General features: G+C 40.6%; 1 protein-coding gene across 1 annotated transcript; it reads left to right on the plus strand.

The window, feature by feature from the left end:
* The first annotated feature begins 15,518 nt into the window (after nt 1–15,518).
* Nucleotides 15,519–55,764, plus strand: RTKN2 (rhotekin 2). Its single transcript, XM_063131637.1, has 12 exons — nt 15,519–15,572; nt 19,403–19,602; nt 22,727–22,785; nt 26,851–26,904; nt 27,908–28,025; nt 29,634–29,837; nt 34,462–34,556; nt 35,727–35,833; nt 39,866–39,997; nt 49,907–50,072; nt 50,670–50,777; nt 55,256–55,764. The coding sequence occupies exons 1-12, from the start codon at nt 15,519–15,521 to the stop codon at nt 55,762–55,764; spliced, it is 1,806 nt and encodes a 601-aa protein (XP_062987707.1).
* Nucleotides 55,765–72,089: the final 16,325 nt, after the last annotated feature.

Below are 72,089 nucleotides of genomic sequence, written 5' to 3' on the forward strand. Positions count from 1 at the left end.
GTGAATGAGTTGTGTGAGTAATTAGCTCAATTATGTCTGGCTGAGGAATTGCTTGCTCTGTTTTAGAAGGTTTAAAGTACACCATAAGCCTTTTGCATACAAGTGGTTTTGCACAAAAGTAGTTTTATCCTTCTAATTTGTTAAATTAAAATAGGATTTTGGAGAACACCCCTTGAAACAGCTTAAGGTGGCACACAAGAACACAAAGGACTGTGTGAACAGAATTTTGGTAATGGATCTCTTTGAGGATATCAAATTCACAAAATTCGGGAGCAGGGTGGTCTTCTGTTTCCTAATACATGTTGCCCCATTTAGAAGTATCTATGAGGTTGCCTTCACACCACCATTTTGCCACTCCTTCTGAGAAAAACCCATGGTTTCACTACTGCAGGGTGGGGGCAGGAAATCCCCACGGCAGAAGGGAGTGTGGACATTCTGGCAGCCATTCGGCCTCTGCCCGGCTTCCGACGATTTATCAGCGGTGGCCATCCATCCTGGAACACCCCCAACTCGATGCCAAAGCGAGGTCACACAGTAGAAGGACTGTGGTAAGTCCCCAACTTCTTAAATGGGGAAAAGCCCCACGATGGCTGCAAGTTGGCGGCTGCGTCTTATAACCGATGTAGTGCCACAAGTTGGCGGCTGCCATGGGGCAAATAAGCCGTATAGACAGCCCCTACATCAGGATGTCCTTAAAACACATTTTGATTTATCTGCAGCAGGAGGTTGGAACCTCAGGCTCATGGGCCAAATCAGACCCTCCAGGTTATACACATGACCACACCTCTTTCCCCCATCCTCGCCCCTTACAGCCAACCAACAATCACTTGGCAGTTTTCCAGATTTTGCTCATTTCCCCCCATTCTTAAAGGTTGTAACATCTCTCCTAAGGCTCAGTTACTGGAAGTAGGAGCATTACGCTAAAACATACTGATATTCTTAATATTTTGGCCCTGCATCATTTGGCCCATCCATCACTGGAATACCTCCCCCTCTCCCCAGCTTCTCTGAAATTGAATTTAGCAGTTTGACACCCCAAGATCTACAGCAAAGCCTTTTTTTCTCTTTAGGACTTTTGAAAATGTAGGCATTTTCTACGGAAGGTTTTTTGTGTATAATTTATATAGAAACACACAGACACACAAAATCCTCAAGATATTTTAGTTTCTACTATCATAGTTTTCCTTATCTAATTCACATCCAATAGATACGGAACACATTGTCACATTTGCACTGGAAATAATAATAATAATAATAATAATAATAATAATAATAATAATTTATTTCTCCCTCTGGATTGAGGCGAGGAACAACATTAAATACAAAGAAGTAAGTCTACAAACTAGATGATACTTGAAATGTTTTTTCACCTTTTTTTTTAAAAAAAAATAGCCATGAGGGATGATCAAGATTGGGACTACTGTGTGCAGGGAGGGACATTCACTCTTTAACCTCATGCTGGGACCCTGTCAACTCCCTCCCCCAAGATGCTGTTATTCTACCCAGCATGGAAGCTGCAATTGGCACTACATCTTGATCTCCACCTGCAGGTATAATGAAAAAACAAACAGATAGTTGAAATGCACAGTGCATCGTAATATACCTCTTGCCTCATTTAGAAGTAAATCCCATTGAGTTTAATGGGGCTTACTCCCAGGTAAGTGGATATAGGATTGTAGGTGCAATCACATATCTCTCATTATCATAGAATCATAGAATAGCAGAGTTGGAAGGGGCCAACAAGGCCATCGAGTCCAACCCTCTGCTCATTGCAGGGATCCACCCTAAAGCATACCTGACAGATGGTTGTCCAGCTGCCTCTTGAATGCCTCTAGTGTGGGAGAGCCTGCAACCTTCCTAGGTCACTGATTCCATTGTCGTACTGCTCTAACTGACAGGAAGTTTTTCTTGATGTCCAGCCGGAATCTGGCTTCCTGTAACTTCAGCCTGTTATTCCGTCCAAAATGCCCAGTCAGGGGGCTTAGGTGATAAACAATGAAGCGATGCGCCTTCATGTCTGTGTTACACAGCCTGGTTCCTAAACACAAAGCAGAGACGTTCAAGGAAAAAGCAACATGTGACCATGGCAGATAAGGAGACAAGAGATCAGGACAGCCTTGAGCAGCCAGCCAAGAGGCTTTCTGTGTCTCCAAATTCAAAAGCAAGGAGGGGAAAGGATCAGAGTATTTCTGGGTGCTTGGGCACTTTTCCACATCAGACAGAGGATTTTAATGGGGTACTTTCAGATTTCCTTGTCAGGCCCAGGTAGGAGCTTGGCTCAGTCAGGCTTCTTTCAGATTCAGGTACACCAGTGTTCAGAGATGTACATACATGTACATATGGCATCCACAGACCACACATTTGCTGCAGGGAACACTGGTGCCCACTATTGTGTGCCAATTTGATAGATCCTAATAAATTTATTGTGCAATGGTGGATTTTGAAATGTTGCCTTTGGATCAACATGGCACCCTTTGCTGTTTTGCTCTTTATTTTTTGATGGTGAGGTTGTACAACTTCCTTCACGATGCGCCTTCTTTCTGAATAAATGTGCATTGAATCAGGCTGTAATCCCAAGCACGTTTACCAGGGAATAGAGCTCCACTGAATGAAGTGGGAATTATTTCTGAGTAAAATTAGGATGTCAGTGTTAAATAAAGCACGGGAATTTCTCTTGCTGAAATAACCTTCAGCGTTTTTCTAAAAGGAAACACATGGGAAACAGGACTGAGATATACTGTATGCTTCTGACTACTTTGTTCTGATAGCTAAAGCATAGCAACCAGGTTTTCTTTCTCTTTTTTAAAAAAATAGATGAACAAATGCAGCAGAATATTATGAAAGACTATGGTAACAAGAGCTTTGGTGGCAGATAGAACGGTTCTGCTGTGATATCAGTAAATAAAGTGAACCCGGTGCTTGTCAATATGAAACTGGAGAAGTATGTTGGATATAAGGTTGCCAACTTTTTTACTGGCCTCTGCTCCTATGGCTTTAATATGAGCTTGATCTATAGATCTGTAGCTGGAGATTATGCTTATCCTTGTTCTATGAAACAGTTCAGGTGTGGATTTGTGAATATCAAGCTGTTGTTAAAAGCACATGAACAATGCAGGCCATTTTCTGGTCAGCTGGCAATCTTACCTACATGAGATAAGAGTGCCTTAAAAGGAGCCTTCCAATCTATTGTCTCCTCTTGCAGAACAGTGGGAGTAAATGCCTCCAGGGCACCATAGCTCTTTTGTACAAGTTAGTTTTTTCGCAAAAGGCAAAAAAGAGGACAGGTTTGCATAAAATTTGCACATGCTAATATATATATATATATATATATATATATATATATATATATATGCAAATTTAGAAATAATTACTATAATTTCAATAGAAATGCAAAACATCTCTCTATAGTGGGAAAGATTGTGACCAAGGTGACCTGTGTGATTGCTCAGTCCGCTGTCCAGATGCTAAATTTTGACAGACCCCTGGGCTCTCCCTTCTTATGGTTTGTGATCTTTAAACCAGACATGGACTGAGCAGCTCTACAAATAGAGGACTATAAATTAAGACACATGGTCACTCTACAAAGAGGGCTCATATGAAAGGAGCAGTTTCCTGAGATAATCAGGCTCTTTAGACTCTAATCCTACACTCACATATCTGTATAGGCCCATTAAACACAGTGGGGCTTGCTTCTGAATAGCAATGTATAGGGTTGCATTCATCAGACCCAGCACTTTGAATTATGCCTGGAAACCAATTAGCAGCATCAGTATTTACTTTTGCACAGCATTCTTTCTTGAGATGTGGTATCTTGCGATGAAAATTTCATACTGTTAATAGTGTTTGGGGTTGCCAACTTCTTTCTGGCAACTGGGCTCCTCTTCCTTTAAAAGCTGCACAACAGGACAAAATTCAGCAGGGGAAGCATTCGTCATTACTGTATCTGCATGCCAGAAAATATTGAACTACATGCTATGCAACTATTATAGGGTGACCATATGGAGGACAGGGTGCTTGCAGATTTTTGTGATGAAGAGGGGATTTCACCGGGTGCTGTATGGATACAAATGACATGTGCTGAAATTCCCTTTTCTATGCAACTGTTAAAGATACAGGAGTCCTGTCCCCCTTTTCATATGGTCACCCTAACGGTGCAAATGTCTTGCCAGGATGTTTTTTATACCTTCCTGGAGCTATTATAAAACTATCTTAAACTATCCCCTGAACCTTTCCTCTGTTCTGTTTGCCTGGAATCACCCAAGAGGTATAACTCACAGTCTGACAGATCCATTAATCTGTTTCATCCCTTTGATCAAGCTACATTTTTGCCTCTTCTTTCACTATTATTTGTATTTGTTATCCGATGATTCCAAAGGAGAAAATGTTGACTCATTTTCTTCTTTCCCTAATGTGTTATATATAAATATGAAATGCCGCTTGATTGACCCTATGATGTTATAACATTGATGATGTCAGCCTTCATTGATGAGGTCATTGATCATTCCCAGGTTGGATTTTTCATAAAAGTCATGTCTTGAAGCTAGTTTTCAGTTGACTTCAGCTGGGAAACATTAGCAGGTTGGTTGATAGGGCAGGAACTCCATTCTGCTAGGGAGGCTTTCCTCCATAGGTACCCGCTTACACATTGCCAAAGAATAAGGCAAAAGAGGCCAAAAACATTGCACATGCTAATTTGTGTGCTTGTACACAAATTCTGAAATAATTACGGCAATATTCAGCCTTCCCTAATCTTGGCTCCCCAGATGTTGATGCACCACTATTCCTATCATCTGCTGCCAGCATTCCCAATGGTCAGAGATGTGTGTGTTGTAAGTCCAATGACCTCTGGGGATCCAAGCTGGGGAAGAGTGATAGAAACACAAGACACCTCACAATAGTGTGGCAGACTGTGACCAGGTGACTTCTGTGCCTGCTCAGTCTGCTGTCCAGAAGGCACTAACTACTGATGGGCAACATCAAGGCCCCTGTTCTCCCTTCATAGGGTTCTTGATTTTCACACCAATCTTGGACCAGATGGCCCTTAAAATAAAGGACTTTGCTCCATCGGACACATGGCCATCCTACCCTTCCATCTCTCCTTCCTATCTGAGGTACAGTAAGTAGGCACAACAGAGAGGCCCTTCTCAACATCATGACAGTCTGATGGTTCGATTTGAGATACTATGATCATACACAATGACATAAACACTCAGTGTTTACAGTGCATATAGCCAAGTTAAAAAGCTAGGCCAAAAGGACAGGAAGCTTTCCCTGTAACTAATCAGAACTTCAATTCTTCCTCCTCCCTACCTCCCCCCCCCACCAAAATCAGGACCATATTTGTGATGAATAGAGATTACGGTATAAAGTACAAAAACAACCAAAGGTCATGACGGTGAAATTTACTTCTGTCTGGGCAGGGGTCAACCAAAGGTTCACACACACAATTTAAATCTGAATTCAACCTTTTCTGAAAAGCTGAAAGGGAGAGCTGAAACGGCACGTGAGCCTTGCATTGATTCTCTGCGCTGGGATATATTTCACCCAATTACCCACTGAACAATATTTCTTTTTGACAGCCTGTTCCTGTATCTTTTCTCTCTCTCCACACAAACCTGCCCCATTCAAGCAGTTCCCTGATTCCAATAGGATTGCTAGTGTACGTAAGATTTATAGCACTGCAAACCCAAACCCTCACTGTGACAAAATCCTATGTTTGCTGAGAAGACTTACTCACAGATAAATAAATGCAAGACTGGTCCCTAACAGAATTATCTTATCGTACAGTGCAGAGAGCTGTAATGATGGAGCTTCAGAGGTACAATTCCAGCAGGGTGGAAGAGAAGGAGGAGAAAATAAAGATTTAAATTTTATTTTCAGGTTGGTTTTCTCTGTAATTGATTCTCTCTCATTGACATCCATGGCTGGAGTAATTCTCTTCCCATTCTGCAAGCATGGGAGGGGTATGGTATCCTCTCCTGGAACACCCAAGGAATATCCCCCTCCCTAATCTGTCATCCTTTTGCCTATTTCCATGTCCTGCTATTGCTCAGCATTAGAGAAAACTAAGGGGCAAGTCCAATAGCATGTCAGTAATAGGCAACAGTCAAGAGCATAGTGTTCCCATCAAGTAGGTGATTTCCAGAAGAGAGACCTGAGGCACAGCCAATGTCCAAACATGAGAGAGCAGTCAAACAGAAACAGAAAAAGCAGCGCCAAGAAGGAATCCAAAGATTAGTAGCACAGAGGGTAAATTGCAAAGCACTATCAGGAAAGCACAGGCAGGAAGAGCTAAGGTAAGACAGCGTCCCAGCAACAGTTAGACTGGAACTGAAGGTTTATATAGCCAGAGATTCCAAAGCCCCACCTAGGGCTCAGCTGCAATTTATTATGGGCCCTCTGGCAGAAGTTCTACTCATCAGGAGGCCTTGTTCTCAAGGAGTCCTTTCCTCTTGAGGTGTTCTCCTTTTAATTTAATTAACACTCTCAAGGGCTCCGAGCCCCTACCTCAGAAGCAGAACTCTTCTTCTCCTGTGGGGACAGACCCCTAGGTCTCCTGAACTTGGGTGGTTTCTTGGCATTGGGAGTTCCATCTCTCAGAGCTCTAGCTCCTCAAAGGAGGAGGATTCCACCAGCAAGGGCATGATACCCAATGTCAGAATTCCAATATCAGAGGGGTAAGTGCTGAGGTAGTTTCCACGGAGGGTGGGGGGTATTTGAGGTTGGATCACCCTTTCCATGGGTGGACCTCTCTCTCTCTCTGCCCTCAGGAAGATCCAAACAATCCTATGGCCCCAGGGTCCATAGGATTACAGCCTAATATTGGAAGCCCACACATGTCTACTCATATGTCGGTGGAGATTTCTCCCAGCTAAGTGGGTATCAGATGGTACCCTTAGTCACCTCCATATTTCCAAGAGTTATACAAGATAGTGTTCTTCAAGGACATAACACATATACATGTCTTTGTTTTCATAGTGCAGCTGAACTGCATTCTGAAGTCATGGTTTGCATTAACTTTCCTTGTTCTGTCATCTGTTTTGCTGCCGTTTGATCTGACTCATATTTACAGTTTTGTGTGAAAATATGTACTGGGAAAACATCAGCAGATTCTGACATTGGCATCTTTTCCCCTTCCTTAATGTGCAAGCAGATTCCTTTAAAAAAAAAAAAGTTCAAAGGGCTGGAAATACCTTCTTGCTTAGAAAGGCGTAGTGATGCAATTAAATATTACGGACTTCAAATACCATCTCCCCCCACAAACCCCAACTAACCATGAGACTTTTTCAGATTTATAGGTAAACAACGTATTCATTTCATAGGAATCTTATATAAAATACAGTAGTGCAAGGCTTATTACTCGAGATCTACCAGACTGATTTTGCTATTTTTTTAAAAAAAACACCCTAAAGCTTGAGCATTGTAGACGTGCAGAAAATTTTGAAAGTTTGAAAAAATAGCAATTAATTTCCTCCATACCAAACAGATAGGGCAGCCCCTTTGCGAGCAGGATGATGGACCACGCTGTTCGGCCAATCAGTGTGAGATGAAGGCAGTTAGGCTGTTGCTGCTAGTGGGGAGGGAGGAAAGGACAGAGGCAGACAATTGGCATGGGGGGGAGGATGAGAGAGGAAGCAGCTGCACTAAATGCAAATTTTGGAGGGGAGATTCACTATGCATAAACCACATTTACACTATTCTGGGGTGAAGGAACTGAGGGGCAAAAAAGCGGGAAAGAAACAGGGTTTCTAGTGGCCATGGGAACATCTGCTCTGCACTAGTTTCTAAAGAAATATTTGTTCTGGTCATGAATGGTCGTTAGCTTCTTCTCACCCTCTACTGTCTAGTGAGCCTAGAGTCCAGAATCTTCTGCACATAATCAAGTCCATATGTAGTCAGATTTCTTTTCACAATAAACAGACATGCTTTGGCAGCTAGTTTCCATCTATTTTACAGTGTGCTGTGGAAAAAAAAGTGAATTCAGAGGAAGGCATGTTTGATTAGCCACAGCTGGCTATGCATGAGACTTTGTAGGTTGTTAAGAACTCCGCATACCCAACGGTCTGTTGGTTTGGCATTCCCTAATTTCCTCTTGCATTTCCTGACAAGAAGCTTGCTCCCTTTGATGTCATTTCCATTCGCTTGAGAACAAAAGGGGAGGAAAAGATCCCATCAAAATATGCTTTGCACTCAGAGCCATCTCCAGAAACTGCTATGAACTGCCCCATCTACAATATAGTTAGACTTGGATTTCATCCCAAACTGTGACAGGGGACAGACACTGTTGTATCTAGTTAAGAGTTTAAAACAACACACAGCGAGTGGGAGGACACACCGCAAATGGACACAGCCATTTATGTGGGTTGTTTGCTTTTATGTGGTATTAGGTTGACTGCTGGAGACCAACCTTAGGAGTCGGGGTTGTGAAAGGCACAAAGCGACCACCCGCCCAAGCACTCACAATGGTCACCAAAGGCTGGTAAGTCTGGCCTCCCACCCAAGGCATGCTGGGAGTTGTAGGCATAAACCTAGGTTTTTATTAAATTATTTTAAAATACTTTAAACCCAACATTTTGTGTTTTTAGATTTTTCTGGTACATTGTACAGCCAGACCTATCAGCGTGCCAAATTTCAAGTTTGTAACTCATCTGGAAGTGGGTAAACATTTCCGGACATACATCCGCCACACATACTTACAGCTTTATAGGTAGAGATAAGCCATCTAACATGTCATCCTTCAAAAAAAATGCTATTGTACTTTTACTATTAAAAGCTTAATCCTAAATCTAATTAGTTAGGGGGAAAAAGTATTGTTGACTTAAACTGCTCTTCTACACACACATACCTGGGAGTAAGCGTCATTGAACTCAGTAGAAATTACTTTTGAGTAAACATGCAATTGACATGGAATTCCACTGTTAATATAGTTCTAAGTAAGGCATTGTATGTTCAGTCCAGAGACTTATTTTGTCTGTCCATGGCGTTCCCACCACTACTCAAAGAGGAAAATGTGAAAAGTGTCACATCACATTTTTATTGACAACAAATATGTTTGAAAGAGCAGCAAAAGAATGGCCCCATAGCACTATAATGTAGAAGGAAACAAAAAATAATAATGTAGAAATCAGGAGCCTTTCAACTGGAAAGTAAAGTGTTTTTTATATTATTTTAATACTGGTTTTCACTATACTATTTCTATCTTCTGACAGCTTCTCAACAGCTTCCAGATAAATGTACCCTCGGGAAAATACAAGGCAATGAAAGTTTGCCTGATTGAGTACTGATGGATTAATAATGAGAAAATAAATTTCCATGTACATATGGCTGTCGTGACCATTAAAAAAATCTTTAGTAATGATTTATTACTTCTCTTTGACAAATTTTCAATCATACCCATAAAGTTATGCATGCCTGTTTTTGTTCTCTTCATGTTCCCTCTCATAAGAAATGGCTGATCTTTTCTAACCAGTTCTCAAAGTGCTGGAAATAGTCTTATTCACCCAAACCTGTTGTCCTGCAGATGTGTTAAGATAGCTTGCATCTCCAGTCAGCAATGGCCATGCTTGCTGGGGATGTTGGTGACTGTAGTCCAACAATTCTGGAAGGCACCAGGTTGGGGGAGACTGTACTGATTGCTCAATAGAACTACTCTGGCATAAGGGGTGAGTTAGATTGCAATCCTAAGCATTTTGTCTTTGGAGTAAGTACTAGACGTATATGGGATTTACCACAAATCACAATCTGGACCCACCACAAGTTAAGACACAATCCTATACATGTTTAGATAGAAAAAGAAATCCTACATCTCCTAGCATTCCCCAACCAGCATGGCTTGCTAAGGAGTTCTGGAGCTGTAGGACTTTTCTCTGTCTAAACATGCATAGGATTGCACCCTTAGCAATATTTAATGGACATAAGCTACTTTAAGTCATCTCATTCTTTGAATAGGACTTAAGCACAATGTTTAGGAATGAAGATGCAGAGATTTTTGGCAGATACATTAGACTTTTGTAAGGTGGCCAGATGCAAAGAAAGATGGGATTCTTACATTTTTAATAGTTGTGCGAAGACTGACATTTAGCAAGTGCTGTTTGTTATTGTGAAAGCGGTGAGAAATCCTGTGTAATGTTTCAGGTTTCTATAACCAGGATGAGGAGAGGCAGATTACAATCATTCCAGAGATCAATAATGTATGTATTTAACAGAATTTACTTTGATTAAGAAGGTTTAAGAAATACTAACATGAACAAAACCTACACCTCCTGGCGATCTGGAAGGGAAGGGGGAGGATCTCACATTCACACTCAGTGCGTGACATCCAGGACGGAAGGAGGACATCACGCCAGCCTTTTTTTTTTTTTAAGAATACAGGAGCTGGAGCGCACTTGCACTCCAGCAAAAAAGTAAGTAAAAAAAAAAAAGGCCACGACCCCACTCCCCACCCCATTCCCAATGGCCCTGGACTCTTCTTGTCCCGGCTCCTTCCCTCAGATGAACCCCGCTACTCACAGAGAAGAGGGAAGAAGCTGAGACAGCCAGCCACACCACCCATGGTCCTTGAGATCATCCCGGAACCGTGGGAAAATCCATGAAGAAAGGGTAAGGCAATATCCCGGGGAAATGCAGGGCTCTTCCCTCCCTGCTCCCCGGATCTCCTGTTTGCCATGTGGACACACAGGGACGATCCCTGGGATATCGCCCAGTGTAGACATGCCCAATGAATCAATTATATTCTATTCCTTTCTACAACCCACAGTTCTCTTTCAGATGTTAGAGTCAGGTTTATTGGACCAGCAACAGATGTGTATCCCTAGTCTCTAGTACTTGGTCGCTTGTCTCTCTTGTGTAAACTGCACTCTTTAGTATACTGCAGCCTTTCACCTTCTCACAACGTTGTTGATTTCTCCTTCTTTTCTTCCCTTCTCTCCTTCCACTCTGTCTTTCTCCTCCTCTCATTCCAGCTCTCCTCTTCCTCCTCTTCTCAACTGGCCTTTTTCAACAGAAGTTTTGCTCTTCCCTCACTCCATTCTATGCCCCTTCCACTTTATTCAGCCAACATTCCAAGGCTCTCGGTAACAGGCAATACACCTGCATCCACTGAAATTTCCTCTTTTGCCCTGTTATTAAATTCCGTCTTTTGCCCTATCCTCATACCTGCTCATCCTAGACCAGGAGTGGGGAATCTTTTTTTCTGCCTGAACATGATTAAATATTTATCTTTGGGTATATCTGATGTTATGTATGTTTATTTGGAAATACATTGCACTGATTTCAATAGGAATCATGTCCAGGATTGCAACCTTAGAACTACTGGAGCACTCTTGAGATCTATTTGTTGTACTCATTATAAAGACGACATGGTAGCTACTATTGATGAAGTCACCAACACTTTTTTTCGGCTTGGTCTTTAGTATTTTTATTGGGACTCAAGGGGGCTTTACAAATTAAAACATGTACACTTAAAACAGATAGAGATGTACAAAAATTAAAAAATAATTAAACATGCTACTATATTAAAACATTTAAAATAATAATAATAATAATAATAATAATAATAATAATATCCAATATATAAACAGTGCATAAACAGAGGTCCAGATTACCCCCTAAAGGCCAGCCGGAACAGAAAAGTTTTAGCCTGCCTCCAGAAATGCACCAGGGAGGAGCCAGTTTAGCTTCCCTAGGAAGGGAGTTCAAGAGCCCTGGGGCAGCCACTGAGAAGGCCCTCTCCCATGTACCCAGCAGGTGTGCCTGTGATGATGGTGGGACCACCACCATCACAGAGGATGGACAGGCTCCTAAGGGAGAATATGGTCTTTCCAATAACCTGGACCTGAGCTGTATAGGGCTTTATAGGTCATAACCAGCACTTTGAATTGTGTTCAGAAACAGACTGGAGCCAGTGGAGATGTTTTAACAAGGAAGCTGTATGCTCCCTGTAACCAGACCCAGTCAACAATCTGGCTGCAGCTCTTTGAATCAGCTGAATTTTCCGAACACTCTTCAAAGGCAGCCCCACATACTGTAGAGCATGTTACATTAATCCAATTGGGATGTAACTAAGGCATGTGTCACTGTGGCCAGGTCAGACATCTCTAGGAACGGGCGCAGCTGGCGCACTAGCTTTAACTGTGCAAATGCACTCCTGACCAAAATCTGGCATCCAGGCTCAGGGCTAAATCTAGGAGTACACCCAAGCTGCGAACCTGTGTCTTCAGGGGAAGTGTAACCCCATCCAGCACAAGCTGAATCCCTATTCCCTGATCTTGACTGACCAGGAGCACCTCTGACTTATCTGGATTAAGCTTCAATTTGTTTGCCCTTATCCAATCCATTACTGACAACATACACCGGTTTAGAACTGGAACAGCTTCCTTGGAATCAGGAACCACCCTTCACTGGGTTTACTCTGGATCACTTTTATTCTTTTTTTAACCCAAAAGACCCAGCTCAGGTGCCTTCATCAGGGGGTTAGGATGCTAAAGCCATCCCTGTGGCACGCCTACTTCTGCTTAGGCCCCACATCTATACAGATCTGCACCCTCGCCCCAAACTTCTCTCTTCCGCTGCCACCATAGATCGACCTGTACCCTTCCCCAGGTACGCCAATGACCACACCAGGTGTAACTGAATGTTTTAATAACAAGACATTTATGCAAGTTCAAAAGCTTGACGGTTTCTCTCAGTTTACAAGCATATGGTTTCAAAGTACAATACGTAATGGTTTCCAATGGTAATTTCTCTTCAATGTTTCACAATATATCTTTACTAGCAAAAAAGCCCGTCATACGACAGATGTAGAGGAGCAGTCTGGTGAGGAGGTTAGTGGGTTTTGGCCCCTCTGCTAGGCCGGAAGCAAATGGCAGTTATCATTCTTCGGAACTTGGAACTTCCATAGAAGGCCGCAGTTCTGAGAAACGTTGCTAGATGGCACCAGAGGGCAAAACCTAGAAGTGGCTTGGAGGAGCCTTCTGGCCTTCTATCTTGGAACTTCCCTAGATGGCAGTTATTTATATTGGTAGATGGCAGTTATTTTCTTGGAACTTCCATAGAAGGCCCTGTGAGCTCAGAATTTTAAAACATGCAAATAGGAGAGAATGCAGAGGCAGTGGATTGGCCTATAAGTGCCAATAAGAGAGAACATGCAAATAGCATATAAGTGCAAATAGGAGAGAACATGCAAATAGGAGAGAATGCAGAGGCAGTGGATTGGCCTATAAGTGCAAACAGGAGAGAATATGCAAATAGCATATAAGTGCAAATAGGAGAGAACATGCAAATAGGAGAGAATGCAGAGGCAGTGGATTGGCCTATAAGTGCAAATAGGAGAGAATATGCAAATAGCATATAAGTGCAAATAGGAGAGAACATGCAAATAGGAGAGAAGGCAGAGGCAGTGGTTGGCCTACTGGTTGGCAATGTCATTGTGACATCACCAACCAGTAGGCCAATCCACTGCCTCTACCTTCTCTCTTATTTGCATAAGTGGTTTGGAGGAGGCCTCTGGGCTTTTATACATATAGGTAAGTACTCCTACCTTCTAAACAACACTATTCTCTCTCCCACACTCTAATCCACCAAAACAACAAAGCACACAGACAATTCCTATCTCTATTCCAAAACTTTCTCTCATATACTCTCATCTCATCTATTATTCCTCTCTCTCTCTCTCTACATACCTGACAGCAGCAGCATATATATATCACACAGTCCTCCGACTCCTCCCCTTCTCACAGCCAATCCAGTCACTCCACACAAACATCCAATCAGCACTCTCCTTCCATCCAGCACTCACTCCCCCTCTATGTCTTCATACTTACCATTTTGCTACAAACACACAGTGAGTACCTTCTTTAAACTCTGCAAACCTTAATAAACTTTCATATTAAACCTAACAACATAACTACATGCAGTAAAACATCACAGGTGTCATCAGTGTATTGGAGGCACTGCACCCCAAAACTCCAGACAACCTCTCCCAACAGTTTCATGTATATGTTAAATAGCACGGGGGACAAAACGGAACCTTGAGGGACTCCACAGGCCAATGGCCAAGGAGTTGAACAGAAGTTCCCCTGGTCCATCCCTCCAGGAAGAAATGGAGCCACTGTAAAACAGTGCCTCCAAATCCCTTCCCATCAAGGCGGCTCAGAAGGATACCATGGTCAATGGTATCAAACGCCGCTGATAGGTCCAGCAGAACTGACAGGGACACACTCCCCTAGTCCAGTTCCCGGCGTAGGTCATCCACCAAGGCAACCAAAGCTGTTTCTGTTCCATAACCAGGCCTGAAGCCAGATTGAAATGGATCTAGATAAACTGTCTCATCCAGGAATCTCTGGAATTGGGAGGCCACCATGTGCTCTAATAAAACGGTCTTCTCCTGGCAGTCTCCCTTAGGCAGTTTCAACTTAAGTGATGGGCCAAAGGAACAGTGAAACTTTTAAAGTATTGGCAGAAAGTGTTCCTAACCATGACTCCTAGTAAATAGCCTGGAGACTATATTGTGGATGTTCCATGGTGGTTGTTTTAGGAAAGGGCATTCTGCAGATGTTCAGAGGCACCCTCTTCATTCTTTTATATCAGGTATTCCAGTCAGACCAAGCATGAGGGAAGAGGAGTTTCTTGGAGCTCAATCCTGGCTCTAAACTTGCGATTGTTATCGAGTCGTTTTTTAAACAACTCGCTCGAGATTTCATTTGCCCCAGAAAGCCCCCACTCTGAATCACTGACAGCAAAACAAACAAAGTTGGCACAGACTGCACTCCAAATTAAACCAGCAGCCATGCAGTGCAACCCAATGACTGTTTCTTCAGATGTAAATCCCACTTTGCCCAGGGAGTCTTCTTCTTCTTCTTCTTCTTCTTCTTCTTCTTCTTCTTCTTCTTCTTCTTTTTATTTGTATCCCACCTTTTGCCCAATGCTTAGGCAATTGACCTAAGTCGCAGCCCCAGTCTGCAAGTGGTGGCTGGTGGCTCCGATTTCGTTGGGGCTGTGAATTATTATTATTATTATTATTATTATTATTTATTTATATAGCACCATCAATGTACATGGTGCTGTACAGAGTAAGACAGTAAATAGCAAGACCCTGCCGCATAGGCTTACAATCTAATAAAATCATAGTAAAATCCATTCTGGGTTTCAGTCAGAAGTAGCCGGTACTCTAAATGAGCTATCCAGGGTGCAGAATCCTATCCCCAAACTGGTTTCAGCACTTGGGGTAGCAAGTTTAGCGTTCTGGCTGGTTCCGACCGAAATGCAGAATAGATTCACAGCCCCAACGAAATCGGAGCCACCAGCCTCCACTGGCCTCTTAGCTGTGTTCGGCGGGACAAGCCGGCCGGACTCCGACGGCGGGCAGTTGAGGCGGGGCTGCCGGCCTGAAGCCCTCTCCGTGGCGGAGGCGGAGTCGCAGCTGCCGTTGGACCACAGCGCCCAGGAAGCGGGGCGGGGCGGGAAGTTTGAACTGTGGCGGCTTTGAGGCGGCAGCGGCGAAGCAGCAAAACGACGGTTATATGAGGCGTTGTCGGGGGAGCAGCTGTACCGCCATGGAGCTGGAGAAAGACCAGGTGAGCGAAGAGGCGGGAAGGGGGCCGCCCTTCCTCTCGCCTTTCGGTGTGGCGGAGCGGCTTGGTCTTTCTCTCAGGACGGCCTCCTCAGAGGCGCGGCGAGGCCTCTCCTACCCCGCCCCACCCCCGCTTCCCCGACCGGCCCTCTTGCTGCCTCTTAAGCCCCGAGGCCGGGTCCTTTTCTGCCACCTCTTTGTGGCCTCGCCTGAGGGTTGCATCCAGACTCAGTCATACGTTAGAGCAGCTTTCCTCAACTTGGTTCCCCTCAGATATTTTTTATTATTATTATTTTAATTTCAGCTCCCGTTAGATAAGACCCGTTGGGACCGAAACAAGCCTAGTTTAATAGAGCTGAGGTCAACTTGTCTACTCTAAGTAGGACTAAACCTGGAGCCATTCCAGTATCTTTATCTGGGGGAGAGAAGCGGGCCTCTTCTTTGCTGCCCACCCCCCACCCCTGCCCCTTTCCTTTGTATCGGCCCGGGAGCTCTTGGCGAAGTCACTACAAAGAAAGGGGCTCCCCATTAACCGCGTTTGGCCCTGCGGAGCCCACGACGGAACAACGCTCTCGAAACGGGCTTCGAATCGGCTCAACTAGCAAGGCTCTGGTTTCCCCCTTCGCACGCACACGCATCTTGAAGAGCCGCATGAATAGCGGCTTTGGGGGCTGGTTGCCTGGATCTACACTACTGCTTTAAAGCGCTTTGTAACAGTTATAAAGCGCTTTAAAGCTTTTCGTTTTTCTTCCTCGCTTTTCTTGCACCCGATTTTTTCAGGGGAGGCTGGTGGCTCCGATTTCGGTAGGGCTGTGAACTACTCTAGATTTCAGAGCCAGCGAGACCTCTAAAGGAGCTCTCCAGAGTGCTGAACTTGGTTTGGGGGCTAGAGTTCAGCACCGTGGATAGCTCCTTTAGAGTTCTTTTTTATTGTGAATATTAACAAAACAAAACATAAATCGTAAAAAATAAGATTATTTTCTTTACATATATAGGAATATCATTTTTTTTCCTTCAGGTGTACCATTCATTTAAAAAAATGGGTTGGGGAGTGATGAATAGGTTTCAAGAAAAGCAGACTATATATCCATGTATTTATCCACTCGCAAGTCATGCCTATATAACACCCGTTCAAATGTTGATAGCGTTGTTAAGTTCTCAATCCATTGCATTATGAGAGGTGAGCATTTGTCCTTCCAACGTGATAATGTAAGTCTTTTAGCTGTCATAAGGTTTACAATCTTATATAAGAATACAGTAGTATAAGGCTTATTACTAGATATCTTCCAAACCGATTTTGCTCATTTTTGTTTTAAACTGAACTTGAGTGGTGTAGATGTGCAGAAAATTTAAAACTTTAAAAAAGTTCAAAGTCTGATGATTGAGCAGCTTGAGAAGGGAGAAGGATGGGGCAAAGGGGAGGTTAATACGTATGCCCCACACTGTGCATGTATTGTAACATGTGGCACAGTGTGTGTAAGCACATGCAATACACACACTGTAAGCTATTAGAGTGCCAGGTCAATGAAAGGACCATTGCCCAGCCTCGTTTGCACAATTGTACAGGGAACCCAGACATAGTCATCTTCCACTCATAACCCTCCCATGTTTTCCCACTGCTTCTTCTATCTTTTTTTCTTACCACAGGAAATCAGTTTAGGATAAAAAGGAAGAATAGCTGCACAATGCCTTCTGACTGGTAGCACTAGGAGCCCTCCATCTCAAAGCATCCCAATTGTAAACTAGTTTTAAACCTGTTTAACTGTCATAGCTCTCAACCAAGACACACATGGAAATGCAGCTCTAGGATGAGAGGAGGGCAATGGCTTTCAAACTGTGTTATCAGAGGAGAGGAGACAGGCAACAGGGGACACAATTCTCCGAAAGGCAATTGGCCCACTTTCACTAGGAAGTGCTGCCAAAAGTCCTGGACAGAGTGCAGGGGGGTGAACTGGGTGTGTACCCTGAAACACTCTTCTGAATTGTCAACATCATGTAGGGATGAATCCAGTAGAGACTGGTGGCTCTGATTTCGATAAGGTTGTGAATCCATTCTGGATGTCAGTCAGAACTAGCTGAAACTCTACTTTCAGCAACTTAATGCTTTATTTTGTAAATTCTTCTGGGGTTCTTCATCACCTTGAATATCTTTGAAATGGATGCAGCTTCCAATTAAAGAAGGTGGGTTTGGTTTTCCAGACCTTCCTTTGTACTATTGGGCCTATCTATTGGCTTGTACTAAGTTTTGGTCTTTTTCAGTTCACTTAGATTTGCTACCCTGGTCAGTTCTGGAATCCTTATGGTTAGAACCTCTTTCCAAGTGGATGGCACTTGGTTCTCAACGTATTAGAATAAATAACCCCCTTCTTACAATCTTGGCTGCTAGAGAGATGTGGCATATAGTATCACATCAATTGCTGTTCAATCCATTCTCTCATGCAAAATTGACTTTATGGGGAAATCCAGACTTAAGAATTGGAAAGAAAGTGTTCTTGTGGAGGACATGGACGGATAAGATTTTTACTTGGGATCAATTAAAACAATGTGTTTTTGTCGTTTTCTAATTTATGTGCTAAATATAATTACCTACTACGGCTGAATGGCAATACTTGCAATTCCAACACTTACTGGAATCTAGGTTTGATCCGGCCACTGTCACAGCTTCAGAGTCTCCATTATTCTTAGAAACAGTTATAGCAACTGAACAGACACATCAACCCATGACCCATAAATATAAGCATTTAATAGTAGTAAATAAATGATACCCATGGTTTAAGACAGGATTGGAATAGAGAATCGGAGCGTCCTATTTCGCCTTTGATGGATTGTTGCCTTAGAGTGTGTATCTGAAGCTTCTATGGATCTTAGGAGGCTATGTCTTATTCAGCAAAAAATCTTGTTTCGGATTTATTGGAGTCCACAATGCCTTTTCAATAAGGGACTGTCTAACTTACATAAGTTTGGAGATGCAATGCACCTAATGCTTCTTTAATTCATATGTTTTGGCAATGCCAAATAGTTGCCCCCTTTTGGGAGGAGGTTATAATAAGGATAAACTCTGTATTGAAACAATCTTTAATATGGAATGATGTGCACATCCTCCTCTTAAACTATTACCAGCTTCTTGGAAGTTAACACATGGTCAGCGCAAAAGGATCTTCAGAACTCTAGTCAAAAAGTGAGATATGAGTCTAGTAGGTAGGATTGAAATGGACTCTTGAGATCTTCCGAAGAGGCCCTACTGGTCATCCGGTGACCAATAGTGTGTTGCCATGTAACAACATGTAAGTGGGTCTTCTCAGTAGAGGCACCCACCCTCTGGAATGCTGTCCCAAATGTATGAGAGGCGGAAACTGATAAGTTTGAAGATGCATCTTTTTACTCAGGCTTTCACTGATTTGTAATTGACCATGACACTGATTTGTTTTACTGTTTTGTTGTAAATTTTTAATGTATTTATTATTTTATATTGTATTATATGTATTTTATATAAACCTTTTAGAGATCTTAGGATATCAAATGGTATACAAATAGTTTAAATAAAATAAATATAAATAAATTGTCATGAAGAAAATTGTCATGAGATCTGCTTCTCTCAAGATGGGCTTTTGCATTCACTACATATCTTTAGGTTACAAAAATATATAGTTTCCAATATTACTTCCAAGGTCAATACCTGAGGTAATTATTGCTGTTATCTAATAAAATGCATTAATATTTCCCCCCACCTCATAATGAAATAATTAAAATAAAAGCAATATTTACTAACTTTGTTTTTGTTATACTTCTGCTACCTGACGTTTATCTGACAGCTATCTTGTCTTTTGGTTTTAGGACTGCAGCATTCAAGAAAAAATTGACTTTGAAATGAGAATGCGAGAAGGAATTTGCAAATTGCTTACTGTGAGCTCACAAAAAGAACAAATATTGCATGCAACTAAAAACCTGATGGTTTGCAATGCTCGCATACTGGCCTACAGGACAGAACTACAGAGGAAGACAAGAGAGTCAACTGTGAACAGAATTACAGGACAGTCAGTAATTTCAGTTTTCTTACAAGCATGCCTCAGATGTTTAACATATAACAAACCTAAAGCCTGTCACTACAATAATAGTACTTCAGCATAGATTAAGTATACTTCAACCAGCACGGCTGTATATAATCTCCAAGGCCTTCTTGATAAAATCTTGGGACTTTTAATGGAAATATTTCTGGCTTAACTGTTGGGATGTCACAGAACGTTCACAAACTGCTAAAGGTGATGCACAAATACAGCTACTATGAGAGAAGCAGATGTTCTGTTTCGCATGGTTAAAGTCTCATAAAATCTCAGTTTAAGCTGTCACTCTAGATGAGAACAAAGGTGGAGAACTGAGGTGGCTGAGAAACCTTGAGAAGGGGTACCAGGTGGCATGGAGTAACTAATGATTGAAAGGACATAGTGATACAAAGGAGTGCACTGTTGATGGGTTATTTCGCAGATGGGCAGAGGCTGTGCCTTGTCAACACAGTTGGGTCAGTGCTGTGTGAAAGCAGAGGAAATACTCATATAACTAATCCTTTTGCACCTTGAAACTTGACATGTTTACTATGGATATGCTTTCATGTGCTAGATCTCACTTTGCAAATGCAGTCCTGAAGAGGGGCAATAGCCCACTTTTTTCTAAGTGTGGAGAGACAGAGATCTGCATTCCAGCCCTGTCCTCTGCACTCATGACCTCCCCGTATTGAGAAGGAAGTTCTACGATGGTGTTGTAACTGCTTTTGACTGAACGCATTTACACAACTCCGTGCGTGTGGAAGCTGCTTTCTCCTAAGTGGCTCCTACATAGTTGGGATCAAGTTTAAATAACTGAACGTCATGGGTAGGGAGCTAACGCACAGCTCCCAACAATGAGATTGCTCCCCCAACACACATACACACACACACACACACACACCCCATGGTTGAGTCATTTAAACACTTCCCCAGCTGTGCAGAAGCCACTGCAGGGGAAGCGTGGCTCCCATGTAGTTAGGGGAACTTGGTCTGCAATATCTACTTCTAATGTGACAGCACAGAGAGGAGTAGATGGCTGTTCACAAATTTTCTGTAAACGATGGGAACCAACACAGCAACCCTGGGAAGTGAGATATCTTTGGGGCTGTCTTGGTCTTAAAGTGTTTTGAGTATCATTTCAGAGTTTGGTAAGAGAGACCACATTAAGCAATAGAAAGCATAGGAAAACTTCATATACCGTATTTCTTCGATTCTAAGAGGCCATCAATATGGGGGAAAAGTGTGTCTTAGAATCGAAGAAATACGGTACTAATATCTGTCATTTTCAATCTTTCCTGTAAAAAAAGTGATTAATTGGTGCCATCTGCTGGCCAATTTTGTTAACTGCATGAACCTCGAGAGGAAAAAATAAATACCTACAATAGAGCCAAAAATTATTTAGGATTTTAAAATACTTATTTTAAATGGTAATTGTGCTGCATTGCAGCTTCATCACCTGTTTATTTTAATTACTTGTGACAATACATATTAACTCCTCCGAATACTTTCTAAGCAGTTTCTTGAAGCAATAACTTATTTTTTTAAAATGAAAAAATAGACAGTGTAGCTGTACACAGTTTTGCACCAATTCTCATATGCAGATCAGTAGAATTGCTAACTACTTGCATGGATTTTCCTCAATAGATGGAAATCACCTTGCTGAAATCACCTTCATTATTAATCATATAGTATTTTCAATGCTTATTGTATATTATTATTATCTGTCTTTTTCTGTTCATGGCGGTATTATTATTATTATTATTAATTCAGCTTATACCCCTCCTATGTACAAAATACCCTAGATGGCTTTACAGCATAAACCCCAAATATCCAAGAAACCAAAATCAGATACCTGCCCCCGAAGAGCATACAGTCTAAAGTTTTTAAGTCAGACGACAGCACAGGGAAGAACCACACAAGGAGGGGAAAGGCAAGGGTGACATGGGATGACTGTGAGCAAATGCAGTTGCACATGCATCAAGCCCTTTGCAGCAGAGGATGAATGTAGCAAAAACATTTGATAAAATTTAGATTTTAAGGTGAGATTTGATGAAAGAGGAGAGATTGCACAATCCAAGTGTTCTGTGGGGATGTTTCAGACATAAGGGAAATCAAGGGCAAGTGGGTGGAGTCCTTGAGAGCAGGAGATCTTAGAGTCACTATTATAGAAAAATTAAGTGGTTTAACTGTCATGAATCCTGATATTGTAATTGTATATAAGTGCTAAGAATTCTGCCTGAAATTTCTAGGCAGTTTACAGAACTACATTATCAGATTTCCTTGGAGGGTTGCCCCACGATATTTCCTAAGAGCTCCTACTATAATGTCATGGCAGCACATGTCAAGCACATTATGTGTGTTGCTGCTCTGAGCAGTATGATGGATCGAAGAAACAGATAGAAAAAACCAAACCTTCCTTATACTGTTTACTTTTTTAGCCGAGTTATTTCTAGAAGCTGACAGTGACAAAGATTTCCCATTTCTTCACAAGTGATAACAAGGTCTTTCCCTCACAGGCATTGGGCTGAAAGACACCAATATGGCTCTCCTTGTAATTTTAAAAAATGAGTGTAATGCTCATATCAATATTCTAACAGTTGCAGGAAATCCCAATGTTTCTAAGTTAAAATGATTTTGGTCTTTCTATTATGTGATTCCAGAGTTCTTGATCATTAAATTAATGCAACATATATCTTTATCAAAAATAGAGGATACCTAGAAAAACTCACGTAAAGCACAATATTTCAAGAAGTATTTATGCACAAATGTCTTAAGAGAAAGTTATGCAAGAGCACAACTGTGGTTTGTTTTTTTGTAAAATTTGCTTTTGTTCTAAGACTTCCATAGACATTCCAGTGGATTTAATCTGCTTGTTTCTTATCATTTCATGTGTATAATGTAATGAATGCACTACCAGTGTTCTAGAAAATGGCAGAAACATGTGTCATTTTAATGAGTCAGTAGAGTTACAATATTTTTATGTGGATGCTTATAAAACATTGAGTACCCAATAATCTCAGCCCACACAAACTTATCTTTAAAAAAAGAGGAAAAGTTCATATAAGATCATAAAAGTTCATTATTTTATCTAATTAATTTTTTTAAATTCTTTTGTTAGATGCTCAGATTTTGCAGCTAAAGACCGTACCGCATGTAGAGGCAAGGTTGCCATATCAGGTATGCTTACTTTCTGAAAGCCTGCAGTCGGAAAGCTTAGGCGTGCTAGAAATTTTTGTTGATGTAGCAGTCTAAATTGCAATACAGTGTCTTTTCACTGAAATGCATGTTCCATCTTCATATCTTTGTGAAATGGCTTGACTTAGGTGACTCTGTGACCAAATCCATTTGAAAAATAAATACATTCATTCCGTTTAAGCTAATAGTCAAAGCTTTATCACTGAAACTGTGATCTTCCTGTAAAAAGAATAGGGTTTTACATGTTCAGTTTTGTAATTGGAGAATATCAGCTTGCTTAAGAACCAAGCAGAAGTGTGTCTCCAGTTTGAAAAATTATTCTGGTACAGTAAAAGCAAAAAATTAAAAGTTTTTCATTCCAAATATTATTTCTACACTTCAAGCACAAACACATCTCCTTGGAAGTGATGCCAAACAGGATGTAAAGCACACTTATCTGGGCATTATTATTATTATTATTATTATTATTATTATTATTATTATTATTATAATCATCATCATCATCTCAAAAACATTCTCTGCCACTTTTCATTATATATATTTTTTAAAAATCCAAAGCAGTTCACAAAGTAAAACTATGATTAAAAAATAGTAACATAAATCAATAAAATAACAAAACATTGTACTAAAGTGGTAGCTGGCAAAGCTAGTGGTCAGGAAAACACCCCAACAAACAGGTTGTTTTTTGTTGTCAGTAGAAACACTTCACACTAGGAGCCCACTTGATTTTGATAGGGAAATCATTCCATGTGGTGAGTGCCACAATGGAAAAGGCCCTTGTACCATGACCAAGTGAGCATCAGTAGGCCGTCATATGATAAGCAAGACCTTCCCCTCATAATGTAGAGACCAGGGCAGTCTATCCGGGATAATACAGTCTCTCAAGTACCCTGGCCTGACCCGTTCTGTGCTTTATAAGCCACAATAACATCTTGAACCTATCTTGGCAGCCAGTGCAGACTTTCAGCATACAAGTCACTTGTGTGCTGTAGGAGACTTCACTGAGTAATCTAGCTGCTGTATTCTGCTTTAGCAGCAGCTTCTGAACCAATCTCAAGGGCATCCCTACATTAAGTGTATTACTATCATCCAAACTTGAGGTTACCAATGTGTGGATCAATGTGACCCGCCAATGGTCCAGGAAGGGTCATGGCACTCAAAGCTGGAAATAGTCACTCTGCCACAGAGGCCACTTGGGCCTCCAATGACAGAGATGAATCCAAAAGCACCCTAGCACCCTCAAACTACATATCTGACCCTGTAGGGAGTGCAACCCCATCAAGGAAAGATAAATTCCCCAACTCCCAGACCTAGGAACCACACACACACATACACAGCCTCCATCTTACCTGTATTTAGTTTCAGTTAATTGGGTGTTATCTGCATATTGATGATGTCTTGTCCCAAATCCCCTAATGATTGCACCCAGCAGCTTCATACAGATGTTAAAAAGCATTGTTGACAGGATATTAAGAACATGAAATGAGCTATGCTAGATTAGACTAAAGGTCCTTCTAGTCCAGCATTCTGTTCATACAATGGCAACTAGCTGCCCATGGGAAAGACATGAATTAGGGTCACCATATGAAAAGGAGGACAAGGCCCCTGTATCTTTAACAGTTGCATAGAAAAGGAAATTTCAGCAGGTGTTGTTTGTATATATGGGACACCTGGTGAAATTTCCTCTTCATCACAATAGTTAAAGCTGCAGGTGCCCTGCCCTATTTTAAATCTGGTAACTCTAGTATAGTTCTTGCAGCTTTAACTGTTGTGATGAAGAGGAAATTTCACCAGGTTCTCCATATATACAAACGACACCTGCTGAAATTCCCTTTTCTATGCAACTGTTAAAGATACAGGAGCCCTGTCCTCCTTTTCATGTGGTCACCCTACATGAATGCAACAGCACCCTTCCGTTCAAGTTCCCCAGTTGGCATCCCACTGCATGATTGTCAAGGGACCAAAACACAATCCCCTAATATCACTCTCTGGAACCAACTCACAGGTGGGAGTGGAGCTACTGCAATAAAGAGCCCTTGCTCCAACTTCGCAGAGCCATCCAGGAGGATATAGTCGATGGTATCAAAATCTGTTGAGAAATCAAGGAGAAGCAACAAAATTTCCATCTATGGAAACATTGAAATAACAATTGGACAGATAAGAGGAAAACGAAGTAGGGACAGAATCATGGAGACCTAGGCCATAAAGGGAATCATGAAGGGAAGAAATGTACACTGATGCTGCTATATAAACAATAAAACCCCTAATTTACCACCTTGCCAGCTCAAACTGCAAAGCCTTTGCTTGCCTGCACACTGCCTGCAAGTATGATTTGATTCGTAGGTCTCACCAGTAATTTTCTGGTGAAGCCCTGAAGAAAATAACGATCTGTCTTTTTTTGAAAATAAAATAAATCTATACTATCATTGCCAACTTTTATCTGTTTAGTTTTAAGTCTTACCTTAATCTTGCCTCAGTGTGGGCTTTTGTTACCGTAATGTGACTCCAAGAGAAGGATAACCTATTGTCCAATTAAACACTAAGAAAGCTTTGAAGCAGAGACTCATGAGAGAACATTGGCAAAGGGATTTCTTACAGAAATATGAGGTTTTGATAATGTGCTCTATAGGCCAAAGAATATTGATGAATTTGACTGAGAGCTAATCTCTCTTGACATAAAGCTGCTCATTTCTGCCATCCCACATTTCCCTATATATTTCATTCTTTTTATGAAGCATCATTCTAAAGCCAAGCTACCTTGATTTTTTTTACTCTTAAATGGAAATGAGTGAATATAATAAATTTTGGTTTTAGTAAGCAGTATAAAATAACATCTCCACCCTTTCTGTGATTATTGGATGCATGTCTTCATCTTAAAGCCAAATTTATCCTAATTTTTTCCAAAGGTGTTGGAAAAACATGCAACATGACAGTACCTCCAAGCATCTACTTGCTGTGGTGTTTAAACCATTTTACTTGTTAGTTGGCAAGGCAAAAAAAAAAATCCATGCAAAATACTCCCATGACTGCAAAATAGTGAGATTTATTTTCCTCAAGGATAGCAGGAGATTACATTCTCAAGGGTCCCCAGATTCTGGTCGGCCTTGCTAGCCTGCCAGAATTTGTGGTTGCCACTGATCCCCTTGATGTCACACTACACTTTAGATGTACCCTGGTGTCTCTGAAGCCAAATGCTACTGTAGCAGAAGGCCTCTCCCCCCCCTCCCCAGCTCTGAGCTGCAAACGCTGAACTGTGGAGAAGTTTGCAAGTCAGTTCGATCTCACAGTTTTGTGAGCCTCTCTGCAGGTCAGCATGAGTCAGATTCTACCATTTTTTCAGGCTTCAGAGAAGAATGGGGAAATCCAATCTAGACCTCATACCAGATTGAGGAGATGTTTGTGAAGCAGTAAGAGATCTCGTTGCTTCTCAAGCCTCCCTGAGACTTGGTGCAAGGCTTGTGAGGTGCTGAGGGATCTTGCCAGAATAAAGGGCTTGCAGGAGATGAGCTGGCAAGTGCATTTATGGACCTGTACTCTATATTGGGTCAGACTACTGATCCTGCTTGCCCAATAATGCCTACTCTGGATGACAGTGACTCACCATGGTTTGGGGCAGAAGTCTTATCTGTTCCTGATACCCTTGGTCCTTTAACAAAACCTGGGACATAATACATAAAATTGCTATCATTGAGCTGTGTTCCTTGTCTCGAAATGGATATGTTCCCAAGCTAAAATAACACCATTATCTTGACTTAATAATGGACTTCAACTCAAATACATCAATGCTCCCATTTTCAAAATACTTTTAGTTAGTTTCATGTAAGATTCTAAACTTCTCTTCACCGAAAGTGTCTTTTTAGTTGACACTGTTGTAAATTGCTGCCAAAGGGAACTCTGTAATTGATGCTGATTGATTAGGCTGGCTGTTGGAATAGAGTGTGCCTGATTTAGTTCTAGATAAGGATGAAAAGAAAAGCAATTCTGAATTTTTGGATTGCATTGGGACTGCAACATATCTTCCAAAGTTCCTTTTCCTTTTTCCTTTAGATCTCCGAATTCCATTGATGTGGAAGGGCTCTGATCACTTCAGCAGCAAAGACAGTATGTATGTTTGTTTTTAAAATGGTTGTGTAAAACTAAGCAGGGGAGCTCCCTCTCTATCCAGCGGAGAACATTTTACAGAATTACTTCTCACGTGACATGTTATATGACTTCACAATAGACCTAAGGTTTACCATGATAATGTTGACAATGTAGGCTGATTAGAAATATATAGTTCTTAACATATGCTGCTTGGAAAAACTGTAGAGTGGCAGAAGTGTATGATTCTTTCCCCATGTTGGGCTATAGAAGTGTTGAAACATCAGAGGAAGTTATGGAAGATACTCCTGGCAATTAAAACACTGAAATGTACTATCTAAACACAAGTTTGTCTTCTGTTGAATGGATTATCGGCTTGTCTTCACGAATGCATGCAGTTTGCTGTGTCATGGAGATTAACCCTGAGTCTTTTCTAGCTGTCTCACCACCACCACCCATTGATTTTACTTTGAATTCCTGTAAGGTCAGACAGGCTCAGTACAACAAAATACTGTAATCCTTCATTCTGCATTCATAATACTGTGTATACTCTTGGGATGTTTTAATGGCTTTCTGATTTTAAAAACTGTAGTCCTCTCAGGATGAAATTGTTTTCATAAATGTTGAAGGTGCAACTATAATGTATTGGTAATGTAGCAATATAAATATTGCTGAATTATTATACTCTTGGAAATTGTGCTAGGTTGTGTGAGCTTTTTAAGTTCACTAGCAAAGTAAATGTTTTGCTGAATATATAGTTGCATAAACACTAAGGACATGATCCAGTTAGCTGATAAATCATCTCCTCCTATGCATGCTGCTCCCAAATGTGAAACTTCTTCCTTCTGACCTCCCTTCAGCGCACAAAGAGCTGTATGGGGGCCTATGTAGGTTATGGACTGGATTGTGCCCTAACATATCCATCTTGCACTGCTTTGGGTTTTTTACAGAAATACATTCATATTGTATGATATAGCATATATAGTAAATGATTTCTTCTGGTTTTGTTTTGTTGTTGTTGCAGGAACCCAGCGTTATTCAGTTTTTTGCTTACTTAAAATAGGAGCTCAGGTTTTTGATACGGACTTGCTTATTGTGGATAAAGCAATCACAGACCTATGTTTTGAAAGTGTAACGGTGTTGTAAGTATCTCTGGATCAATTAATGCTTGCAGAGCCTCACCAAGTGGTAACTTTAAAAATAAAAAATCAGTAATCTGAGGCATCGTACCCCACCCACTTTTTATTACATGGAAGACAAAATAGGAAAATTAGAACATTGTGTTATGTCAGAGCAAAGGCTTACAAAGGTTAAATTATGAATACTTCTTGGAACATAGGAGAGTAATGCATCCTCTGCATTGCTGGGTGACTGAGGAAATGGAAGGATGGAAATCTGGCCAAAGCTACAACAGGATCCCAGACAGCACTTTGAGCCAAATGTGTAGAACTTAGAGGTTGTATCTGCTTTTATCGGGTCTCTGCTGTGGGCAACTGAACGAATATGAACTTAACAAATAGTGAGGATTTGTTGATGCTCCCCTCCTCCCTCTTACATGCTTAGTTAAAACTTGTTGCCTGGGTGTGTATGATTTTATGTACCGTATTTCTTTGATTGTAAGACGCACACTAATTTCAGTACCACCAACAGAAAAAAAACCCTAAGACACACCCACAATTCTAAGACGCACCCCATTTTTAGAGATGTTTATATGGGGGGGAAAGTGCGTCTTAGAATTGACGAAATAGGGTACATAGAAGTGTATAACTGTGTACATAAAATATACACAGTATCCAAATATACCTTTGCATGGAGACTAAAATGGAACACATATTTACTGAAATTAATAGTCTAACCATTACCTAATTAATTCTACAGGTTTCATATCCTGATTCAGTGCCCATTGTATTGACAAAAGCCCTTGTGTTAAAGTTCGATATTTTAGCCATGGTGAGCTGCAGCATGTGCCAGCAGCCATTTTGAATATTCAAGCTGCGACCATGGCTTGAATTTTCAGGATGGCTCTTGTGGGTGCTGCAGCTCATCGTTGCTTAAATAAGCCACAACAAGCTCCAACCATCATGTGAACCCAGTCAATGGATTTATTTTTAGGGAGCCACCTAGCATTGCCCCTTTACACTGCATAAAATACCTTAGACAATCAGAAAGTTTCAGATTGCTGATTGTGGGGTTTAACAGATTGCTGTCAAAAACCGCTTGGTGTTTGTACTAATTGATATGAGTTGAAGTACAGTTTTTTTCTGTGTGAGCCTGCCTGAACCATTCATTATGAGAAGCCTTCTTCCAGGTCCCGTCCGCCCATCGTTGGGCAGGTGATGACTAGAGAGAAGGCTTTTTTGGATTGAGTTTCCTCTTTGGAATGCTGTCCCCAAAGAAGTTCTCCTAGTGTCAATGTTGATGTAATTTCAATATTATGCAGATTGTGTTTTTTGTTTGTTTGTTTGTTTGTTTGCCCAGATGTTCCAGCAGATTTCATCATTTGTTTAGGTATTGCCTTTATGGCTCTGCTGGCTTCTTTTGATTTTGGGGCTGCTGCTCCTGTGCTTTTAATATGGAGGATTTATTTTATTGTTTTAAATTGTACTAAGAGAATAAAATATACTTGCACTGAAGAGCAGCCAGTACATTAAATAAATAAATAAATTAAATAAAGTTGTACTTTTATTTTATTTTATTGTGATAGTTTAGCAACTGAACTTCTCCTAAAGCTGTGGAACAATTCTTTCTAGTGAGGAAGTTGGGCCAGAATTCCAGCTAAAGTTTGAAGTCTACAGCTGCTGTTGTACTGAAGAACCTTCAACTATAGCAAACACGCCCAAGAAGCTAGTTAAGAAGTTGAAAACCTCAATTGGAAAAGCTACTGGGAAGAAACTCGGTTCTACATTAGTTGATGGCAACCCTGAATCCTTGTTGCTCACGGACACAGTTGTACTGTGAGTTTAAAATGTTTCCTAATTTAAGCCCAGACTTTTTCCAGGCTTGGGTGGGGATGATCCCCCTTTTTAAAAAAATTGTCTGAAAAAGTATTCTTTGTCTCTTGATCAAGTGTGTAGATTGACATTTTATCAATTACTTTCTAGAAATTGGCATTCCTACTACTAGCTGGGGTTGGGAGGCAATGATATGGTCTGGCAATTTCCTTTCCTTCTGTTGGCAATTTGGATACACTTGTATAGTGTACCTGCAGTATCCTCTCAGCAGCAGTACATAGAATCTGGCAATTAGCTCCCTCCAAGAGATCAAATCAAAGGAATCTGATTGATTTTCTTTTTTCTTTTAGTTAGGGATGCCTGTGCTACAGTGGCCAAGACAAGTTGTGCCTATATGTGACTTGAAGTGAGGTAGGGATTGATCTCTGCCACTTCTTGTCTTGGCTGTCAACTGAAAGCATTATTCAGTCAACTGCTAGTTGCTCCGTATAAGGGCAGTGATCATGTAGTGGGTTTGTGAAGGATGAATGGGAACGTAGAAAGTTGGCTCTTTTGTCTGCTCTTGACTGGTAGTGACTCCCCACCGTCTCGGGCAGTAGTCGTTCACATCTCCTACCCCATCCTTCTAACTCAGGATGCCAGGGACTGAACCTGGGAGTTTCTGCATGTAAAGCATGTGTGCTACCACAACTATGGTCCCACCCCCAAAGAATAGAAAAGTAGGGATTTATGAGACTTAAGAAGTATTGTGGGGATAAACTAATGCTGCCCCTTACAATAGACTTTGACTACCCTAATATGCTCATGCTATTATTCTGTGCTAGGTACAGAACATCTCATGTCCGTAGTGATGTAGGTTTTCCAGATTTTTTTCAGTTTGCATTGGAGAATGTTCCGATGCTCTGGAGAGAGATCTAATTTAGCATGTTTATTTTAATTGTATTTGTAAGCCCAAAAAAAGTTTCCCATTTTTTTTTGTCCCAGTATACCATAAGTATTTGACCTGAGTAATTTAAATGTTATATTACATGGATTTTTTTTATTCAAATACTTGTAAAATTTTAAAGACAATAACATACGCTTCCCTTTGTATGGTGCCCACTTCCCGTGGGCACCACAGCACCTGCAGGCACCTCAAATGGTACCAATGAAGGGGTCTCCAATGTGGCACCTATGAGGACTCACCAAAAATGTTTTCCCCTCCCCCATTTTTTTAGTATACGTGCATGAATTTGTATATCTGTATCAACTAATACATATGATATACAGGCTTCAACAAAAGCAGATCAGATATCCAAATAAGTAACCCTTTGAATGCAGTGTCTATATGCCACCAAATATTGAAAGCATTGTAAGGTCCTCAGTCCATTGCATTATAGGAGATGAGCATTTATCCTTCCAATGTTGTAATATCAGTCTTTTAGCTGTCAGAAAGACGTGGAGACCACTTGTTAATTTTCATGAAGCAGGTAAACATCAGTAAGTATTAAAGACTGTTCTAGTAGAACTGTTCTAGTTTCTTTGTAATAACCTCCTCCCAAAAAGAAATAACTACTGGACATTGCTAAAACACATGTTTAAAAAGCATTAGCTTTTTAAACAATTAGCCAAATTAGACAATCCCTTCTTAAATTAGACAATCCCTTATTAAAGAGGTGTTGCAGAAATAAAAGATCCATATATGTGACAGGTAGATGCCAAAGCGATGACCCACTGATTAGGCATTTTGTGGTGGTGCTCACGGCAGTTTCCCAAATTCCTAAATGCGCCCTCAGGTCTAAAAAGGTTGGGGACCCCTGCCTTATAATGTTTAAATTTAAGGTGAAAAAGCAGAGATATTGAAAACTGTTGACACAGTAATTAATTTTGGCAACCCCAAGAAATGTGCATGATATGTTGATGTTCATTCATCTATTTCAACATAATTCAATTCCCTTCCAGTGAGGTTGCTAGGGCACCTTCGGTTTCTAACTGTTTATTAGTTCCATTTCAATGAGAGACATATACATATTTCGGTGATGTGTTCTTTTGCATACTTGCTAAGGATAATCACCTGAAAAACATTAATTACAACTTTGAAATTTCCAAGCTTGCCTAATTGCAATTGGTATCCATTCATTTTTACTAATGAATTTATGAAACCCAACATTTTCCATGGAAAATTAAAGCACTGGAAAAAAATCCTCCCTACACAACTGGTTGTCTGTAGTGACTAAGGGTAAGCCGCTGTTCTTATGCTTTTTTCTTTGCTTTTTTCTTTTTTGGATGGTCATGTTTGGAATTGATGTTTTTAGTATCTGTTTTCACATTTGCCTCACAATGATGATGATGATGTGACATCTTGCCATCCCCATCTTAAATGCTTGCAATAACATATGTGTCTATGTGTCTGGTACAGTTGTGTAATTCTGTTACAATGCCAGCATCACATTTGGCCTTGTGATTTTTGGTATGACCTATGGAAGAATGAGTAGTATTACTCTGGAAAATGTTTACAAATTTAGGAAAGTGAGTTGGATGAATCAATTGATAAGTCTTGGAAGTACAACATTAAAGGAATAGTCTGGCACAAAGTTTTGTTTTGTAATAGGAATAACTATGCACTACTCACAAATATGCTGATATGATACATCTCAACTGGTTGAGGTTTTATACCAAGTGTGTTGATGCAATATGCCGCCATTCTGCTGAAGACAGAGCCAGGAAGATAGAATGCATTTTAGTGTATAGATAGCACAAAGTTTTGAAAACAGCTCATAGAAAGAGCTATGGAAGTGCAAAATACTATTCTAATGCTAGGAAGTATGGTTGGCTTGTTTCTACAAGGATACTTCCATTTAAGGCAATAATATAATTCAGACATTTAGGCAAAACATGGCTAGCTGCGTTAATTAGCCTGTTAAATTTGAAAACTGATAAAGATTTGAAAGACTAAGAAACTGACAACTGATAACAACTTTGGAAATGAGATATTGAAGTAAGCCAGAGAGAGAGAGAAAATCTCATGTTTTAGAAGGAAAATGTTACTGTGAAACATATTTCAACAGTGAAGTAGTTTGTTTTCTTTGGCAAACCTTGCACTATAAATAGTAAGGATCTCTAACTTGAACATTCAGCACAAAAAGATTTTCATCTGTAAAAAGAAACACGGCTATTTAAAATGGAACAAAAATGTTCAATTGCAGATGGCTTTTATGTGTTTGTCTAGTGATTGAAAATCTTTTAGTTGGAATCAATTTATAACCAGCACCTTGTTTTCAGCTGTTCAGAGATTTTTCTCTTGATGTGCTAATGGAAATTGCACAGCAATGGTATTTATCCTGTGTAATGAGTGAAATAAATGTAATCATTACCCTATGATAATTCTTGGCATGGGGAGAGAGGTACAAATAAAAATGACTGAGCTGTTCAGAGAAAGTGGAGTTTGTTCAAATGTTGCAGGGACAAGCCACAAAGTACTATGAAATACAGCACAATGGCCCTGTTCATAAGACACCTTAAATCGCGGCTTTAACCATAGTGAATAAGGCTTTTTGCCTTGTTCACCATGGTTAAAACTGTGGTTTAAGGTGTCTTCTGAACAGGGCCAATTTCTCTGTCAAGATATATAATGAGAGAAAACAAATAAGTCTTTGTGGTGATTAGGTTACCAAATGTAAATACCTAATGGTCAAAAAAGCTGATAAGATTTGTAATTTTTAAAGCTACTCTCTTATTAACCCTTGGTCAAAGTGGCCCTAAAAAGCACTCCTAGATTGCTCTTTTCTTCAGTTCCTGCAACAACCTGATGATTTGGGGAAATTATATTGGGAACCCCAAATACTTCTGGAGTGTCTCCAAACACAAAAAGTGAAAGCCCCTTTAAAGAGGTTATATAAAGTTCAAATCTATAAACGAGCTCGGGTATATCATAAGCTCCAAGAACAGATGATAGTGGCAAAAATAAAAATTAAGGCAATTGGAATTTATATGCTGGAAGAGATGAAAGAAAATCAAAACATAAGCCCTTCCTAGCTTAAAAATACCTGGCTTCCTGTTGGTTGGTCAGGAGGTTTAGTTCTTAGTTGCAAAAAAAGTAGAAGTAAGAAATTACCCCGTTCTAAAAAGGGAGAAACAAGCCTCTCCTAAAACAAAGTGCTGAGAAGTGCTGGCCATAAGATAGGCATTTGTTTGCTTCACCCCCACCTTAGTCTTCTGAGTGAAGGGGAAATCCCAACATTGTCTTTAGTCTATCATCAGATCTCCCCTTAAGAGTTAACTGATTTAACAACCCTTATTACAGTCAATATCCAATTCAATGGAAGTGGGGGAGAGAATTTTTAAATAAAATATAGGGTTATTTTGGTGTGAAGTATCTGGTGTTCATTCCTGTGGTTACAGGAAAACAGACTGCACTGGGCCATCATGGAAGGAAGTAAAGCATTTTCTGCCATTATGAAAGAATAGTGCTTAATCCAGATAAGAACAAAGAAAAGATATATAGTTTAGGGTCTCCATGAATTCTTCCAACACTTTTTTTTTTTACAATATCATAAAAAGCAAAAATAAAATGCTTTTGAATTAACTGGACTTTGACACTGAACCTGCCATAATACTGAAATAAACATATTTTATCTGTCTTCACCAGTGGTGCAAAATTCAGCTTGCTGGCACATACATCGTTAGGGCTGGAGTGTGTTGAGGACAGTTTCAAGACCCACAGCCTTACTGTTGTGGGAAATGGTAAGTTCATATTTAATAGAATGCTCCAGCTTGGTTTCATAGTAAGCAGAAGTGGCTATTTTTCTTGCTGCAAGTTCTGCGAAACCCTGCAGAGTATAATGAGGAAGTTTTTCTCACTGCTACATTAACAGCATTAGGAATGAGAGAACTTGGGCAAGGTGGGAGAACACAATTCCTTCCATAGTTGCCCCCCACGCTGTTACTTGTAATGCTTTTCATTCTGCCAAGCCCCTATCTTAGACACATTTACTCAGAAATAAGTCCTACTTTACTCAGTGGGGCTTACTCTCAAGTAAGTAGACATAGATTGCAGCCAATGGCAGGGAGACTAAAGCCCATAAACTGGAATAAATTGCAAAAAGCAAAATGGTGTGCAGTGCAAAGGATGACAGTGGGAAAATGTGAGAGAATGCCAGTTTCCACAGTTATTTTTATATATAGAATCAATCATTTTTTGTTTGATTAAACATGTTCATATGTTTCTTCAAATATTTGTAACTCTTGTCATGAATCATGGTCTTGGAACAATTGGGGATACATTTAAAATCTTTCTGGATTCCTGTAGAACAGACAGTACCATTCTAATCTATTGCACTACTCGGGCTTCAAATGTTTCTTTTTGCTTTTGGTCTTCCTATTTGTATATTATGGATGCATAGGTCAATCATCTTCTATATGCAGCAGCTGATTACATAACTACACACACCAGCAACTTACTCAAGCTGCCCTTTGTGTCTGTGCAGAAAACAACACTTGTTTTGTAGAAAACAATGATAATTCTAGCTTATGCCAAAAAAAATGAGACAATAAACTGTAGTTCAAAAATGATGATAGATTCAGGTATGCCGTTTTTCTGATGTTGGTGGATGCACTAGGTGCTTGAACATGTGGCCTTGATGCTTTTGACAAAAGTTAAGACATCTTAGCTGTCCAAAGCATGGTGCCTGAGGAGTTAATTACTGTTCTTTCTGGTCACATAATACAGAGATCTCACCCTGTAGTAAATTCAGAAGTCACCATTTGTTGGACAAGATGGTTTATTTGAATAGGTTTTGAGGCACATAACTCCAGACTTTGCTCCATGTCTTGTAGGCAGCTATTGACAAAAAATCATTCTCCTCAAGCAATGACTAATTTAACAATCTGCTATTGCCCTGGCTTTCTTTTCAGAGGAATCGTCTTTTTGGGTTCCATTGTATGGCAGCATGTGTTGTCATTTAGTTGCTCAACCATCCTGCATGACCAAGGATATGATGACTGGATTTCTTAATCAACAGGTAATTTTTCTCTCTCCATAAAAGCACATGTTATTGGCTGACGTAATGGTTGCATCAAGTCTACCCACTCCCACCTCTTGGTGACTTTTATTCTTGGTCTGAGGAAATCACCTGCCTTGGCTTACAAATATATATACAGGATGCTAACAAACAAACAAAGCAATCTGAAGTGATCTGCTGCAGAACCACCAGGGCATTCAGAGCTTTGCTGGCACACAAATGGTCATGGCAGGTAGTTGGGGGTGGATTTGGGGATGGGGTTCTCTGCAGTTCTTGATTGTTTGTTTTCCTTTTCCATTGAGATTAATGGGTAGGAAAATACCTACTCCAGCCTAAATCCTAGAGCTCCAAGAGCCCAGTTTTGGAATCTACTGCTGGCAGTTGCCAGCAGGAGCTCCAATGATAGTAGAGTTACGACCGAAAAGCTTTGACCTGCTTTCACCCAGGCCTCTGGGGCAGAAATGCCTCCCCCTGGCAGAGCTCCTCCACCCTATACTGATCTCTGCCAACCACTGGATCTGGGAGTTAGGATTGCAGTCAAAAATGAACCTTTTCAACAGCACCCAAAGCAATATATAATTGTTTGAGGGTTTATAGTAGTTTAAAAATATTCCAGTTAAGCTTTAGGGCCGGGGTGTTGAACTTCTTTCAGCTTGAGGGCCGAATTCAATTTTGGAGAAGCTTTTTTTTGGCGGGTGTGGGCAGCATATAGCTCAGGTGTGGGCAGCATATTTTAGCTTAAAGCTCTTACTGTCCATAACGAACCCATAGAATAGACATTTCGACCTTTTAGAATGAGGGAAGACCTGCACAAAATCTAGGAAGCCACAACATGATCCGGGGGTGGGGAGCGGGTGGAGAAGGCATGGCCTTCCGGGGAACCCCAGAGGGCTGGATTGAGCATCAGGCTGAATGTTTTAAATCCCTGCATTAGGGATTGTACGACGCTTTTAGAGTTGCCCCTTCTTTCCTTTATACCTGTTTAGTATAATATTTAGTAACAGCTGCTGCCAAATATTTAAGACCAGACAGCATTTATGTTAGATCTTGACAATTCCACATTTGTATCATGTGTTAGGTCAACAATTAAAACATGATGTTCAATTTTTACTAGGCAATCTTGAAATGTATAGTACCAATTTCAAGTTGAAGCTGCATTATTTTTATTATACAGGTAATGTTTAAAGTATGTGTCCTCTCTGCTTTCTTTTTTCTTTTTTAATGTGCAGGACCAGTTTTATGGTCTTCCAGCACACTCTTGGATGACTGACAATAATGTGGGGGAGGGGGCGGAATTGTGTGATTTCCCCTACCCAAGTTTTCTGCTTTCAAATGTTTACCATAGCAACATGGGTTCTTAGTGCAGGATAGCAGCTCTGATGCTAATAGCAGTATATCAAGAAGCAATCAAAGCAACAGTTTTTTTAGGCAGTAATAAAAGTAGATATAAGGTAGAGACACATTTACAGCACTTAGGTGAGAAGTCCAAATGATGGAGCGCTCCAATCTTGGAGGATCTGTGCTGTCCAAAGCCCTGCCATTCTCGTGCCAGCAGTGCAGAAGGAAAGGTGGAGGTATTTTAATGTCTCCCCTCTGCCCCATCTCATAAGGGGAATTCAGTTAGATCAGCCTCAAAGCAGTCTATTTTCCCTTCTGTGTTTGGGGTGTGGTCTGGAGCTAAGATGACTTAGGATCCTTCAGATCCTCAACTATTTTCTTCCCACCCACTGCCACCCATCAATGAGGGTGGAGCTCTGACCTTGTAGAGGGGGGTCACCATGAAAGCCTCTGCAGTGCCTGTCAGGAGCCAGGAGGGGGACTCCGATGTCAGGAAAACCCTTTCAAGGTTGGAGCTCTGACTAAGAACTTTTGGCATTTTCCCAAACAATCCTAAGGCCCCTGGAATGCTCTCTAGGGACCATAGGATTGCTAAAATGCCTGATTATCAAAGTTGTGTTTAATGCATGTTGTAGAATGAGCAGAAGAGACCAAGCGTGGCCCTTGGAAGGCCATTAGGCAATCTAAGTAGAACGGATAATTATCTAACTACTGTGAAATGCGAGGAAATGTGAAAATAAGAAATGTAACTTAGTCTAATAAAATTTGTCCCATTTATGTTGTGGGGGTTAAATAGTTCTTAAGTTAAATCCAGCCTTGCAAATAAGTCCAAACATTTAGCAGCCAATAATTTATTAACTTACCCATGCTGGATTTGGTATTGGTTGAAAAAGAAGAGAGAGAGAGAAAAAGAGGCTGATAGGAGTTACTGAGTGATGGGGAAGGGTGTTCCTACATAACACCCTGTGGTAAAATGTTTATTCCCCAGAAGTAAATACACCTGAATAAAACAGGACCTGAAGTGTCTATCGGATTGCAGTCTTAAATGATGACAGATCTATAGAAAACAGGCATCTTTAATTTCATAGAGGACAAATAGACTAAAGGTGCAATCCTATGGGATGGCCATAAGTCTCCAAACTTGGAGGCTTATAGCCATTCAGTGCAGAGCAGGAGGCTCCCTGGAGGTGAGCTTCACCTCCTCCTGCACTCCATTTTAGCTAGATGAGCATTTTTGTCTGTCTAACTGAGGTGTCAGGGAAGGGGAAGGAAGGAGGCTGGGTAGGGCTCTGGATATGGCGTGTGCCAGACCCCAGTCTCCTCCCTGCCTACTGGAGCATCCCCTTTCTGTCCTCTCTGAGGTTGCCTTTGCTACCTTGAAGAGGCAGCCAGCATGGTTCTCTCCGTGCTAGCTGGGAGGGAGGGAGGAGCTCGGACTCCCGGGAGCAATGTCTTTGTCCTCGGATCCAGGAATCCAAAGTATACTATGACAAAATAAATGGCTTTGCAAAATGAAAGATGACCTTGCACCTCTTTTGCCATCTTCTACAAATGAATTGAGTCTAGCGGGGGCATAGGACTGCTCTCTAAGGAGCTTTAATTTGCAAAAGCCATGCAAACTTTGTGCAAAGCCCAATTTGGAGCTAAAAGAATTATATCCTAAGCAAAATAAATAGCTGCACAAAATGAAAGATGGCTTTGCATCTCTTTTACAGTCTACAAATGAATTGAGTGTCTCTCTTGCAAAATATGCATCTTTCTTTCTAGCACACTGAAAATCTAGTCTGTGTATCCTAAACTTGCCATTAAATAAAATCTGCTAGTACTGAGGTTCCCTTTACATGTATGTAATGCATTAAGTATAGTTAGCCCAATCAGCAGCTGTCCTCATCCCTGCACACTGGTGGGATTTTTATTCTACTTTACTTTGCAAAGAAGCTTTAGACCTCTGGGAAGCTCAAGTTAGATAGTCTCTAATCTTAATAATCAAAACTCCAGGGGTGAGAGCAGAAGTGTCTATGGCATACATTCAAACCAAAGAACTGGGAAAGGAATATCAAAAGCTGTACAAGCCACAGTCTATCCTCACCCAGAGGCAATTTGTTATCCATCATTATTGAGTAGGCAAGGGCATTTAATAATTTGAGAACCTTAAATATGATGTCTAATTAATGAATGTTTATGGGCCTATTTATAGAGCTGTCATTTGTTTTTACTGCTACGTGTTTCAGCAAGTAACAGTGTGGACCACTGAGGGCAGGAATTGCTTATTTTGCACTTCCTTGCTTTTTATATTATCCTAACTTATGGCTTAAAGGAGTATTATTGTTAATCTACCTATGTGTTTTTCTGGATAATAACCAACAAAATTCCATGTGAATGGAGAAGAGACTGGGCAGCATAGATTAAAAAAAAGATAAATCATGTAATAAATAGTGGTAGAACATTATTTGCCAGGTAAGTTATTGGCTATGACATCTTAGGTTTGCTTTAGCCCTTAGTGAAATATTTTTTTATTAAAGGGCTATAACATTGTTATGAGTGCAACTTAGTTGTCTGATTAGCTGAGAAGTTGGCCATTCTTGTGTGGGTGGTGTGCCATTTACTATCCCTTCCCCTAGAAAATGTTGGTCACGGGGGGGTAGGGGGGTGGATGCTAATGATTTGTGACAATAACTGATCTCTTCCTTGTAGCAAATGGTAGGGAATCTGACTAGCTGGCGAAAGCTATATTGTGTGCTAAGAGGTGGCAAACTCCTTTGCTACTCTACTCCGGAAGAAATAGAACCTAAGGTGGAGCCAACTTTGACAGTGTCTGTCAACAAGGTAAAATATAACTTTCCTAGTCATCTGAAGTTAAATTATGGCACTCCTGTTGTATGACGTTAATTTCAAATGGGATACCTATTTTGTTAAATGCTCCTTGTGCATAGGCTGGTTTTTTTCCCCATAGGTTACCTCCACACCTGGTAGGGGTATTAAGGGCAATATTGTATGGGAGGCTAAGAGGACTTCATTTCTTGTTCATCAAATGGAACCAAGTGGGTTCTGAACTAAAATGCTTTTCATGGGTGCAAGTACTTGGTAAAGGTTTGAATTTGCATAAAAGTGGGAAAGGAGGCAAGTAAAGAGGGAAGATGAAATGATCTGCCTAGACTGGTGGTAGACCAGTGTCCAAAATAGCAATGCCACCCCTCTTCCCATGTTTCTAGCCTGATCATGTAATCCCTAGATTATACTTCATATAAAAATGATTCACATTATGAAGCCTACCCCTAATGTGTGTGCTTAGGGGCAGCCTTTATAAAAAGAGATAAGACCCTGGGAATATTACTGCCTCAATGTGCATGAGGAAAGCTAGTAAACAACCCATAATGTATAATAGATGAATACTTGAAAATATACTTGAGGCATATTATAATATCTCAAGACAATTGCAAAAACAAATTGTGCTGGTTTGGATGCAACGCTCCTGTCTTAATAACATCTAGTTTATTCAGGTTTGAATGAACGTCAGGCCAGTGTACTCTCCATCACTAACCATCACACAAACACACTGCCCTCCCTTTGCATGCTGGCTCTGGTGCTTTGATTCTGCCACTTTAAACCACAGTTTCACATTATAACCAAAATGGGGGGGGATTTTGGTTTAAAGAGGCGAGAAGTGAAGCATCAAAGTGGAAGAGTCAAAGGGGCAGTGAGCATGCTCAGCTCTTATGTTCATTTAAATAAACAATAGCTTATAACCACGTTTTATTAACCCAAGGAACAATAGCTCTGAATAACTCATTGAAGTCAGTTTTGGGGAGATCAGACCTCTTAATGGCCTGACATTTAAAAAATTCCTTTTTTAGGTGCAACTCTCTTTAGTCTAGATTTACCCAAAGCTAGTTTTAATATACAATGAAAGCCTTTCTTCTTAATGTTATCAGTAGTTAGATTTAGATTATTAAACTACTGCATCATCCAGAGGCCATAACAGAAAACACTAATGCATAATACAGAACAAATAACATGTTAAAATATACATGGCATAACCACTAGTTATATTCAGATTGTGTCCAGTGGCAGAAAGGATGGCAATCAAACTCTTATTTATGTTCCAGTTACCAATAATTATAGCTCTTTTTGACAGTTAAGCTCTATGTTTTGTTGTAGTTAATGTGAAGGTGATTTTTAAATGTCCTTGTCACACAAACTATTTCTCTCTATAGAGAGAGAGAGAGATGAAAAGGGTATTCCCCCCCCCCAATTAAAACACTCCAGAAATTTAATTCAAATATCTACCCCCCAAAAAGGACGGTAAGGAATGAGGAAGATTCCATATCCCAGATGCTTAAGTGTGCAGTTCACAAATCAGTCTTTGGCCTAATTCAGACACCCAACAACAGCCAGCAAGAGACTGGAAGGCATCACACAAATCTACCCTTGCAGAGACGGTTTTGTTACAGGAACCATATGGATAGGGTCAATTACATGCTTCCATCCCACTTCATTATAGGAAGGAACTATGCTGTTGGCCCAATCTAGTGATCCAAACTTCCCTGGAGTACTGCAGGAAGATGTTGCAAGGAAGTAGTACCACCAGATGTATGCCTTACGGCACTGAAATGACATCGTCTGAAACCTCAGTGCCATGGAGTTCTGTCTGAAAGACTGCAAATCAGGGCAGATAATTAAGCCACATATGGATGAACATCTTTAAAAACATTTAATTCAAATAGTAAATAGAGGAAGGTCAGGACCTCTTCTCAATCATCCCAGAGTGCAGAACATGGAATAATGGGCTGAAGTTACAGGAAGCCAGATTACGGCTGGACATCAGGAAAAACATCCTGACTGTTAGAGCAGTACAACAATGGAACCTATTACCTAGAGAGGTAGTGGGCTTTCCCACACTAGAGGCATTCAAGATGCAACTGGACAGCCATCTGTCAGGTATGTTTTAAGGTGGATTTCTGCACTGAGCAGGGGGTTGGACTTTATGGCCTTATAGGCCCCTTCCAACTCTACTATTCTATGATTAGAATAGTCTGGTGGAGCACTTATATTTATTTATTTATTTATTTATTTATTTTATTACATTTATATACCGCCCCACAGCCGAAGCTCTCTGGGCGGTTTACAACATTAAAAATAATACACTTATATCCCTCGCAGTGCAATCCTGTACACACTTACTCAGAAGTAAGTCTTACTGTGTTCAATGTGGCTTACTCCTCAGTAAGTGTGTTCAGAACTGCAACTTCAGTCTAGACTTAGAGCTCCATCACACCTACTTTTTTTATCCAGTTTTCATCTGTGTTTCCCCCCTCCGTTTCCTTAGCGAGTTGAGCGCTGGGCACTTTCACGTCTGTGCGTTGTGCTCTTTCAGCTCATGTATCTTTTCACCTGGAGTGCTACTATGCCAGCAAAATCTCCTACCCCGCCCCCTATGTTCTCCTTTCTCCTGTAGTTTTTTTATTTTAAAAAAATATTTATTTCTACCAAATACATTAGTACAGCAGCCTGAAACTGCGCAACACACACTATACTTTCCCTTAAGATGATATTAAACAAACTCCAAGGAAGGGAGACCGTTTGTAGGAAGCAGGAGGAACGCATGGTCTTGCTGCCCCTTGGCTTGGGAAAGGTTTACGGGGGAGGAGGAACAAAGGTTTTTTTTGTTTTGCTTGTTTCAAAAGGTGGGCAAATGAACAATCATTTTAACTAATTTCTTTTGTAAAGGTGGTCAGGCCCCCTCCTTTTCTCCAAGGTAACCAAAATGCTTACATCTGCATAATTTTTAAAGATAAAGAGATCAAACTTGGCATGTTGATAGCTCTTAAGGAAAGCTTTAGCCAATCCAAGTTTGAATCAGATTGGTTCATCCCTTGATTGTAAGGATTTTTTTTAACAAAAATACTTACATCTGTGTAATTTTTAAAGATAAAGAGATCAAACTTGACACAGTGATAGCTCTTAAGTTGAGCTTTCAGTATGCCCAGTTTGAATCGGATCAGTTCATCCCTTGATTTTTTAGGAACTCTTTAATCCTCCCTTAAACCCCTTTCCTGATAGCCCACCAGTGTGAAAGTCTATCAGTGCGAAATAGAGATCTGCTGGTTCTGTTACTCAAGAGTAAATCCCATTGCTTTCAACTGTATTTACATCCAAGTCATACTAACTTTTGATTAAATCCCATTGAACAGAGAGAGACTTACTTCTGAGTAAAGAGAAGTAAGACCTCAGAAGTAAGCATAGGGTTGCAGAGCACTTCTTTCCAGTTTGCTGTTTTAGACAAAAAAAAGAAGAAGCTTCTGAGTGACCACACTATTAAAATTCATTTCTATATATATTTACTCAGAAGTAATTCTTTCTCTGTTCAATGGGATTTATTCAAAGGTAAGCATGCACTGGTGGACTACCAGGAAAAGGGTTTAAGAGGGGGGAATTTAAAAATTCCTAAAATATCAAGGTATGAAATAATCTGATTCAAACTTGGCATGCCAAAAGCTCAACGTAAGAGCTATCACTGTGCCAATTTTGATCTCTTTATCTTTAAAAATGAGGGAGCTGTGGGCAAGGAGGGTGCATTTTCCACATTTCTTTTAAGGTAAAAATGTACCCCTGTTCATGCCTACTCAAGAGTAAGAATATAGAGTTAAGTGGGACCTCTCTCCCTCCCCTTCATGGTTGGGTGGAGAACTGCCACGCCCTCCTCGTCTGTTATTTTATTTATTTTTATTTATTTATTACATTTCTATACCGCCCAATAGCCGGAGCTCTCTGGGCGGTTCACAAAAATTAAAACCATTCAAAGTATAAAACAACAGTATAAAACCATAATATAAAATACAATATAAAAGCTCAACCAGATAAAAACAGCAGCAATGCAAAATTACAAATTTAAAACCATGTTATTTAAAATTTATAGATTGTCAAAATGTTGGGAGAATAAAAAGGTCTAGTGAAACTGCCCTTAGACACACACACCCCAACAAAGAATGGGATGGTCGAATAGAACGACAGCAATACACAGGAGGGAAGAGCGCATTTATTTCGCAGGGAGGGAAAATAATCCAGACTTTCCCCGCTCCAAAAATCAACCAAACATGAAGGGGAAGGGGCAAAATGAGTGCAGGACATGGTCAGCGTCATGTGAATACTGGGCTGCAAAACCGCATAAGAGGCATGGGGAGTGTGTGATAAATCTCTGGTGTGATAGAGCTCTTAATTGGAATGCCTGGATCACCCCCAAAATGTAGATATTTGTTTAGTCTGTGAGAGACTAATGTGATCAATATTACTCATTCAAAGTATTGGAGAATAGTACTGTACCAAAGGCCTGGGGTGGAGGAGCAGTCGTATTTAGTTATCTGGCTTTGGTAGCGCATTTAAACCTGAGTGTTACACTAGAGAGGTTGTGGGCATTTTGAATAACATGCTTAATATGCGGTTCCTTGGATACATCCCATCTGTTGCATAATGTATTACTGCTTCAGAAGCACATCAACCTATTACTGCTGAAGTTAGCATCTTCTATCACTTAAAATAATCAAATGAGGTATAAAATGTCTCTTACTTGAGAATCACTTTTGTTTTATAAAGCTTTTGTGGCATGCAGCAAACACTAAATGAACTTATGTCACTGGGTTGCTTGAAGTTCTAACCTGTCAAATGTAAATCTATTTGACTTAATTTTATACTGGTATCTATGGTTACCTGCATTAATAGGACACAGCATTTATGGATGAATTACTTAATCTCCTATTTTTAGAATGAAAAATTTAAATGAGCAAATTCATCAGATATGCTACAAACAGCTGTGTTTGTATTTCAAACGGTTCCTCCAGTAATGCCTCTTTAAAAATGTACCCACTCAAGAATATTTTGCAGATTTTCAAAGGCTGTCAGTCCTCAGTTTTTCCCCCCATGACAATATATGTAACTTACTTTTTATAGTTACATATTTAATCTTTGATGTTGTGAGTTGACATGCAGTAGAAAAAGGAAAATGTGGATGTGTGCTTGAAGTGAAACAAGTTTAAATAAGAATAGAAAGCCTCCTATCTATATAACTAGTAGGTTTGGGGCTTAATGGCTGCGATGGGTTTAATGGCTCTCTTCCCATGCTGAACAAGATGATAGTTTATTTTTAGTTCTTGCACAGTGAAATTGTTGGATAACGTGAATAATCAAATATTTTGCTATGCACCTAAGAGAATTACACTGCAGTTCTGTTCAATTCAAATGTGGATACATTGCTTTTGATATCAGTGGGATACTGGGCACATGTAACCATGAGTGGGGATAGCAACTTAATTTGTAATAGGTCTAAAACATGCAACACTGAATCAGAATAATTGTAGGTTTTTAAAGGTGGGTTGTTAACTGAATATAAAAGTCACACTGACTTCATAGAGGAGCTGCCTTTTTGTGAGCATCTGGGATAACATCTAAATGACTCAACCACACCAGTGAGGACCAGTCGCATGGATCCTGACCACAGAATCAGTGCTGTCGAGACCTACATTATTAGCCTCAGCCCACATGATTGGTTTTGTTCATATATTTCTATTCTGCTCTGAAACCCAGAGTAGCTTACAGTTCAAAAATTTAAAACAGTAAAACCAAAAATACAGTAACTAATTATAAAACAGAGCGAGGTACAATTAAAACTGCTTGTTAAAGCAACATCTAAAAACCTGAACAAGTAAAGTCTTTACAATGGTCACTCCCAGACAGTCCTCCAGGGGGAAGCAGAGAAAAGATGGGGCACTACCACTGAAAGGCCCTACCATGGGTTACCACCTGCCTTGCTTTCAGCAACAGTGGAACCTGCAACAGAGCCCAAGGAAGATCTCAACATCCAGGCGCATTCATGAAGGTCCTAAGTTGTAAAAGGCTTTACCCCAGATGTTACCTGTAGCAGGGAAGCCACTCAAGCAAACATCTCTCCTGAGTAGGGAGGATAACATTTAAAGTGCTCCTTTGTTTACTGGATAATTATTTTATGTAGGCACAAAGCCTGTGTTGGAACTTTCTAGAGCTGAGACATTTAGGTGGAAAGCCTCCCCTACTCCTCTTCCACATGTGCCTAGAGGATGGAGCTCCTGCCTTGCCTCTCAGTTTCTCTTCAACCGCTGCAGAACCTGAGTGCTTTCTTCAATTAAATTGCTGGTTTCTTTCCAGCAATTGAGCCGAGCATTGTCTACTATAGTATTGAGTCTTTTCCAGCTTTCTTCTTCTATCTTTTTTTTTGTTGTTTCTTCTTTCTTTTAAACTTTTTAGGGCTTCTTTTCTCTGTGATCAAGTTACTGCTTTAGTGGTATCTTTCAGTGCCTAAAAAGACCCCCGTTAAGGCAATACAGGGAACAGCCCTGGTACATCAAATTCTATCTTCCTAGCAACACGTCATAGATTGTCAGCACTACAGAAGCCTTGCTCCATATTGACTACCTTGTCCAGCCCTCCGATCACTTTGGTATCAAAGGGCAAGTTACACTGACAACAGCTCTCCTGGCAGTTCCTGTGGTATCTACCCAACCATCCTCATTGCACTACATAATACCATCAGTCCCAATTACATCGGAATCTCTTCTGAGTCACGCACCTCTATTCTTAGATAGTTGTGTTTAGTCATCGGACCATGGTTAGTCAACAGAACGATGAACACAATTGAAATCTGATCCAGATGACTATCAGCTCCACCCTCTGGATCAGGGTTGGAAGTCATTTATCACAATCACCAACCAAGGTCTGAAGGATCAAGAGGGTGGATGTCCCTGTTGACAATCAGTGATGGATTTCATCCAAACCAAAGCTACTTGACCGGTTGCCTGGCCAGTACTCCCATCTTTTCCCAGGGCTGTGAGAGAATCTTGAGAAAAGCCTTCTTCTACCCCTGACCCCAACATCTAAACAAATGGAGAATCTTTTCTGTGTCAAGCCTGACAGTTATACTTCCCCACCCCACCCCACCACAACAACCATTAATATTGAGTCTAGCCATTACAAGGCATCCTCAGAGCCATGCTCTGCACCAGCTAACTAGGGGGGGTCATAAGAGGGATATGATAGGCCATTAGAGCTGTTCTACTGCTGCATTATTGTTCCGCATTGTAAAGTATCAAGCCTGTATGACTTGATACCAATTGTCCCTCTGATAGAAGGCACCCCCCAATTGAATTTTTGCCTGATGACAAAAAAGAAATTGTATGTCTGTTTAAAACTGAAGCCATTGGCTTAGCTAAAGAACAAGCTAACATGCCCAAGCACATTGTGGGCCATGATTGCCCTCTCCCATGGCGGGAGCAGTCACTCTGCGTAGACATGCATAGTTGTGTTCTGCAGGACTCACCAAAGAAACCCGATCCCCTATCAGATATATGCCCTTTGATAAGCAATGTTTGTTCAGTTTGATGACATTCTAAATCACATCTCTAAAATCTCTAACTTGATTTTGTTCTGACTTTTATACTGTTAGTTTTACTCTACCCTGTGCCTGTTTGGTGCAATTGCATCGGAAGCAGGGTGATGGCTAAAAGCAATGTTTCTGACCTATCTCAATCTGAGGATGCCAACTCCGTGTCTTCAACTCCTGGGTTCTCATTGTGCAATACAGATATAGAATAGCATTCTGTTCACTTCCCACCTGGGTTTCCTGTGAATTATGGCCTCTTACTTGCCCTCTGGAAGGAGGTCGCTTTACTGCTCCATGGGAGGGGACAGGGAGCTGTCAAACAAATTGACCTTTGGTATGCTGTCCCAGGTTTCATGTCTTGTTACTTTACAGTCCAGGAAAAGGATGGAGGTCTTCAACTCATCTTAGATTTAAGGGGTCTTATTTTCTTTACCCAACCAAAAAAGTTCCAAATGGTGACCAATTTCCATTCTTCCTAATTCAGGAAGGCGACTGGTTCAACTCCATGGATCTTAAGGATGTTTATTTCTACATTTCCATTGACCCATGACATCATCAATATTTGCGGTTTGCCATTGGTGAGCAATGCTTCCAGTTTTGGGTGCTACCATTCATCTTGGCTACTGTATCTAGGGTATTCACGAACTATATGGCTGTGGTTGCCACTCACTTCTGTTTTCAGAGCATTACAGTATTCCAGTATATAGATGCTTGGCTCATGGGCCGAACCCATTTGCTATCTGTACTCATCTTCATTCTACTACTTTCCAAGCTCAGCCTCTGTATCAACATACCCAAATCCCACCTCTTCCTGACCACTTTGATTAGTTCATCAGAACTACTTTGGCCTTTGGACTCAGAACAAGCCAGAACCAACCTACCTTCCTTCCTTCCTTCCTTCCTTCCTTCCTTCCTTCCTTCCTTCCTTCCTTCCTTTGGACAGAGCTCTTACTCTCGTATTGATAGCCTGCTTCATCATATCCCAAAGTTCAATGTCTGTTTCTGCCATCCAACGCCTATTTGGAGTTATGGCAGCAATCACTTCTGTCACCCCATGCGTAAGGCCTCGCATGCCAATACTCCAGGCATGGTTCCTAATGATTTACAGTCTGAAGCGAGATTCGTCTTAAATGTGACTGCTACTATCTTGTTTGGTCCACCATCGTCTCCGTTGGTGGATGGTCATGTCCCACCTTCATCACAGTTTTCCTTTCCGGCAAGGGCATCCATCCTAAATAGTGACTACTGACACTTCCAACTGTGTCCCATATCAGATCCATACAATATGGTCTCCAGGAGAGAGGCAGTACCATATCAATGCTTTAGCACTGCTTGTGGTACAAAAGGGTCTGGTTGCTTTTGAGGACATCATCTGAAAACGTTGTGGAAATTGCAACGGACAGCACTGCCACTGTCTGGTATATAAACAAACAAGGAAGTATCTGGTCAACAACATTCCTTTGGCTCACACTGGACCCCTAGAACTGGGCTGTATCTCAAAGAATCGAGATACTTGCCATCCATGGAGCAGAAAACACATTGCACAAATTGATGTTGGACCAATAAATCTTGCATAGTCTTTTTTCTTTTCTCTTATCAATGGCGCAACCTCTTCACTACTGGTATGAATTCCCAATGCAACCTCTTCTATAGCAGAGCAGGTTTTGATTGTCATTCTTTAAGCAAAGTTTTCCAGTATTGTTGGGACAATAACCTTCTATAGATGTGCCCTGATCTACCTCATGACAAGGATGTTGGCAAAGGTCAGGCAAGACAGTACAAAACCTTTCTTGTCACCCCATGCTGTTGTCCCTATCATCGGGAGTCAGGGTAACACTGCCCCCTTCTCTGTCCCCTTTACTCAGTAGAATGGCCATGTCTGACACCCAGATCCTGCCTTCGTCCAACTCATGGCATGGCAGATTTACCCTTCTCATTCATCCCTTTGGGCATCAAAAGAATTTTAGAAGTGGCTCGGAAGCCTAGCACCCTCCGGTCCTACATTCTTAAGTAGCAAGCTTTCCAATTATATGCTGCCTTTGTTTCAGTTGATCCTGTCCCCTTCATTATGTTCTTCAATTTCTGCTGACACTTCGCAATCATGGACTGTAATACAAAACTATTTTATTGTAGTTACACTAAAGTAGAATTATAGCAATATAAGATTATCTTGAAAATAGCTGTCTTTGCACTAAATAACACTCTAGTTGACAATTACCAAGCAGCCTATGATTTTTATATTTGTTTGATGGTGTGTGTGTGTGAGTGAGAGAGAGAGAGAGAGAGAGAGAGGTTATATTATTTCACTCTGTATTTTATATAATGTTTAGGAAACCAGAATTCGTGCTGTGGATAAAAATACCCGGAAAAAAACCTATAACTTTTCTGTTATCAACCCTGGGGCTGGTGAGGCTGTGACTCAGATTTTTGCAGTTGAAAGCCGGGAAGACCTTTATAAGTGGATGGAAGCTTTCTGGCAGCACTTCTATGATTTCAGTAAGTAGCTCCATCTCCTATGTATGTTCAAAGAATGCACTGAACATTTTGAACTGACATTGCATAACAATCTTGTCATTTGCAAAGAGGGAGGGGGAAGGCCTCTGTTACCCAGCACATCAGGTAGAATGTTTTTCAGAGGAAGGGCAGGAAAAACTTACATAATCATTTATACTCTTGATATTTGGGGAGCTCAGCAAGCAGACTATTGGGGATCTACCAACTGAAATTTTGTTAGTTATGTAGTATAAAAGTCAGGGGTTGGTTGTGGTTGTGGTTGTTTTTAAAGATAAATCTCATAACTAGTTAAAGATGGGGCATGATCATGCTGTGAGAATTGATTATCCAAATCCTGTATTAGAAGCCTGAGAAATCAGAGCTTGCTTTACTGCTATAGATGTTAAAGATGTTTACTTTGCTTGAAATTATGGCACTATTGAGCATTCAGCTCTTGGTCAATCTGGAGGAATTGTAAAAGTTAAGATAGTATTTATGAAACAATTGCCTGTTTATTGGGCAGTAATTCTGTTAACTGGATATAATTCTAGTATTTTAAAAGCGGAGTGTTTTGAGTTCTGCTTTCTGCTTTCCTTTCAGGTCAATGGAAACACTGCTGTGAAGAATTCATGAAAATTGAGATTATGTCACCACGGAAACCACCATTGTTCTTGACAAAAGAGGCCACTTCAGTTTACCAAGATATGAGTAAGTGAAAGATAGCAGGGTATTTGAAGCAACACTGGTCACAACCTATTGGGCCTCTGATATATAATCTCTGTGGAAATTAAATCAATTTCTACTCTTGCATAGCTCCCATTATTTTCCATGAGGCTTGTGCAGCCTCGCGCTGTTGCCTGTGACTAAATATCTTTCTCTTCTTGGGCATTATAGAAAACAGTGATTGATTTTTAATGACTGATGGAAAAATCTTTTGACCAGACCAGTTGTGAGCTCTAATCAGCAATTCCTAGAAACCATGCAAGGGTTTTTGTTGTTGTTTTTGCCTGTGATCCACCAGAGGAGTAATCCTGAGTTGATGGAAATAATTTTACAATTATCAGTTGTTAAAACACTTTCAGGTCAGACCTGAATATCAAATGTTAGAGTACTTTGGGGAGTGCACCCCTTCTGGTAAGAAAATCTCTTTTTTAAAAAAGCTCCTTATTTGGAGAAAAGGAAATACCTCCCTGCACACAGAAAACTGACCCTAGGCTGTAGCCTAGTCAGAAGATATGCTATAAACCTGTATGCAGGGATTCTTTATAGTAATAAATATTTAAGAAAACGTGCACATACCTGAAGTCTGAAGTGATAACAGTCACAGAGCTATCCTGTGTCTTTTTGTCAAATATATTGATTTGCCCCTAGATCATCATATTTAGTGGGTGTAATAGAATCTGGCTGAATCCCTCCTTGTTTCCTCTTCCCTAACAGCATACTCCTACACATGATTACTTGGAAGTAAGCCCCACTAAGTTCAATGTAAGGTAGTGTGCATAGGAGCACTACCTAATTCCCAATGGACACAGTGGGACTTACTTCCAAATAAACATGCATAGGATCAAACTGCAGATTTTTCTATAAGCAAGAACATTTGGCAGGAGTGTATAATTCTTCAGGATATATGCATCTTGGTAAATTTCTTTTTCCTTTGCTTAAGTAAGTGCAGTGCTGCAGCCAGTGATAACCTTAACCAGTTTTAGTCAGATCCAGGTTGACTTAGAAAGCTAACCTGAGTAATATAGTTGCTAAGAGACTGAGCTATGAATCAGAAAGTCATAAAAACATAAGCAGTGCTATGCTGGATCAGACCAAGGGTCCATCTAGTCCAGCACTCTGTTCACACAGTGCCCAACCAGCTGTTGACCAGGGACCCACAAGCAGGACATGGTGCAACAGCACCCTCCCACCCATGTTCCTCAGTAACTGGTGCACACAGGCTTACTTCCTCGAATATTGGAGACAGCATACAACCATCAGGGCTAGTACCCATTGATAGCCTTCTCCAGGAATTTATCCAACCCCCTTTTAAAGCCCTAGTTTGTATTTTACCTCTGCCATCAGGTGAATGTCCTTAAACAAGCTACTTGCTTAAGATAAGAGCAGGGACATTCTGCACAGAACTGGAGGGAAAAGGGGGAGGGCCTGTGGCAGAAGCTCATGGGCCAGATGGGGAACCACTGTGGGCCAGATCTGGATTGCAGGGTGGAAGTTCCCCATTCTTGCTCTAAGGATTGCAACTAGTTAATATGCTAGTGCTTTTCATCCGGCACTACTGTATAAGGACCTCCATTTTGCCCTTGCTTTTGTGCTGTCAAGTAGGTAAGAGTAGAGACTTGTTCTTTTCAAAACCAAACTCTCATTTGCTAGTGAGTTACTACTGAAAACTGTTTTTCCCTCCCAAATGCAGCGACCAGGGAGCTTCAGTGATGTGCAGTCTGGTCCTGTGTATATTTACTCAAAATTGAGTCCCTCTGGGTTCTCAAGAGGGTTTATGCACATGCAACTGGATAGGATTAAAAAGGTACCTTATAGTAAATCAGAGCATTGGTCCATCTATACCACCATTGTCTACTCTGATTGGCAGTGGCCATTAAGTGGAGACAGAAAAGCATGGGCTCTTACATTAAACAATTGCACCTCCTTATCTTCTGAAACTGTTTCTGACAAAGTGTTCTCACGTATGAAAAGAATGTGTTATCTTTGAGGTACCACACAGTTCCTAATAATTGGAAAACTTGTAATTCCTTCTTCATTTTTGCAAAAACAAACAAAAATAGACAGAGATTTCAACAAATACCAACTTACTGACTGGGTTCGGATGACATGATAACCCATGATGGGTTAAATAAGCCCTGTCATGGGTTGGTTATTGTGCCATCTGTCTGGGTTTTTTTTAAAAAAAAATCTATGATGGCTTGTTTGGCCCAAAAAACACACTCTGATAACCCACAGTCTGCAGGGTGGGTTATTTAACCCATCATGGGTTATAGCGTCGTCTGTCAGGCACTGTGAGTTAATTTGCTCACCTATAGGGTTGCGCAGCAAGAGTGGTCAGATCACTGCTGCTGCTCTATTCTTAATGGGCACTCTCTTTACATGGGCTATTTCAGCAATATCTAAAGGGGGAAATGTGCAATTGGGAACACCTTAAATCATCTATCCCAGCAATGTGTATGAGGGGAAATGCACAACTGAGAGCACTTAAAGGCATAATAATAAAATAATAATAATAATAATAATAATAATAATAATAATAATAATAATAAAAAATTTATTTATTTATTTGTTACCCGCCTCTCCCTCTGGATCGAGGCGGGGTACAACACAAATAAAAACACCATAAAATACACACAACTAATTCAAACGTTTAAAACCAGTGCATCATCAGAAGCAGCACACCATTAAAAAGGCATCTTAAAATTCAACTGGGTAGGCCTACCACAAGAGATCAATCTTTACGGCTTTCTTAAATTCTGGAAGACTGTTAAGTTGACGAATCTCTCCCAGCAAGCCATTCCACAAACTGGGAGCGGCAGAAGAAAAGGTCCTCTGGGTAATAGTTGTCAGCCTTGTTTTCGTTGGCTGGAGTAAATTCTTCCCAGAGGACCTGAGTGTGCGGGGCGGATTTTACGGGAGAAGGTGATCCCACAGGTAGCCTGGACCCAAACCATGTAGGGCTTTAAAGGTGATAACCAACACTTTGTACTTTGCCCGGAAACTAATTGGCAGCCAGTGAAGAGATTTTAAGACTGATGTAATAATCCTGCATCTATCCCAGCAATGTGTACAGAATGTGTACAATTGAGGGTTTTGAGGTTGCAGGATTTACTCCCCTTTATGGTAATCGCACAGGGCTTTGATGGTACATTGGGTGCCTCCCAACTAGGGGAGGCTGTGCGTGAAGTTTGGTCCCAAATCTGCAAACATCCAAGGGTTTATTTACACCACACCCTTTTTGGTGCGCTAGGGGCTGTAATTGCGCAAGGTTTTGATGGTGCATTGGGTGCCTCCCAATTAGGGGAGACTGTGTATGAAGTTTGGTCCTGATCTTGCATAAACCCAGCACTTTAGAGCCGCCACCACCCCAGTGTTGGGATGATGATGGAAGTGCTGAATTAACTTCCCCTCTTTCATTGGGATATTGTGTAAGTTTAAAACAGGCTGCTGTGAAGTTGCCAGTGGATGAAACCATGCCACTGCTTGGGTGGAAGGACTGCCGTGGGACAGGGAGCAGGGGGATGAACTCCGATTGCACACAGTAGCTTACTCAGCTAGTCACAGTAACTTATTTGTCTGACTCTGTGAGGAATAGCAGTAGCTTACTTTCAAAATAAACTACTGTGAGTAGCTTATTAACCCATCATGGCTTAAAGTGACATTTGAACCCACCCCTTCACAGTAAACGCATAATGTTTCTCTGAAGTTCAAATACATACAACATGTACATTTTCCAGTACAAACAAAACACCAAAGATTAAGTTGTTGTAGATTTGGCCCATAGTTCTGAATTTAAGGTCTGATTAATCTAAATAAAAATTATCTTACTGTTGTAAGTAATATTGTGCTAAGGCTGACTAGTAGAAAATAATGGTTAGCTACCCCTGTTCTTGAGATTGTACAGCGTCCTGATGCAATAAGCAGTCTAAAAGCAGAGTAATATTTGAACTGTGACTTACATGGCTTAAAGGAAATCAACAGCCAAATATAAACTCTGAAGGCATTGTCTAAATGTTACATTATAATTTTCAAAGAAACTGACTAATCCACATCATCAACATGAAAGAAACTTCTTGTGAAGTATTGACATTCAATATAATCTCTCCCTTTCCCCAGTCAATGATAGAATGCATTAAAAAATTAATGAAGATTCACAGTAGTTTAACCTCCTGCTGTTGGTTTTACAAGGTAACGTATTCTACTTAACAATTGGACAGTAAAAACATAATGAGCTGTATTCATAATATTATTATGTGCTTTTTCTCACTCGGTTTTCTATGATATAGTTGTGGTGTAAAAGTAGAAGAATTTCTACTGCCATTGACAATTCTAGGGTCTTATTTTTCATATAAGCGTGTATTTTTAAAATCATTGCTAGGGTGGAAAATATAAGCATGGGAGTCACCATTGTAGCTAAGTATCACTTTACTATGCATTTTATGTTGTCTTTTAAAATATGATAGGCATTGATTCCCCAGCAAAATATGACATAGTGCAACAAAAAATTGAGGAAGCCAATGGGAGTTGGCTAATTGGCCAAGAAGAAGAAGGTGGACCTCCATGGGCTGCAGTGTTTGATGGTTCTCACCAGGTGCTTGTGCAGAAAAACATGTTTCCAGGAGTAAATGAAGAGGCTGTAAACCCCCATGAAGGGAAAGGCAAAAAAAGAAGAGCACCGCTTCCACCCTCTGATAAGCCACCGTATACCTCGGCAGCACTGACGTCATCAAACCAATGGGGAAAGGAAAACATTTTGAATAATTCTCCTCTCCCATGTAGGAAATGTTCTTCTAATTCAAGCTTATCTTCTGTACTGCACTTCAAACGACCCATTGCAGCTCCTCGTAAGCCAGTTTCTTGTCAAAAAGGTACCTTCGCTGACATTGAAAGTCCCGGCCCTTCAGCTACAAAGGCTGCTTGTGGTGATAAGCCCATTCCTGTTCCAAGGCAGAAATCAGTCCAAGATGCTTGATCCCAGATCCCGTTTGCAGACACAGGTGTGGTACTGATGCTTGGGTTTGCTCAGAATGAGAGAGAGGGGTGCGGGGAGAATGGTTCATTAGGCATGTTTACAATTTTATCACTGACCAAAATCTTCCACCAGACTTCCTGAGGTATTTCAAATATTTCTTTGCAATACACAGCTAAAGTTCAAGGTGGTTGAGATTATATCAGAAAGGACCCTCAAAAACTCTGTTCTGCTTGTCATTGCCAATCTTGTAAACAGATTCTTCAGCAAAGATAGAAATCAATGACTTAAAAAAAATGGAGAACCTACCGATAGGCTTACATTGTTCTTGTTTCCAAAACATTTGTACCATCTATTATAAGATAGCCGTACTTAACCCATATCGTTTCCCCAGACTACATTTCAAATGTGCACTCTGAAATTTACAAAATGTTTTTGAGCAGATTTTTTTCTGCATATTTGTTTTACTAGAATTAACTGCATCTGCTGTTGGCCTCTATCCATAAACATTTTCAGGACCAATCCATAGGCTATCATAATAATACCATTATCTGAATGTTTTGCTCTCATTCAACATGAACAACCTTACCAAAGTCTTTGTGGGAAAGGGAAAAACCTGTAGGCCTGCTTGGCTACCACTCCCCTCCCCTGCCCCATGCAGCTGTTTTGATCCTGCCCCTTTCCTCTACTGGTAGCCCCCAGCCCAATGACATGCAGCTAGAGTTGATAGGACACTTTGCCATGGGGCTTCCAAAATGTACCCATCAATGTCAGATGAAACTGGAGATCCCTATTGAGACGTCTGCAACAAAATTCGTTCTCTTGTCACTCCCGTTCCCCTAAGGCCTTCCATTTTAGTTCTATAGTGTCAAAAATTCCCAAATTCTGTACCTGAGCTCAGATGATAAATTAAGCATATGTTTACCCTTCTGGTCCTTCCTAAAAACTTCTATAGTTTTATTTCCCCAGTGAGCTTCTTAGAGTAACTGACTTTATTAGATATGTTCTATTTATTCTCCTGACGTTACTTGTGCAACAGGAATTTTGATACCTTCAGTACAATCAACTGAAGAAAATCGGACAGGAAAATAGATTCTGTATTGCAAGCAGAAACAAAATACAGGAAATGACCACATATTTTCAAATACAATCTCAATTTTTTAGAACACTGATTGAAACTGGTAGTATGTAATATAACTTGGGAAGTTTTTTCTAAAAGGCAAAATTCTGTTATTTCTGCCAGTTTGAAAGCCCTAATTCCAACTCTGTCTGCAAGTGGAATTCCCTTTGCCCCCCTTGCATACTCCCCAAATCTGCTATGGCGGGGCCCCTAACCTTCCAAAGCAGATTTGGGGGGAGTGCAGGAGAGGAAATTTATTTTGTCAGTCATTTCTATTCTGCTTGCAGGCATCAACCTTGGATACAAACCACTCTGTTTTCCTCTGCAATTGTTTGGATTTTAGTAAAGAAATGGCAGCTTACTACCTTTTTGTTTAGTAATAATGGACTGTAAATATGAATGATGTTTGGAATGAACGTTTTACTCTATGTGTTAACATAATAATGAAATTTGATCAGGTACAGTTTTAGCCTATGTATTAGTTTCTTGCTGTGTGCAATACTAGGTGTAAAGTACAAGGTACATGATATAGTTTGGAGGAACTGTGATCTCATGTTCACCTGTGTGTGTTTTTTAGGTATTATTACAGAACAGAATAAAGATAATGTAACAGAGGGTTAGTATGACATTAATGCTCTCTAATCCCTTAATGAGTATAGTAGAATCCTTTTAATTGGCATATTTCTGTTAGCAGTAGGGAGTGCCAATTAAGCAATCTTCTCAATTTTAAGACTCTCAGGAATATGCTGAGCTTATTGATATTTGCTTTTATTCCATGCCTTGAACTACAGATTAGCAATGTGCAAAGCATTCCAAATTCCTACATCTTTATTTGATTAGCAAGCCGCAATAGCGCAGTGAATCTCCATGAAATATGTCCATAGAGGAAGCCTTGCTTTAGCAAATGCAGTTCTAAAGCATTTGCAACTCTGACTGAACTTGTAAGGCAGCTCTTAGCCACAGAGTTTATCCTCTGAAGTTAATTATATTGTATTTTCATCCACATAGTCAAACTATTGAATCCTCCCATCAGGGGGCCTATCTGTGTGCAGTCTAACTTCAGAAATAGTAAAAAAAAATCTTGTGGGGGGTGGGGGGGATCACCTTTTCTTTTTAGTGCATTGCCAGAGTGTCAAAACACAGCTGAACGGAAGGAAAAAATTGCTCTATTCTTTTTATTTGGCATAACATGTGCACTGTCTCAATCCAAGAAATAGCTTCTGAGGCATTCCATCTACACATTTTGATATTGAACTGGCTAATCCCATTATATAGTTGGAAAACAATCTAGTGTTGTCTTGCACAATTTAAACAAAACACTCATTTATCAAAAAAAGAAAAGAAAAAAATGGCCGCTACAGGTTTCACTGCAGTTCCTGAAGCTCTGTGGGTTTCTGAGTCACACGCAGGACCCAAATTACATGGGTTTGCACCCATCCTATGTAAATAGGATGGGGAGTGCAATATAAAGCACCAAAGGGGTGCACAAAATGGTGTTGGAGATCCTGAACCTTGCCTTTACCTGCCTCTTTTAAGCTCACAATTTGTCCCTGGGTTCCTTTTTCTTTTAGCTGGACTCTCGGAACCAGAATTGAGCCTAGTTGTTAGGGGAGCTTCCTGGCAAGTGTGGGGCAGGGTGGAGAAGACAGGCTTTAAATCACATCCCAACCCCAATGTTAAACTTCATGGGGCAAAGCCATCTCTGCCATTATCTCATGTGGTCTGCTGGTCAGACATTACCAGAAGAAAAGTCAAGTGGTAAAAATATTGGACTCGTACAGTCTGTCCCCAGCCTCATAACAAGGGGAAATGCGACATCTGATCTGGATTGTGCCGCTTTTATTTGACCGTGGGTTCTTCCTGACCTTTAGATCCATCTTTGTAAAGCATTGAGGGTGGGGAAGGGTTCAGTTGCAGGATCAAATGAGAAAAATAGAAGGAAAATGCCATTAAACGCAGTGTGGATCAGACATTATTTCTTCCTGTGGTGAGGGGGATGTAAGAACATAGGTAGCTGCATTATGCTGAGTCGGACCTCTGGCCCATCTAGCCCAATATTGCCAGCACTGACTGGCAGCAGCAGTTCTCCAGGGTTTCAAGCAGGTGTTTATCCACCTCTACCTGCAGATGCTGGGAATCAAAGCTGAGACCTTATGCATGCAAAGCAGATGTGCTACCACTGAGCTATGGCTGCTCCCTAGGGGGAGTGCATATGTGCTGAGTTTCTTCTCGTGTTGAGATCTGTTCTCGTGTTGAGATACCAAAGAGCTCCATGCAGGCAGCAGTATCCTCATGGACTTCAGTGACAGAAAGAGATTATTGTCCCCATGTGCATACTGGGATTGCTAGATTAGGGCTATTCTTCCACCATCAGAGATGCCTTAAAGCTGCTCACTTGAAGCAAATGGCCCTGCTTTCTCTTGGCTGCTGCAATCCCAACCCCATCCCAAAATTGAAAAGAATGGCACAGTACTTTTTCAGCTTCAGATAACTTAGGCTGCAATGGGACTTACTTCTAACTAATTGTGCATATGATTGCACCATTCACCTTTAAGACTGTGAGCAGTATCCATTATGTTCATTACTCAGGATAGAGGACATTTCTAGGTGCTGTTCCAGCTGTAACTGTCAATCCTTAAAGTGCTAGGTAGGATGGCCGGAAGAATTCCCTTCCCTGGGACTTCTTCAGTTGCATCTTTGTTGTCTCTCCCTTGGACTTGGGAAACTTAGGCATAATAAGGTTTCTGTACCCTTTCAGCAACATCAAGAGCAGGAGAAAAAGAGCAGACTGAAATTTAAGCAGTTGCAGAAAGCGGAGTGTGGGATTTAAGAAGTTCTTTGCAAGTCTGGTATGAACCATGTTCCCTTGGTCATAGACTAGTTTATGGCATGGAAAATTGAATTCAATAAATGCCCTTGCAGTGGAATTTTACTTGTTCACCATGAGACATTTACAAAGTGAAACCTGATGGTACACTTTTGCCTAGAAGACAGAAGGCTGCCTTGGGTTTATTTTCCTGCCTTTGTATATTTACCAAACAATGTCCTTTAGGATTATCTCATAACTACTTCGCCACTTCTTGTTTTTCCAAAAAGTCAATGCCTGTGATTCAAAATTGGATTTTGCCCATGTGAAAGTCAGCCAGGATGGCGTGCAAATGATACTGTGTTGGACTGCGGTGAGCCTGAGTTCAAATCCATCCTAGGCCATGAAGCTCATTGAGTGACTTAAGACCCATCACTCTCTCAGTCTGTCTGTACAGGGCTATTGTGAGGATAAAACGGGATCATAAATTACATCATAAGCTTATTGGAGGAAGAGTAGAATAAAAATGATCAATAATAATATTGAAACATATAATGAACCAGAGGTTTATAGACTCCCCCACCCCCTTTTGACTGAGCTCTTATGGGATGATTTGCATATTCACGTCCATCTCTCACACGCTCATCCTTCAGTGGCTTATTGTTGATGACAGCTGAACATGTGAACCGCCTCCATTAGAAAGAGCTGGATTTGAAGTAATGTGATATGGAAGACTGTTCTGCGGGGTTTGCTTGGTGTTGCTCTTGAGGTGAATGTGCATCTGTGGTCTCCCTCACTGTTAGCAACTATAAATGAAGGAGAGGGCAGACTGCATTAGCTGTGGAGGTAGAACTTCCTCTGCCCTGCTTAGAAACATGTAATTACTATTTGCAGCTATAAACTATAACTAATATGGGTACACTGTTTTAACCTCATATTTGTGTGCATGTGTTTCATAACCTTTAGTCTGTTTACAGCTTTAAATTATGTTAGGGATTAATATATTTCCATGTATTACTAAAGCTAAGTAGGTAACTTTGTACTTGAAACGCATATTGATAACCAAGTAGATGTTGGTTTTGCTGCTAAAATGTGAATTGTTTGTCATTCTCAGATATGTCAACGAATGGTTAAACTTGAATATTGTATAGTGTGAGTACTAAATAGGCTATTAAACGATAAACATCCCTATTTGTTACAAGAGTTATTGCTGTATTGTTCTCCAAGAAAGAGGGAACAGAGAGGTCTGAAATGGTGATCTCTTCTTGGAACGAGTGACTGTGCTGGCAAATGAATGCTTTTTGGATGCTAAAGTATTCCTTCCCTGACAATGCAGTTGGTCCAATAAAATACATCATTTTAGCTCTTATCTATGTTTTTAAAGTACATTTTTAGAATTATAAATCATGCTTCCATGACCTTTATGAAATAAAAGAACTATTTTTAGGCTTAGCTAATTTCTTAAATTGTACAGTCTGCTGAGTGGATCCCCTGGGCTAGAACTGAAGGGTAAACAGTATGTTGGCCTCGCTCTAACAACAAGGCAAAGAGATAAAGCTATCCAATAGTGAATGTTAATTACAGCCCTAATAGTCTGACTATAACCATTATGGTGCTAAAAAAAGGAAATATTCATAAAAGTAATTGGACATACTATATAAACTGACATTCATCTCACTTTAACATACTTCAGTGAGCACAATATTCTCTGGCTGTTCTGTTGTTTTCTAAATTCTCCAAGGTATGTAAAGGGCACTGAACAAATAACCATTTCATATTATTTAGCCAGTGGTTTAAAAAAAAATTATCCTGCCATTTAGAGTTGCTACCATTGAAAACTTAAGGGGCTTAACTGTGTATATATATAAATCCCTGGAGATGACAGATTTGGGTCTGGGTGATGCTTGTATTGAAAGACTAAATGGCTATAATTTTGGGTACATAGTCTTTTGAGGCCTGAGACCCACATAATGCCACCATAAGCACATCAGTCGTAGATGATATGTGACCTCAGGCCCCCGAAATATATGTAGATTTTAAAGATGTGCAGGGTTTTTTTGTTTTTTGTTTATCAGTGCTCTGTAAATATTTGCCATGGGAAACTGGTGTACACACAGAAAAGGCAATTGCCACCTAAAGTGGGTACAGCTCAATGAGCCACAAGATCCAGACAGGCACTTGAGCATGGTTTATATTGGCATTAACAGATTTTTCTTTAAGCACTCTATTTTCCGGGCTTAGAGAGCGAAAATTGCTGTTTGCTATATGAAATACTGCAAATACCGCTGCTTTTTAAAAGCCAAACACAGACATAGTATACTTTTGTTCAATTATCATCAACGAACTGTAATAAACTATTACAAGAAGCTTGGCAGATACTTCAATCTGGGGGAAACTGGATTGATTTATGAGTTTATGAAGAATGTTGAAGTATGATGGATTGATTTTATTTTACTTTTTAGAATTTGGTGCTTTGGAAAGCAGTGCAGATGAATGATTTAATGAAAATCACATTGCAGCCAAAGTTGCAGTAGTTTGCTTCAAGGGATTATACTGAAACAAGATAGGATAATATCTTAATATAACCACTACCAAATGGTTATATTGCGATCTCCCATATGTGTAATATAAGTGCACATAAAATTTTGTCTGTGAAACATCAAAATACATTGGTTTTACTCCATGGAAAATAATCTTTAAACATTTTTCAAGACAGCAATCAAAATGTTTATATACCCTTTAAAAAAAAAAACTATCAATGAGGGCTTTTAGAAGCCAGTTTTTGCTATTGACTGGTATACCAGATTCCAAAACTCTTATATTTAAAGTGCCTTCCAAAGCTAGTACTACCTGTCCTTAGTGGAATGGGATGCGGTAGAAAATTGAATAGGGGATGTGTTGCACATTACAGTAGAATGCAACACAGCTTCAAAATTTAGTATGTACCTGTGCTAACTCACAACATGTGAACAGGAGCTGTGGCCAGTTGAGGTTCCCCACTGCTCATGGGGTGCTGTGGGGAACACGTTTCTATGGTGTACCTGTGGTGAAAGGCCCAAAACAGGCCTACCCTCAACTTTCACTGTGTGTCCATTCTACTAAAGCTATTAAACATCCTAAACAGGTAATCATTGGTTTATCCCATTAGCCCAAGGTGTGAACTAGTATGTGGTCTCAGCGTGAGCTAGAGTGGTCAGTATCTACTTCAGAAGGAAGGGCACAAATACGCATCAGAGTTGAAACCTATGCATGCTTATTTTGAAATCAGGCTTACCTGCATGGAGTTTAAATCCAACATCACACTAGCAGAGGTCAGCTAGGCCAATAGGATGTTTTTCTCTCTCACCCTCACTGTAGCCCTTCATGCAGCCTGAAAATCTGCTTGACAGTGATTTCTCAGCCCTCCAGAGCAAATTTTGAGGGTCCACAAGGAAGCTTTGAGAGGGGTGGAGATTTCCCCCTTCCTCGTTCCATTACCAACTGCTTCAGAGTAGAATGACGCCACCAGTAACAACCATAAGGCTTACTCACACACACGCAAGGGCAATACATCATACCCTATTTCTTCAATTCTAAGACGCACTTTTTCCCCATATAAACATCTCTAAAAATGGGGTGTGTCTTAGAATCGCGGGTGTGTCTTAGGGTGTTCTTTTTTTCTGTTGGTGGTACTGAAATTAGTGTGCATCTTACAATCGATGGTGTCTTACAATCGAAGAAATACGGTAGTTTGCATCTCATAAGCCAGGTATTTTTTCCAAATAGAATTTTCGCATTCCCTACCTTCTTTTGAAAACCAAAATAAGTTTCTAGACTTTACGATTTAGACTTTAGAGTTTTTACATTATATTACCAGGTCAAAACATCTACTTGTGAGCGATGGAGTTGTTGAAACTCAACTATCAGTGCCCTGATTACTCATGAGATGTTTTTGGAAGATAGATGCCTGATCCATATAATTGCCAGCCTGCAGAGTTCCTTCCCACAGTGAAGGAGCTACAAAAGAAGGTTCTTGCACAATATGTTTTAGGACAAGGAAGGTCCCATAGGAAGGATCCTGGTAACCCAGTAAAAGCTGATCAGATCTGTCTGGACATTATATTGTGCAAATATAATGCGCATATTATACACGTTGTAGGTTGTAAGTATACTGTGGTTGGGGTTTTGTTTTTCTCCAGTCCTTGAGATATAATGAGATAAAAATCGAAACAAGACCTGACTACCTTTGCAAAAGCACAAATGAAGGTCATTCATGCTTCCATTTACCAGTTGAGACATAAAGAATTTATATCCACATCCACACCTTTCAGATATATATGTCCTTGGCCATTTATTATTTTTCTTAATGAATAAAAATCCCTAGGACTTCAAATTATCTCGACTTCTGCACCATTGAAAGCATACAGCTCACCCAGGAGAAGCTAACGGATGTAAATAAATCCACACCAATTAAGATGGTAAAGAGAAATTAAGTAATATGAAAGGTGATGTATCATTTAGACCAGCTCAGTGATGGAGTAGGTTTTTCATGTAGGCTACATTGTTAAAGGAATAATGCAGAGGAAAATCAAAGCTGAATATAGCATGAAATACATTGTAGGAGGCCTTGTGAGCTACAACAAGGAGTCTAACTAAATTATTTTCCCTACAAGTCTTATTAAAGCACACCTTTGTTCTTCCTGATTGCTCCTTCCTGATTCCTTGGTCCTTTGCTTTAATTATACTTTAGAGCTTTTATTATAAGCTGCTGTGAGGACCTCTTTGGGCCAGAAAGTGTCACATAATTATGAAAAATACATTCTGTGGTGGGTATTTAAATTATATAGGTTGTAGAAGGCTGCAGGGGTTGAAGTCTTCTGAGTTCTTCTCTAGCTTTCCTTGAAATCCAGCAGTAGAGGAAAAACCTTTCCTATGCTCCCAGGGCAAGTAACAATTCCTTCCAAGTGAGTAGCTTTCCAAGTCCATGGTTCAGCCCAACTCTATGACACAGGTACATACTGGAGGAATATTACCATGGTTATGAATAAAATTAGTCCTCCATATTAAACAGAATGGAATGATATGATTTGACCACTACAAAACACTTAGGGTGGGATGGGTTTGGTTGTCATTTGGCTATTCTGGGAGTGCTTCAATGGTCTGCCAGGAGCATTACCCAGTTGTGGGGGGGGGCAGCTGAGAAGAGCAGCTGGTTGCCCATTGGGTAGCCATAGCAACAGCACAGTAAGCTGTGATGTCACAATGTCACAGGCACGACAAGGATGCCAGCTTGCCGGAAGGGTTATAATAGCCCTGCAATGAAGGGCACAAGCAGAGAGATTTCTGACATTGTGTGTTCTTAGGGTGGCCATAGGTCTTCTTTTACAAAGGATAGTCCTCTATTTTGAAGGCATCTGGTGTTTGAAGGCAGTCCAGTCCAAGCCCAGCATAATGATAACCATCAGAAGGAAGAGGTGAAACTGCACATCAACACCTGGACAGAAGACTGAGCAAGGCACACCGCTCACCTGGTGGTAAGATGTAATATAATTCTAATTAAATCATAAAAAATATTTCTAAATTTGTATCTACATATAGGAATATGTAAATGTTATGCAAAGCAGTACCCTCCTTTGATAATGGATCTCATTTTTGGTGATTTGTAAGTGATCACCCGATGATTCGGTTTGCATGATCCCCGCAGCCCACCATGACATTTAAGCCACAGGTTGTGGTGTGCGCCAGTGGCCATTTTGAATATTCAAGCCATAGTGGACATTTGCCATGACTTAGTGCGTGTTCGGAACCTGGCAAGATTATTTTGTGTATTCATTCTGCTCTTCGATGCTGCCTTATATTACTGCATTCCCCCACCCTTTTGGCCACACAATATAAAAGGCCTTTGCTCAGCATCTTGGAATCATGGGCTGAGTGATTGAGCAATTAGGGGTTTTTTTCCCCTTAAGGCATTACTTAACTTGGAACGGGTACGCTTTAGGCATGTTTGTGGATATCTGATTTCTCATATTTCAATAGATAAAATGAGGTACTCTGTAGTGGAGAGAGAAAGCTGTGATGTTTGTTATTCAAAAACAGCAGCACAAGCCCTGTTTCATTCTGCCTATACAAAATGTAGTGACACTGGATTTGAGCTGCTTTGGCCTTTCGTTCAAGTCCGTGTGGCTAACTAAAACAGTCTGTCAAGAGGTTAATAATAATAAAAGGGAGGTAATGGGCACAGAGGTACCCATTACCTCTCATTTATTGATGTGTACTTTATCAAACACATTGATTATCACCCTCCTTTAGAGATCAAACATCCCCTAGGGCTGGTTCAACCACCATTTCATTTAGTCGAATACATAGGAAGCAAACCTCATCCTATAAGCTTAGGTCATCTTTTAAACCATGGTCTCCAACCATTTTGGACCCGTGGCCACATTTGGAAATTTGAGAAACTGCTGTGGGCACCACCACAAAATGCTTATCAGTGGATCGCCACTTAAACATCTACCTGCTGCATTTGTGGATCTTAGGCAGGAAAAAACTTGTTTCATGCCTATTGGACACCACGACATTTCTTTAATAAGGACTTGTCTAATTTGTCTCATTGCTGGCAGCATAATGCAGCAAATGCCTCTTTTAAACATGTTTTGGCAATGCCCCATAGTTGCTTCTTTTTGGGAGGAGATTAGTATATGGATAAATTTTGTACTGGAACAGTCTTTAATATGTGCTGGTGTGCGCACTCTTTTAAATTATTTACATGCTTCATGGAAATTTACAAAAACTTCAGCATAAATGGCCTTTCCTTTTTCCATGCCCTTTTGACAGCTAAAAGACTGATATTGCAACATTGGAAGGATAAACACTCACTTCCTATAATGCAAGGGATTGAAGACCTAACAATGCTTTCAATATCTGAACAGGTGGCATATAGATGCCACCTTCAAATGGATACTTAGTTGGATATTTAGTCCACTTTTGATGAACCCTTTGTATAACTGCTAGAAACTTGTTTTCATTTCATATGTATTCATTGCTATGGTATATACAAATCCTATATATATATATATATATATATATATATATATATATATATATATGGAAAAAAATAAAAGTTTAAAGATTCTGCAAGTGCCTGCAGTGCCATTTTGGCCAAGGAAACCCCAGACCGGCAGGTTAATTTTATCTAAGAGGGAGGCAACTGCTAGCTAAATCTCCCCAGTCTCCACTGGGCAAGTTAGGCTGGATTGCCCCTTTATAGGAGTAGCACACTGCCTGAGGCGAAGGACAAGTGGGTGACTGCCACCATTTCACATAAAGAAGCCAACCAAAGGGTCAGCTGACTCTTATGTCAACTTAGGCTGTAGCTAGACCTAAGGTTTATCCCAGGATCATCCCGGGTTCGTCCCTGCCTGAGCGCTGGATGCCCTGTGTGGCACTTAGATGAACAGGTTTGACCCCAGGACAATCCTGGGATAAACCTTAGGTCTAGCTACGGCCACAGTCTGAGGACAGGACAACGTAAGAGCATAACAAGAACCCTGCTGGATCAAACCAAAGTCCATCTAATCCAGCATTCTGTTCACACAGTGATCAACCAGCTGCCCATGGGAAACCCACAAGCAGGACATGAGTGCACCAGGGCCCTCCTGCCCATGTTCCTCAGCAACTGGTGTACATAGGCCTGCTGCCTCTAATACTGGAAGTAATATAGAGCTGTCAGGACTCGTAGACATTGATAGCCTTCTCTTCCATGGACTTGTCTTCCGTTACACCCGATAACAACAGGCTACCATCGAGGGCCCTGAATAGACTCTGAGGCAGCCCCCTTTCTCCTCCAACACTTTGGCACTGCTCCCCACCTCACTCCAGCCTACCCCACCTTAGGCAGCCGCCTCCCTCGGCTTCACGGTAAGCCTGGCCCTGCATGAGTTATGCTAGTTCAGATAGCAGTTGCTAGCAGAACACCACCAACTCTTGTTATTTGCCATTAGGATAATGTCGGAAGTAACTCAGAACTAGCACAAGCAACATCTAGTCTAATGACGTCATCACGAGTTGTGCCACACCTTGTGCAAAGATTGGCTGAACAGCTTGCACCTGACTTGTGCAATGTGCTCTGCAAGAGGTTGGGCAACAGCTTGGGTTGTGTAAGCACAACCAATGAATTGGATGTGACACGTGCAAGCATAAAAATGGCAGTAGAAGCTTTGTGCTACCGGAATGACACCACTGGCTGCAATCCTTAGTCGGTAAATTGCCACAAAAGCCTTTGTTCCCTCCCCCACACCCCACCCCCACACCCCACCCCCACACACATATTGTGACAATGATGTAAAACAAATTTAAGCAAATGTGCACAATAGCCTTTTGCTTGCACCACTAGTTTGCTGTTTCTTGGCTGCTTCTGCCAAGCTAGATAAGGAGCTGTTCAGCTCTTGAAACCTGATCCCTATAACCACTAGAAACTCCTCTGACTTCTGAAATTTCAGCAAGCATTGGCTGCACATCTTCAAGCATATCTTTTGCAATCATAGAGGCTAGAAACTTCCTTTTTTAAAAAAAAAACTCAAAATGAAAGCAGAGATTCTTAGGACACTGCATTATATAGGTGGAGTGTAGACAGTATCACATCTGTATCTTTTCTCTACTTCGTTAATGGGTCTGCTCTGAAAGAAACACAAGTACTTGAAACGAATGTGTCAAGTTCTGTCAGAATCTATTCCCCCCCCCTCCAGACCCATCATGATTCAATTTTAAAACATTTGTATTACTTATTAGGCATTACATATGATTGTTTATTAGGCAGCCTCCTTCCTATTTAATATGCAAAGCTATTTGTAAGGCAGATAGAATATTTTAAATTTCTTTGCCCCAGGGGTGTATCTGCCCTCTGTTGCTGCTGTAAAATCTCTTTCCAGGTAAAGTTTTTATTGCATTTTATAAGCACAAAACTTTGCAAGATCTTATGGATTAATTATTTGTACCAATGGGACGCCAATATCCTGGAGGTTCTTCATATGACATTTCCTTGTTTTTATCTTTCTGAAGGATTGCAATGTTTTCAAAAGTGTGTCTCTCATTCCCATTTTTCTGATTATGATATTTCATTGTACCGAGTCTGTAATGAAGGAGGCAGTGTTTGTTTTAGGAAACTTTTGACAGCCTCCCACTCTACAGAGAAAACGGGTTGCTTCCTAATTACTGATACTCCCTTTGAACAAGCCTGTTCAAGATGCAGTTTGTCATCCCCCCCCCCTTCCTCCATATTTTCTTGATTGAGATCTTCAAAGCACTTAAGGAGAATCTGCTTGATTTGATTGCAGCGGCTGAGCAACAGACAGATCTGCTTAAAATGTCACCTCGTCTTAATACGGCATCGGCCTTTACACGACGGAGAAAATAACCCTTCCGTGCAATGCACACGTCAAGTGGATGAGTTAATAGACCTGGAATCACATGATTGTTTTAAATGTTACCAGAAAATAGAAAGTAGAAGACAAGTGTTTTAAGGAATGATAGTATATAAATAACCTTGTTGTTTAATGGATACGTGCATAGCCTGATACTAGACATGTTTACCTGAAAGCAAAGAACTAAGTTCCGTGAAGTTTACTCCATAGAGAGACTCCTAGTGGTGCATCAGCTTTGGCAGGTGACTGACAGCAGAGATAGGAGAAGCAGCAAAGGTTTTGGTATGGAGAAACCCTCCAAGTTCCACACTGAAGCTCTGTCTGACTCATTTACCTTCCTGAAAGCGCCTTCTTCTCCTTCCTGAAAGCGCCTTCTTCTTCTTCTTCTTCTTCTTCTTCTTCTTCTTCTTCCGAACCCAACTAGCTAAAGCATGAAAATGCATATTTCCCCCCTTCAAAATGCATATTTTAAAAGTGCACATTTTGTGAAAGTGATCACAAGCTCAGGGAAAATGTGAGCTTCGTCTGAAAAATGTGCTTCCATTTTTGGGTGTGTGAACAGAGCATGTTCTAATGCTTAACAAACTGAAATAAAACTGTCATACATCCCTACCTGATTGTGCCAAATTCTCAGGCTGGCTCTGCAGGAAGCCCTCAGTTTCAATTTTGCCTGTGCCACAAACTCCCACCTCGTAGGCTCGCTCACAGCCCCTTCACCTAGCTTTAGCACAGAGAAAATAATACTGTTCAACCATTCACACTTTTGATAAAGAGTACTCAGAAAATGTTTGTGAAGCACCTAAAAGTACCAAGTACACCCAAAGTGTCCAGGTCTGCACACCAGGAAGCAAACGGAAGATGCATATTCAAATTGGAAGTGGCTCGCGCATAGCACAAAACCCGGTTAAATAATGGGTTTATTAATTCACATTTTGCTGTTACATGTGAACCAGCCCATTGTGTTATGAAACATAACATAGATTAAACCCCGCTGCATTTCATATAGCCCCAGCCAATATAACAGATGGGTTTTGTTCAGCACATGTGAAAAATGCTTTGGTTGGGGGAGGGGTTTCCTAAAATGTCTACAATTATAGAGCATTACTTAATACCACAGATCAGTGAGGATGCTGGCAGAGTTCCTAAAACAGAGAATTTTGGGGTTGTAGGATCTTAGGGTCATGATGGATAGCTCAACGAAATTGTCAACCAAGGCCAGATCTACACATTGCGTTAAATCATTATTTATTTATTTATTTATTAAAACATTTATATCCCGCCCTATATCACAAGGATCTCAGGGAAGTGTACAGATAAAATCATACATCTAAAGTAGAATAATAAATATACAATTCTAAAACAAATTAAACTATTAATATATTAAAACCAATATGAAATTTTAAAACAGTAAAATCAAATTAAAACAAGACAGTGTGCAGGCTGGTAGACTTAGCCATCAAAGGCTTTGTTAAAAAAGCCATGCCTTAACCTGGTACCAAAATGAAGCCAGTGGCGGCACCAGTCGGGCCTCCAGGGGGAGGGCATCCCACAGCCAGAGTGCCACAACAGAGAAAGCCCTCTCCCACATCCCACCATAGCGTATATCTCGCTATGATCTCATCCTGGTAATGCTACATCTCTCTTGCGCATTTATACCTCATAGGACACACAATGACATTTGTTGTGGTATTTTGTATAACGTGGAATAAAAAGCAGGAAATAACACTTAAGAGCTCCATCAGATGAGCATTTTGTTGCACACTCGTTACTGGGCACCCTGGGATTTTCGTGGGTCCCTCTCATGACGTCATCTGCCTCCCGCCCCTTCTAGCCTTCTTCACACGACAAAAAAACACCCCAGTAAGTCCGATTTAATTTTAAAGACGGAAGTTGCCGCTATCTCCTGTTGTGTGCAGGAGAAGCAGCGCAATCAAAACGGCCCACTGAATGGGCCATGTGCAAGTTGTTTACTTCCACTTTCAAAAGAGGAGGTAAGGAGGGACAAATGAGGTAAGCAAACACAATTTCCCCCTGGGCGATGATGTTCTATGAAAGCCGTACATGGAATGTGTAATGTGCCCCAACAGTTACCAGTGCACTTCAATACCGCTATAAAGCAGTAGTGTAGATCTAATCCAAGTGTGGCTACTATGAAAATTCCATGTTAGGCATCATTGGAAAGGGATTGTAAAAAATCTATAATTGTCAATATCTATGGTCTGACCACACTTGGAATACTGTAGACAGTTCTGGTCACCCCACCTCGACAAGGATATTGTAGAGCTAGAAAATGTGCAGAAAAGGGCCACCACCGTGATGAAGAGGATGGAGCAAGTTCCCCGTGAAGGTAAATTATAATGTTTAGGATGTTTTCAGCTTCGAAAAATGGGCATGAATTGGGGGACATGAGAGAGATTTATGACTTTTTGCATGGTGTGGTAGAAGTCTCCTTCATAATACTAGAATTTGTGGTCATCAAATAAAACTGAATGGTGGGAGATTCAGGATAGATAAAAGAAAGTACTGCTTCACGAAGCAAATAGTGAAACAATGAAATTTGCTACCATGGGATGTGGTGATGACTAACAAATCTGATTGCTTCAAAGGAGGTTAGACAAATTTGTGTAGGGTAAGGCTATCAATAGCTACAAGTCGTGATGTCCATACATTATCTCCAATATCAAGATCCAATATGCTTCTCAATCAAGTTTGTGGACTGAGCTATAGCATTTGTGTCTTCCTTGTGGGCTCCCCACAGACATCTGGTTGGCTACTGTGGGAACAGAATGCTGGCCTAGACAGGCCTTTGATCTGATCTAGCAGGGCTCCTCTTGGGTTGTTATGAGTGGGCAATTTATTACGCCTAAGGGGCATTGAATCCTTCCCCCATCTCTACCCGCCATGGCTTTAAAAAGCAGCTTGTAGGGGTAAGGGTTCTGTAGTTCCTCCCAACTCCAAATTGGGTTTTTTTTTTTAAAAAAAAATCTGAACCCCATTTTATACC

This window comes from Elgaria multicarinata, chromosome 8, assembly GCF_023053635.1.
Source record: "Elgaria multicarinata webbii isolate HBS135686 ecotype San Diego chromosome 8, rElgMul1.1.pri, whole genome shotgun sequence".
Taxonomy (NCBI): Eukaryota; Metazoa; Chordata; class Lepidosauria; order Squamata; family Anguidae; genus Elgaria; species Elgaria multicarinata.

What these genes read in the sequence shown, in the direction of transcription:
- RTKN2 (XM_063131637.1), top strand. Translation starts at nt 15,519, where the DNA reads ATGAGGCGTTGTCGGGGGAGCAGCTGTACCGCCATGGAGCTGGAGAAA. An exon ending in TTTGAAAGTGTAACGGTGTT is followed by an intron (nt 28,026 to 29,633) that starts GTAAGTATCTCT and finishes AATTCTTTCTAG; the next exon opens with TGAGGAAGTTGGGCCAGAAT. An exon ending in TTCAGTTTACCAAGATATGA is followed by an intron (nt 50,778 to 55,255) that starts GTAAGTGAAAGA and finishes AAAATATGATAG; the next exon opens with GCATTGATTCCCCAGCAAAA.